The sequence below is a fragment of the Vanessa cardui genome, chromosome W (genome assembly GCF_905220365.1).
Source record: "Vanessa cardui chromosome W, ilVanCard2.1, whole genome shotgun sequence".
In the NCBI taxonomy this organism is placed as follows: domain Eukaryota; kingdom Metazoa; phylum Arthropoda; class Insecta; order Lepidoptera; family Nymphalidae; genus Vanessa; species Vanessa cardui.
This window is the reverse complement of record NC_061153.1, coordinates 7,490,129-7,562,217: the sequence shown is the minus strand read 5'-3', so window position 1 is coordinate 7,562,217 and position 72,089 is coordinate 7,490,129. Positions and strand designations below refer to the sequence as shown.

General features: G+C 37.3%; 3 protein-coding genes across 3 annotated transcripts; all 3 read right to left on the bottom strand.

Annotated features, from left to right (window-relative positions):
* Nucleotides 1-27,958: 27,958 nt before the first annotated feature.
* LOC124542536 lies at nt 27,959-28,909 on the bottom strand. The gene has a single exon (XM_047120478.1). It carries the CDS (start codon nt 28,907-28,909, stop codon nt 27,959-27,961), a length of 951 nt encoding a protein of 316 aa, XP_046976434.1.
* Nucleotides 28,910-51,196: 22,287 nt separating this feature from the next.
* LOC124542535 lies at nt 51,197-56,375 on the bottom strand. Its single transcript, XM_047120477.1, has 4 exons — nt 56,135-56,375; nt 52,903-55,884; nt 51,574-51,714; nt 51,197-51,324 (listed from the first exon to the last, which is right to left on the bottom strand). Exons 1-4 carry the CDS (start codon nt 56,373-56,375, stop codon nt 51,197-51,199), a joined length of 3,492 nt encoding a protein of 1,163 aa, XP_046976433.1.
* An 8,983-nt stretch (nt 56,376-65,358) lies between these two features.
* Nucleotides 65,359-66,204, bottom strand: LOC124542534. Its single transcript, XM_047120476.1, has one exon. It carries the CDS (start codon nt 66,202-66,204, stop codon nt 65,359-65,361), a length of 846 nt encoding a protein of 281 aa, XP_046976432.1.
* Between the last annotated feature and the right edge of the window lie 5,885 nt (nt 66,205-72,089).

Here is a 72,089-nt window from a genome sequence, read left to right as displayed (position 1 = left end):
CAGAGTACGGCCCTGTATTCGAGAACTGTCCGGAGTACGGCCCTGTATTTTCAAATTCTTCGCAATGTACGGGAAATGAAACGGATCTGTTATAGTTGTTATTATTATTATTTTTACGTAAATGAGATTGCATATTATATTTTAAAAACGAGCCGGTGGGTTCACTAGCCTCGAGTACCTTTATATAACCGTGTAAATATATTAAAAGGTCATTAAAAGTAGGTATTTGATTATTATTTTGTAACTCGAAACGTTTACGTGTATCGGAATCTAATTTACGAGACGATAAGTAAAACAAAATAAATTCACCCAGATTATCGATTTTTATTGACTTGAGAGCATTAACAGATTCTTGTAATAGACTTGTAAGTTTACGTAAATCATTAATATTACATGTTTTTAATGACGAATAGTTACATATTTTTTCCAAATAATTCACGGCTAATATTCGTTTATTTTGATATCGATCGATAAGTGTGTCAAAAACTATTTGATAATTATCTGCGGTAATAGGTATCCCCTTTGCTATGGATAAAGCGGAACCCACGAGACACGACATTAAATAATGAAATTTTTCGATATTACTAATGTTATTATTAGTATGCACCAAAGACAGAAATGTATCGTAAAAGGTTTGCCAATGTTCAATATTTCCATCGAATTTGATTAACTCGATTTTTGGTAAACGAGCTCGTGAAATAGGTTTTTGATTATTATAATCCGTCGTATTTGATGCGGCCCCCGCGAGTGGCATGGCGGCGCTTTCATCCGACAACGACGGCAATAATGCCTCGGCGACTTCCATTATCGCATAATACATTGTATCGAAAGAATCTAATGATTGCATATCAATATTTTCACTAGGATTTAACATAAGTTTTATCGAATTAATTTCATTTGTAAAATCTATGAATTCTTGACGTAAATCATTAATTCGTTTGTATCTACATTTAAAAGAACCGAGTTTACTTTTATCGTTCGTAACTATACAAGACAAATCGTATAATATTTGTATTTCTCGAAAAACATATTCTCTTTTATTAATAAGCAGTTTTAATTTTATTTCAAGTTCCATTTTTATAAGTTTTAAAAGTTATTAGATCAAAAATTAGTACCTAGGTATTCGTAGGTAAGCCGACGCTATAACCCGACTAAATTAAAAAGTTATTTCTGAACAAAGTTTTTAGAAATTATGCAATTTTGTTTTATTGATAAATAGTTTACGTGCTTATAATTTGTTTTAAATTATATATGGACTAATCTGGAGTATCTATTCAGAAGATTTGAACCCAGCACAACATAGGAATTTCGTGGAAAATTTGGCTCGATAGACCACTAATAATGGCGGGACTTGAATGGCGAAAATCTCGAACCATAAGCCGCTCGAATGTTTTTAATTGTTTGTTTTAAATTGAAATATACGTAACCCGTTTATGTTAAATTTTGTTAACTGTTCTAGTTGCAAGGAGTAAGTATAATGTAAGGATTAGAGGTAGGCTTGTAGGTACTTACCTCGGCCGGTTAATTGCAAATTTAGTTTCACAACAGATTTTGTTTAAAGTTCTTATAAAGTTCTGCTTATAGCACTGATGACACCTTTTATATGTCCTGGTAACACTTTCACTAGGCCTTTTGTGTATTTTGAGGTTTTAGTATTGTTTTAGAAGAATTTTAATTAAGTTTTTTAACGCGCGCGCGCTGTAATGGCGGCGGATTAGCTTCGTCGCTCGATGAAGTCTCAGTAGCGCCGCTCGCGTCACTCGGTGGTACTAAATGCTGCGATGGCCGAGGGAATAACAGCGGAAAAAGGATATGGGATTAATATTGGCGGGAAAATAGGAAAGCAAGCTAGAACAAAGAGCATATGATTAACTTAGAAAAAGTTTTTAGCAGGTTGCGTTAATCCAATTTAAAAATCCAGATGGATAAATCTGAATTTCTGAAGCTGGAAACCGCATATCTCGGGCATATAAACTAGAGGTAGAATTAAACCTAACCCAGACAAAATATGTGCAATCCAAAAGTACCCCATCCCTAAGACTAGTGAGGAAATTAAACAGTTTTTGGGACTGATAGGATATTATAGAAAATTTATCCCAGACTACGCGAAAATTACTAAACCGATGACTAAATGTTTGAAAAAGGCTGTAAAATTACTGTAGACAATGACTATATTAACTGTTTCGAAAAGTGTAAGACCGTATCGACTAACGACCCAATATTACAATACCCTGACTTCGACAAAGAATTCAATTTGACAACAGACGCATCCAATGTAGCAATAGGCGCTATACTATCACAAGGACCTATAGGTTCCGACAAACCTATTTGTTATGCCTCGCGAACTCTCAATGACATTGAAATTATATATGCACCAATAGAAAAGGAAATCTTAGCTATAGTTTGGGCTACAAAATACTTTAGGCCTTACCTATTTGGACGAACATTTAAAATAATAACCGATCACAAACCCTTACAATGCCAATGCTAATGAATGTTAAGGAACCCAACTCCCAACTGACTAGATGGAGACTGAAACTTGCTGAATATAACTATACTATGGTATACAAATCCGGCAAATCTAACACCAACGCCGACGCTCTATCTCGAGTAGAAATTAATAATGAAACGACTGAGTCAGTAATAGTTAACGTATCTGAAAGACCGGCCTCTCCTTCGGGTTCTACCACAATAACTGCCCACACTAGTGCTGAAAACCCTATCCTTGAAATTCCCATCACTGACGAACCACTTAATAAAATTCATAGACATATATATATATAAATATAGTAGGTGACATGAAACGTAAACCGACAACGACAAAACCTTTTGAAACTCACACTAGGACATTAGTAAAGGTATCGGAATCTAATCTGGAGCAAGATGTTGTAGACGTAATAAAATAATTTGTTAATCCAAAAATTAAGACCCCTCCATTAGGTATGTATTCTGTTTTACCTATAATTCAAAATCATTTCCGTAGTTCTTCTATGAATTTAGTCTTAGCAAAGGTAGAGCTAGAAGACGTAAAAGATTATCTTAAACAACAGGAAATAATTAAACGCTATCATGATGGAAAGACAAATCACCGAGGTATTGACGACTGCTATTTAGCCTTGTCTAGGAAATACTATTGGCTTAGGATGAAAGACGAAATTTCTAAATATATAAATGAGTGTATAGTGTGCGGACAGACTAAATACGACAGAAACCCCATTAGACCTATATTTATTATCGTACACCCAGCTACAAAACCATTTGAATTAGTACACCTAGATTTATTCACTGTACATAATGAAAAATATTTAACCTTTGTCGACTCTTTCTCTAAATATGAACCAGCCTACCATTTGAGAGATGGTACTGCAATTAGTGTCCTTCAAGCCCTTTTAACTTATAGCACACATAATGGACTTCCTTTGACTATCATAACTGACAATGGGACTGAGTTCACAAATCAACTATTAAGTGAATTTACTAGGCTACATAAAGTGAATCATCATAAAGCTCTACCTCATTCACCTAATGATAACGGACTTATAGAACATTTTAATTCTACTTTGTTAGAACACTTACGCATATTAAGATTACGTAATAAAGAGGAATCTGTCACTAATCAAATACCCTATGCGATATTAGCTTACAATAGTTCAGTTCACAGTTTTAAAAAGTGCAGACCCCATGACATAATTAGAGGACATTTTGACCCTAGAGACCCTTTAGACTTAGACCTGACTAAACATCTATTACAACAGTACATTACTAATCATCGCGATAAAATGAAGACGGCCTATAACTTAATAAACGATCATACTCATACTGAACGAACCAACATAATGAGTAATAGGAACGAAAATAGGGAACCTGAAGTTGAATACTCAACTGAAAAACAAGTCTTCATAAAGAACCCCGCTGCTAGCAGACAAAAATTAGCTACCAAGTATACCCATGACACAGTACTTGCTGACTTGCCTATTCATATCTACGTTTCCAAGAAGAAAAGTCCCATAGCCAAATCTAGACTTAAACGAGTGACTAAGACTAAGAAATTGTTACAGGGCTCGACTGGTACTGACCTTACTAACTCTTCAGCTAACGTTGACTCTGGACATAAAACTTGAACACCTAAAAAATGGACCAGGACTTCTTCCTTTTTATCTTGGAAATGCCAAACTCATAACCCACTATCATTCCTTTATTCAATACATAGAACTAAATGAGTTCGAATGTCATCTTGATTCAATTGATTCACAGTTAAGCCATTTTAGAACTACTCTGGATAAAGATATTTACGCTCCTTATGAATTACAAATTGATTATATATCTAACAGATTAACTAAAATACGGTCTCAGATTAAAAGTTTGGAACCCCATCGAAATAAACGAGACTTAATGTTGTCTTAAATTTTCGCGATTACACATTGAAATAAAACTAGTTTTATTTTAAACGAGACTTAATTAATGGTATTGGCTCTATTATCAAAAGTATAACTGATAACCTGGATCAAACAGATGCTGAAAAGTATAATAGTACGTTAGAAATCTTAGAAAGTAACAATGAAAAGTTAGTATCCGAATTTAATGACCATATTAGTTTGAATAAAGAATGGATGATGAAACATAATTCACTCTTTACGAATATCGTACAGAACCAAGTTAAGATTAATAGCACATTAGAGTTACTGTTAGAACATGACGCCTACGCAAACAATACTCTGATTAAATTTGCAAAGTTTGCCCAATTATTAATAATTATTAGTAAGAATACGGAAGACCTAATGTTAGAATTAAGTAGATTAGAAGATATATTAGCGTTTGTACGTGCATCGAGCACCCATCATAGCATGTTAAGTACTAGTAGTTTAGAAGATATTTTAGATAAACTAAGACACATTTATAACTCCAAAGAGTTAATAGAGGCAGATCTTAGAGATTATTATAGTATTATCAGACCCGGTTATTATTATGTAGGAAAGCGAATAGTAATAATTTTTAAATTCCCGATTGTTTCTCCTAGACAATTCAAATTATTTAGACTCTCAATTCCAAGTTCCTAACCAATATACCTTTATCCCACCATATCCTTTCATAGCAACTGATGGTAAAGCTTTCATGTACATGGAGGCTGAATGCCCGAAGTTTATTCAGCAATATCTCTGCGAGGAAAACATCCGACATCAGACCCGAGGAAAGTTAGAGTGCGTCCAGACCCTCATCACCAGTCAATCTATGGATAGATCCTGCCGGCCCGTTAAAATTACGCTAGTCGAAGAAAGAATGGAACAACTAGATGATCAGTACTACACTCTTATCTTCCCACGCCCAACGAAGGTTGAGTTAGAATGCAGCAGCCATGAATTTACTACCCTATTCGGAAGTTATCTAGCCACGATTCCGCAGACGTGTTCATTACACACTGATGAATTCACCATTGCTAATATTCAAAATAAACTCAAGGGACAGCCGCTGAAATTAACCGAAATTCCAGAACATTATACAACTACAAAGAACATTACAATCCCTCACCTGAAACTGAAAAATATAAATACACCGGGGCTACGCAGCATTGAAGACAGGGTCTTAAATGAGCAACCTACAAAACTAGATCACCTCCATGGAAGTATATATCATACAACTATTCCATTCTACATACTTTTGTTCAGCGCACTGGTACTTAGTAGTACCAGTATATATAGTAGTATTGTCATACTCACTAGCGGTACATTCACCATGTAACAAGGAACGAATCGGTTAAAAAAGATAACGGGACCCATAACAACCCGGCTGAAGAGCCTGTGCAAGCCAGGAACGAGACATCGGTGCCAGCGACATTTGCACTCAACGCTTTCAAGTAGTCGCTGATCTACGGGGGGAGGTGTTATGTATGCGACCACCCTATGGAGGTACATTGGGACATCGCGTTCACCGAGACCACTGACGACGGCCCGGTACCAGCAAACCTAGCGCAACATCACGCCGGCCAACAACGGACCACCCCGATCTTTCTTATAATTTCTGTGTCTCTTAGAATTAAGAAAAGTATTAACATAAATAATATTATAATATAAATAATATAATTATTAGTTCTCACAGCATTCTGTGTTACAAACTCAAAACATGAAGTAGTCTAATAAAATTAAGTTAGTATTAATAAATAAGTTTGTGAATTAAAATAAATTCACTTTTAAAGTACATTCGGTTTAAATAAAACTAGTTATATCCAATATATCAAATCCGTTATAACTAGTTTTATTTAAATGTGTAATAATCCCGAAAATTTAAGGCTACATTCGGTTTTTTTTAAGTCCTTCGGCTGCGAACGACGTAATTTACTTATAAAGATAGTAATAATAAGCATTTCAGTACATGGCGTGTGACGTGACGCCGAAGTACCGGGATAGGAGCGTTTCTATAAAATGTTGACGAACGTGTCCGAGCACGCAGATAAATATTCTAATGCCTTCCAATGATAGCCCTTAGTCACTTACCAAAATGACGAAATCCGCGCGTTATTTCGACTTCAAAGTCGACAAAGTTTCCATTCAATTGCATATTCTTAACAAATTTTTCAGTTTCGTGAGACTGTAGTAGAATATGTATGTCGTAACTGTGATGATTTAAGTATGTACTCTAGCGCTCTGGGGTGTATTGCAGCGTCTAGTGTGTTATGACCGTGGAATGTCACCAGTCGGCCTGGAAAGGAGGTGGGTACTTCCACTGATCGCAGACGTTCTACAAACTCTCGCCAGTGGCTCTAAGAAGCTGTAGTGCATACAGCGGCCACACCCCGGTAAACCGCGTCGACTCGCGGGCTAAACCTGGCCGAGGGGGCCTGCTGTTGTGGCAGGTTTACAGCGGAAACCTCCCGCTTAGTGCACAAAGTCTATCCCGGTGGAAAAGGTGACTCATCGCAAATATGCAACGAGCTTGGCGGACCCGGCGGAATAGCAAAGCCTGGTGGACGGCTTAGGGCGATGATAGAGGACAAAATTATCATTGGCCAGACACATCATCTGAACCTGTCTCCAGTCTTTTCTTGGTGGTAGGGCTTTGTGCAAGCCCGTCTGGGTAGGTACCACCCACTCATCAGTTATTTTACCGCCAAATAACAGTACTCAGTATTGTTGTGTTCCGGTTTGAAGGGTGAGTGAGCCAGTGTAACTACAGGCACAGGGGACTTAACATCTTAGTTCCCAAGGTTGGTGGCACATTGCCGAACACATTTAATTGGAAAAAACATATTTGATAAAATAATCTGATAAACAAAATTATTTAAATTTACAAAAAATAATCATCAGGGGTGAGGTCGTTGACGATATCTGGTCATGAACGCAATACATAGTTAAGCATCAATACACAATGTATGTATATCAACCGTTTAAAACTAATAATGTTAATGAGTTGGCAAACCAGAATCCAGAAATAAATGCATGAACCAAAGCAGTGCAATCAAAATAGCCGGAGCAGCAGAAGCAGCGGTAGCAGCACTGGACATGTAGCAATTCCTCCGAAGAAGCAGATGAACTATATAAGAACAGGGGTGACCGGTCCGATTGTAATTCATACCGTGGTATTTCACTGCTATCAGTTCCTGGAAAAGTCTTTGCACGAGTTTTACTGATCCGCCTAATGATGATTTCCGAAAATCTCCTTCCCGAAACCCAGTTCGGCTTCCGGCCAGAACGAGGTACGTGTGAGGCTATCTTTTCAGCGAGACAATTACAGGAGAAGAGCAGAGAGCAAGGGCGTCCTCTGTATCTCTGTTTTGTTGACCTTAAAAAGGCCTTCGATAGTGTACCTCGTGAAGCCCTCTGGCTTGTACTTCATAAAATCGGGTGTACAGAGAAGTTTGTGAGACTTCTAAGACTGTTGCACGACGACATGCAGTGCTGCGTCGCTGTTAACAAGGAACAGTCCGATTTTTTCCCCGTCACCTGTGGGGTTAAACAGGAGTGCGTTCTAGCACCTACATACCTTGCGTTATATTTTTCAGTCGTAGTCCAAGAGGACACACGACTTCTGATGGCGTCCGTATTCGTTTTCGCACGGACGGCAATATTTTTAATCTCGCCAGACTGAAAGCCCGCACCAAAGTGTCGCATGCCGTGCTCACTGAGTTGATATACGCCGATGACCTGTGCTTCGTAGCAGAATCTCCAGGGGGCCTGCAACAGCTAAAATCCGATTTCCACCAGTGTGCCAAAAATGTATCATGGTCGCGAGACCCTAAATATTACACTCGGAGGGGATGAGCTGAAGCAGGTGGACAAGTTTCGCTATCTGGGGAGCATAATATCATCTAAGTGTGATCATGATGCAGAGATCAACAGCAGAATCGGCGCTGCTGCGGCGGCCTTTGGCAAACTGCACGCTCAAGTCTTTAATTCACAGGACCTCAAGTTGTCAACCAAGATTGCTGTCTACATGGCAGTCGTGCTGCCCAACATCTTATACTCTGCCGAAACGTGGACAGTGTATCGCCGTCACATTCGTATGCTAGACCGATTCCACCTCAAGTGCTTACGGAAAATACTTCGCATCCGATGGTCTGACCGCGTACGTAATACCGAAGTGCTGCGGAGGGCTAATGTAGGTGGCATTGAGTCGTATGAGGCACAGCGTCAGCTTCGATGGTGCGGACATGTGACGCGTATGGCGGAGGAAAGAGTAGCTAAGCGCATCTACTCAGATTTTTTTTTTTTATCTTTATTTATTATAGAGGGTTTTTTCACTAAGTGAATAATGTCACCCTCGTCATTATATACAGTAAAATACATTTCTCACATCACATATTAGTACAATACAGTGTATAAGGCTTTCTAATTTCTATTTTTGAGAGCTAAATTTACAAATTTATATACAGATTTAGCTTCGTTAGACAATGGAGAAGCTAAAATGCTATTATAAACACCAATATTATAACCACGACTAGCGATAACAGCTCCCTTTAGCGCCCTAACACGAACACATTCTTCTAAAATGTGATAGACATCCTCTACCACACCGCACACAGTACAATTAGGAGAATTCACTTTTCTCATCATATATCTGAAACTATTCAGTGGAATGTGAACAGAGCGCAGTTTTAAGGCAGTTGTAATATCTTTGCGATTTAATTTGCAATTTAGGAACCAGAGAGATCCAAAAAGTCTAGGTTGTATAGTTTTATACCAGATTCCTTTGGTAAGCGATCTTTCATTAAAATATTCAGAACACATCTCACGACATATTCGTTTAATATCCCCTAAAAGATCGGTGAGACTAGGTAAACACTTAATTCAATACCATCGGATATAGCTTCTTTAGCTAGTCGGTCAACTTCCTCATTTCCCACTAACCCGACATGAGATGGTATCCATTGCAAGATTATTGTTTTATTATTAGATTTAAATTTTAATAAAAATTTTAAAATAGTGAAAGCAATAGGAAGACCTCTGTGGGGTGCTGTACATTTTAAGATATGTAAAAGAGCACTTTTCGAGTCGGTAAATATAGCAAATTTATGAAAATCAATTGATTCAATGTATGACAAGGCTTCAGCGATTGCCACAAGCTCAACAAACATAATCGAGGCTCTTGCTTTAATTTGAAATTTTGAATAAATTCCCGTATTATAATCTAAAAAAGCAGCGCCACTGCAGCTAATGTCTTTGGAACCATCTGTGTATATTTTATAAAATCCAGAATACTCTTGACTTAGTTTCTGATAACAAAGAGCTTTTAAATAATCGGAATCAAAACAATGTTTCGGTTTGCTAATACCTTCAATAACTGGCGTTACGATATTAGATAAATTAAAGTTGTTTAACCACATATCCAAAGAAAACATTTCGTTTGAATCACTACTAGACCTTTCCTTTTCTTTTCAAATTATTATGTAAAATATGTTATATATATTTATAATGGTTTCTTTTTACGTCGCCAATAAAAATTATTCATGAAGTTAGAAAGGGTCTCTAATAGATATATAATATCATTATTTTTAAATGACTTACACTTTAACCAGAACTTACCGGCCAGAAAATGTCTTCGGAAAAATAAAGGACACAAACAAAACTCGGATTCCATTACGTGTATAGGCGTCCTTTTTATAAAGCCACCTATTAAACGCAAACAAATATTTTGAATTCGATCTAATTTCTTTAAATTACTCTCGCAACTATTATTATATAAAAAACTCCCATAGTCAATGCGACTACGAATAAGCGCTAAGTATAAATGTCTTAAATGTGTTGGATATACACCCCCATCTGTACCAACTAATACTTTAAAAATTTTGATGTAATTAAGCACTTTTTCACGGACTTCATTAATATGTTTACCCCACCTTAGATTTCGATCTAACCAAAGACCCAAATATTTCACGCTATTGACTAATTCTATTTGGTGTCCCTTAACTCTAACGTCAATAGATTCTGTATGATAACCTCTTTTAAAAACACATATTTTGCTCTTCATATATGAAATATCTAAGCCAATTCTTGATAACATGCTGTGAATAGAGTCTAGAACAGTTTGAATTTTAATTTGACCCTCGTAACTCGATTGACAATGAGTATAAATAACAAAATCATCAGCATATTGAGATATAAATAGGATTTTTTCAATATTACTACATCTATTGTTGCTACGTTAAATAACAAAGGGGATAAAGGATCTCCCTGAGCGAGTCCGCGAGCCGTAAATCTACTTATTGATTTATTATCAACTTCAATATGTAAAATTCTTTCTTGTAAAAAACTGAACAAATATCTACAAATTTTTGAACCCACATTTAATCTATCTAAAATATTAATTAATGAAACATTTACCTTTTCTAAATCCCACAGTATTAACAGAGAAGACATTTTTTCTTTCTAGGTACCATTCAAGTCTTCTGTATAAAATATAGTGAAAAATTTTACACAAACATGACAATAAAGAAATAGGACGGAACGACTTGTTATTGTCATGATCTCGACCGGGTTTGGGAATAGGTACAACCTTAATTTCTCTCCATTGTTTTGGAACATAATTGTTAGCTAAAAAGCTATTATATAATGTCAAAAGGGCCAATTTTCCTGACTTATGTAAATTTTTAACCATAGAATAAGTTATACCGTCTAATCCAGGAGATGTATCCTTTGATTTAATACACGATTCTAGCTCCTGCAGCGAGATAGAACATTCTATTTTAGGGTTGAAACTCAAAAAATCAGGACATGGCGGGGACACAAAGTCAGGGGTTAACGAACGAAGGAGTAATTTAGCACATGTAGGATCAACGACGTTTTATTATCCTTTTAACCAAGTCATTTTACGCCACATTTCATTACTACTTACATTCATCCACTGAAGTCCAAGTATTTTAGAAGTTATTGTCTTTAGCACGTCGAATGGCTCTTTGAGCTAAACCAATATAATCTTTTAATTTATTAAAATTTTGTGGGATCGGATTTCGTCTAAACTCTGCCAGTGCCAATCTACGTTGAGCAACTGAAAGAGATAAATTTGGAGACCAAAAAGGACGTGGAGCAAAAGTCGATTCTGGATTCTGGCTATACTTTATTATCGGTATAGATTTATCAGCAGCGTCATTAATAATTGAAACAAATTCATCATATCCCTTCTGCAGATCTGAAGTTAACGAATAGTTAGCAAACTTTTCACCCGAAGCCATTTTATACATGTCCCAATTGGATTTTCGAAAATTTCTACGTAATAAAGGGGATAGGATTGAGTGTTATGAGTGGATAATTTAATAATTAAATGGTCACTACCTAAAGATTCATTTAAAACTTTCCAATCAAACTTTATAGATACATCTAAAGACCCTAATGTAACATCTGGGGCTGACTGCTGAAGTATACCCTCAACTAGCCTCATTCTGGTCGCCTGTCCATCATTAAGAACTACATATTGACTATCCATTAATGAATCAAATATTAGAGATCCTCTTGTATCTGTTTTCGAAGACCAAGTGGAGTGATGAGCATTAAGATAACCTAAAATCAATGTTTTTGACATAAACAACGAATAGATTCTATCCCAGTCAAATGAGGAAATAGTAATAGGTGGAGGACAATAAATTGATATAATATTTTCTACTGGTGAAAAGTTAGTTAACTTGACACATACAACTTGTAACCCTAAAAATTTTATTATTTCTATATTTTATGTTTACTAAAATTATAATATTTATTTTTATAAATATTTAACGGTTTTATAACAAAACTTCGATTTTTGAACCGTAACCGTTGTTGTCTTTATTATCTGTCAATTTGGTGGAACGGCAACACTGCGTTTTCTGCGTCGTCATTCTATCGTTGTGCAGGCGCCGGTCGCATACCGACACTTGTGTATTTTAAAACGATATATTCTTTTTTACTCATTATACACGAATTATATACATACATAAGCAGAGGGTTACCTACGTCTTCAACCCATTATTCTATATATTTGAGAGGTTTAGGCTACTAAACCTCGTCATAAAATACCGGCCACGTGCATTATTTGACAGGCGTTGCCGAATATTTATTTATTTAAACACTCCTGAGGGAGTGTTTTTTTATATGTATTTATATACATATATACTTTTAAATAAAGTATATTCTGAAGTACTACGGTGTTGCTGGGCGGACTCAGCTGAGGATTGTTGCTGAGTTCGAGCACCTGCTTTCGTCAGGGGAATTGCTGCATGTCCAATGCTGCTGCCGCTGTTTCTGCTGCTGGCGCTATTTTGGTTGCACGGCTTTTATTGATGCGTTTCATTTCTGGTTTGAGCTATCCTGCTTCTTTTTATTTATTCTTCATTTAAAGATGCCAACTCATTAATGTGATTAGATTTAACCGGTTGATATACATACATACATTATGGATTGATGCATAACAATATCGTTCATGACCAGATACCGTCAACGACCTCACCCCTGATGATTATTTTTTTTAAATTAGAATAATTTTTATCTGATTATTTTATAATTTTTTTTTTTTCAATAAAAATTGCTTAACCAACAAAGTTTTTTTTGTCCCCGCGACAATTTGGCGCCCAACGTGGGGCTTTTGACGGTATTTTAGGCATTTTTTGTGATCTTTTTGCTCCCAAAAATTTTAGTCATGAACTTAGAAATTTATTTTGAATATTTTTAAACTTTTTTGAGTTGGCTTTTATGACTTCATTGCATACAACACTTCTTTACAGTCTTTCTTGAATAATATTGCTTATGTTATAATATAAGATATTTACATATTTTTGTATCTATGTTAATTTAAGTTTATTTTAAGATAAGCTTATAAGTCTAACTGATCATTGTTCATAAGTGTTGCGGTTTCTGGTCATAATAATTTAATTTAAACATTTACTATATTACATTTAATCTTGCTTTTGGCTTATTGCATTATACGTTGCATTTATATAATACTGCTTTACCATGGAAGATCGCCCCATTAATTTTAATTTATTACATAAGGACGAATTAGTTTATGAGATTGAAATACGTGGTGGTACTCCAGCTGATACGGTAGATGAATTGCGTTCACAAATTCGCAAGCTTTCTAAGGAAGTTCTAACTGACGAAATTATTGATTATGACGGTGATGTCTCTTCGGAGTTACAAATCATTTCTTTAAAATTAAAAGAATTGTTTAGTCTTACCACTTCAAAGTCGCCTTTACAACTTAAGACCTTGAATAGAATTAACGCTTTGTAGATGTAGGTCTAACGTAGATTAACTCCAGTTGACGAGAAGGATGAGTTGGCAAAAATTGAATGTAGTTCTATGTTAAAAAATATAACACGTAAATTTGACAAATTATACACCATTTTCAAAAGTAGCCAAGAAGTAGAAAATAAGTATTTTCCATCTGAAGAAGATCATGCAAAATATTTTGATTCTGAAAATGTAGCTGGTCATACCGAAAATACGATTACACCTCAAGTAAATCTTTCTTGTAGTCGTTCCGTAAATGTTAATTCACTCAATTTAAAATTTAATGGTAAGTCGTGTGTTGTTGCTTTTATACAACGCGTGGAGGAGTTATGTAAGGCTCGTGGTATATCTTTTGATCAACTTTTTAATTCAGCTGTTGATTTGTTTGAAGATAGTGGTTTGTCTTGGTTTAGAGGAATTTGTGGCACTGTTACTTCGTGGTCAGAGTTGAAAGACTTGCTACTGGAGGATTTTTTACCACCTGATTTTGATAGAAAAGTGTTGGATGAGATTCGTTCTAGGACTCAGGGAATTGATGAGGGGATTGTTGTATACCTTAGTATAATGCAAAATTATTTTTCATGATTAAGAAAGCCAAAATCTAAATCATGTGCTGCTACTTCAGTGGTTAAAAAGTTTTGCGTTAGATGTCGTACGGAGGGACATGCTTTGTCTAATTGTAAATCTCCACCTAAGGTTGTTTGTTTTCGTTGCGGAGAAAAAGGGAAGACGATTAAAACCTGTCCCAAATGTAATTCTAACAATTCAAAAAACTTGTAAAGAAGGGCTGTCATCCTAATTTCGATAAAGAGGATTGGAAAGCTTGGTGTAGTGTAGTAAAATTATTTTTCAATTCTTATCGAACTAAAGTGTCGGCAGTCCTTAATTCATTACACAATGATTCTAGCGCTAGACCTTATCTTAAAGTGAAAATTTATGACTTATCTATATGTTTCTGGTTTGTTGGATTCAGGTTCAAATTTCTATAATAGGAGGCAGTGCGGTTAATCATTTTTCTGGTTTAGGTACTTTACATCCTTCAGATGATTTGCAGAGTATTGTTACGGCAAATGGTTCCAATTCAGATGTTGCCGGTTATATGTTTTTGCCCGTTACCGTTAACAATGTGACACATATTGATAAATTTTATGTGATACCCGAAGTATCATCTTCTTTAATATTTGGAATTAATTTTTGGAAAGTATTTAATATAGAACCGGATGTATTAGCTTTGTTGGAGAAGGAGTGTCTTGTTTCTTTTTGTGCTGCAAATGATATTGCTGTATCTGCAGTTAATTGTTTACACCCGTTTGAGTCCTTGTGTGAAGAACAGAAGAATGAGGCCAATATGGTTTATAAAATGTTTGAAGATATTTCGTCGGAGAAGAAGGGTTTAGGTAGAACACATCTTACAACTCATAAGATTGATACAGGAGACGCTGCGCCCATCAAGCAACGATATTATATTATGTCACAAGAGAAGCTTGCCGAGTTGAATCGTCAATTAAATGAGATGCTAGCTATGGATGTGGTAGAAAGGAGTAACAGTCCGTGGAATAATCCAATTACAATGGCTTCTAAATCTGATGGAACATTACGCTTTTGTTTAGACAGTAGAAAGTTGAACGCAGTTTCTAAGCATGATGCATATCCTCTTCCTTATATAACATATATTTTAGAATTTACGCGATTCTCGTTGTCTTTCGTCTATTGATTTAAAATCGAGTTTCTGGCAGATTCCTCTAGATTTAGCCTCAAAAGAAAAAACGGCTTTTACTGTCCCAAATCGTGGATTGTTTCAATTTAAAGTTATGTGTTTTGGTTTAACTTCTGCTCCTGCTACTCAGCAAAGATTGATGGATCGTTTGTTTGGTTCAGAATTTCATGGTAAACTTTTCATTTATTTAGATGATATTATTGTTATTAGTCGGACGTTTGAGGAACACATCAGTCTTTTAAAAAAAGTTTTTGATCGTTTACAACAACAACAGCCTGTAAATTCCCACTGCTGGGCTAAAGGCCTCCTCTCCCTTTGAGGAGAAGGTTTTGTAACATATTCCACCACGCTGTTCCAATGCGGGTTGGTGGAATACACATGTGGCAGAATTTTTATGAAATTTGTCACATGCAGGTTTCCTCACGATGTTTTCCTTCACCGCCGAGCACGAGATGAATTATAAAGACAAATTAAGCACATGATTCAGCGGTGCTTGCCTGGGTTTGAACCCGCAATCATCGGTTAAGATGCACGCGTTCTAACCACTGGGCCATCTCGACTCTTGATCGTTTAAAATATGGTAATTTAACCACAAATTTAAAGAAGTGTTGTTTCTTTCGTAAGAAATTGAAGTATTTAGGTTATGTTGTTGACGAACAAGGTTTAAGAACTGATCCCGAGAAGATTAAGTCGATTGTAGATTTTCCAACGCCTATTTGTCGTAAAGATGTTAAGAGATTTCTTGGAACAGCTTCGTACTCTAGACGGTTTATAAGAAATTTTAGCAATATTGCAGGTCCACTTAATGCTTTAACATCGACTCTTAAGGATGCATTACCTTTTTCTTGGTCACCTAAAGCTAAAGAGTCGTTTAATGCGTTAAAAAATGCTTTAACAACTGCACCTGTGTTAGCTTGTCCTGATTTTTCTCAACCTTTTATCGTTCATACGGATGCTTCTGAATTTGGTATAGGTGGCATGTTAACTCAAAATATTGATGGCGAAGAACATCTAATTGCATATTGTAGTCGGTCTTTGAATAGTCAAGAGCGAAATTATTCAGCTACTGAACGTGAAGCTTTGGCAGTCGTTCATGTTGTGGAACATTTTAGACCTTATTTGGAAGGCAGTAAACCTTTTAAAATTATTACGGATCATGCTAGTTAAAAATGGTTTTTAAATTTGAAGAATCCTACTGGTCGTTTGGAGCGTTGGGGATGTCGTTTATCTCCATATAATTTTTCAATTGAGCACCGTCGTGGTTCTGAAAATATTGTGCCAGATGCTTTATCACGTTCTGTTCCTGTTTCTAGTGTTATTTCTGTTTCCACGAATGATTCTGGGTATAATAATAATTTTATTCGTTGTAAGGAGCGTCCTCAGACTTGTCCAAATTTTCAAATTAATAATAATAAACTTTATCGTTACACTAAAGGTAAAACTTCTCTTAGTAGTGATTTTAATTGGAAGGAGGTAGTACCAAAAGAATTAAGAGAAGATGTCATTCGTTCTATCCATGATTCGACTTTAGCTGCTCATCCTGGCATAGAAAAAACTTATAAAAAAGTTAAACTTCGTTTTTATTGGCCTGGTATGTATCAGGACGTATCTGATTATGTGTCACGTTGTAGTATTTGTAAAGCTTATAAATATTCCAATCAAGCTACTCCGGGTTTGCTTGGTAGCCCTAAGGTTTGTTGTCGTCCTTTTCCGTGTATCAGCATGGATTTAGTTGGTCCATTGCCTATGTCTCGACAACAAAATACTTTTCTGTTTGTTGTGGTCTGTTGTTTTACTAAATATTGTTTACTTTTCCCCTTGAGGCGAGCTGCGGGCAAAGTTATAGCACAAAGGCTTGAAGATCATGTTTTCCTGGTTCATGGTATTCCCCAAACAGTTATTGCTGATAATGGTTCGCAGTTTGTAGGTAATGAATTACAATCGTTACTTAATAAATATAATATTCCGCAAATTCATTTAGGTCCTGTGTATTGTCCACAGTACAATACTGTTGAGCGTTATAACCGTACAGTTATGACTGCTGTTTCTTCTTTGGTTGGTTCTGATCATCGTACATGGGATGTCAATATACCGAAAATTCAATTTTCGATTAATACTTCAGTGAACGATGTTACTTCGTTTACTCCATTTATGTTAGTTCACGGTCGTGAAGCTATTGTTGATAGTCAAGTTTATTCAGATTTTTCTGAACTAGAAAGTTTGACGTTTGGTTCGCGTAACGATTATGTTGATAAGTTGTGTAGTTTGAAAGATGTTTTTGCTAATGTTAAAAATGAGTTGAAGATAGCTCATGATAAAAACGTTAAATATTATAATAAGCGTCGTAGGGATATTAGTTTTAAGGTTGGTGATTTTGTTTGGAAGCGAACATACAAACAAAGTTCAGCTCCGAAATATTTTTCCGCTAAGCTAGCTCCTAAGTATGAACGATGTAAAGTTATTCGTAAATTATCTCCTTTAGTGTATGGGCTAGAAGATGATAAGGGAAAGTACCTTGGGAAGTGGCATATAAAAGATTTTAAGTGTGCTGATGTAGTTGAATAGTTGTTTCGTTTTTTTTTTATTATTTTAAGTAGTTGATTTATAAAAATAGTCCGGGCCGCAGAGTTTTATTCAGAGTGTAACATCTGCCCTGACGTTTGGTTTATTTGGAATGGTTTGAATTGTCTTTAGGTTTCGTTACTATAAAATAAATCCGGGCTGTAAAGATTATTTTGGTGTGTAAGATTTGCCCCGATGAATGGTTTCCTTGGAATGGTTTGAATTGTGTTTAGGTTTTGTTACTTTGAATATAGTGCAGTAAGTTTTTCTTTGTTTAATTAGGTTATTCTGAATTAAGTGATTATGGTTCACTAGCAGTGAGTTATGGAACCATCAGTAGAACTGTTAGATTTATAAGTAAATTGCTGTAGTGTAGAAGACTAGCATATTTTAATTGTTTTTTTTTTAATTTAGGTTTTATTTGCTGTAGTGTAAGTTTTGCTTTTGCACTGTTTATATGTATAGACTTGTTCACAGTTTTAAAGTAACATCAATGGTGTTTTACTTAAGACTGCAAACATGATTATTGTTTTCAGTTCTTATTCTTATTCTTGTGCTTAGGCTAAGTTGAATTCACTTTGTTACGCAGTCCGTTAGCGAAGTTCGAATTTATACTTGTTTCAGTTGGTTGATGTTGTGGAATTATTAACTCCATGTTGATGTTCGTAGATGTTGTGGTTTTTTCTCTTTTTTTCAGTTTACTCTGTGGTGATGATGCGGATGAGGGCATCCGACGAATTCCCTGCGTGAATTCTTTAACAGGGGAAGGGGGTACTGTTACCCTAAAAATTTTATTATTTCTATATTTTATGTTTACTAAAATTATAATATTTATTTTTATAAATATTTAACGGTTTTATAACAAAACTTCGATTTTTGAACCGTAACCGTTGTTGTCTTTATTATCTGTCAATTTGGTGGAACGGCAACACTGCGTTTTCTGCGTCGTCATTCTATCGTTGTGCAGGCGCCGGTCGCATACCGACACTTGTGTATTTTAAAACGATATATTCGTTTTTACTCATTATACACGAATTATATACATACATAAGCGGAGGGTTACCTACGTCTTCAACCCATTATTCTATATATTTGAGAGGTTTACGCTACTAATTACTATTACTAATTACTACTAATACTATTGCTTTCGTCAGGGGAATTGCTGCATGTCCAATGCTGCTGCCGCTGTTTCTGCTGCTGCCGCTATTTTGGTTGCACGGCTTTTATTGATGCGTTTCATTTCTGGTTTGAGCTATCCTGCTTCTTTTTATTTATTCTTCATTTAAAGATGCCAACTCATTAATGTGATTAGATTTAACCGGTTGATATACATACATACATTATGGATTGATGCATAACAATATCGTTCATGACCAGATACCGTCAACGACCTCACCCCTGATGATTATTTTTTTTAAATTAGAATAATTTTTATCTGATTATTTTATAATTTTTTTTTTCAATAAAAATTGCTTAACCAACAAAGTTTTTTTTTGTCCCCGCGACAAACTTCAATATTAGTATTTTCTATGTGTATACGTTGAGCAAAGGATTTAACAGTTTTGTGAACCAATACTGCTACTCCCCCATAAGAGTCACGTCTGTCCTGTCTATAAATATCATAATTGTTAATTTTTAAATCACTACCAGGTTCAAGCCAAGTCTCGCTGATAGCGGCAACGTGAATTTTTTCTTGGTTTAAAAGTTCTGTAAATGATAATCATTTCGGTCTAATGCTCTGGGCATTCCACTGAATAATGTTTAATTTATTAATTACTTTAGAATTCATTCTTTATGAAAAACTAGTAAGTCTACAATATTTTTTAGGTAAGGCCAATCAGATATATACTCTACAACGAACAAAATCGTCCATTCAACACACAACTTAATAGCACGATGCACCTTATCTCCAAAAGTTATTCCTTTTAAAAATATGACTTCCCTTAATCGCACAAGCAATTCATGAAAAGATTACCTATTTTTCTCTTCCAACACCTCTTGAATATTATCTTCTTTACTTTCTTGTTCTTGTTAGTACCATATGTTCTTCTTTTCTTTACGCGCTGAGCACCTTTATTATTACTTGTATTCTTATTATTATTTTTTTACTTTTTTATTGGTTCATAAAACTGGTTACAATCCTTAGATGTTAAACTTAATATAAACATGGCCTTAATATAAACATGAACATAGATTGAAACTTTCTTGATATGAACACAGCATGCGTATACAGGGTTATTTGTAAAACATTAACAACCTCGCAGGGCTAGATTGAGAACATCATAAACAACAACTTTTGTTTTATGACTTTTCATAACTCATTAATTTTTACTTTCATACAAAATTAAAAATATTAATTATTGATTTCTCTTATGTTAAAAACTCTATACGGCAATGAAAAAAAAACAGTTAAAAATAGTCTGATTTTAGCTCCACCCACAAAATGGGCGGAGTTAACACGCTTGACTTAACTTAATTAACGCTTTGATGCGCCGTCGCAGTCTTACGCTTTGATGTGCCCGCGCAACGTGTTTTTATTGCTAATTTCAGTTTTCAGTCCGTTGATTTCAGTTAATGAGTTCACTATGCCATATTCCAATATCGAATATAGTGAAATGGTTCGCATTTTAGCGAAATGCGATGACAACGTTTCAGAAGCATGTCGTCAATATGCGATTAAATTTCCAAATGTGCCTACTCCAAGCCTCGTGACAATGCTAGCTGCTACACAGCGATTACGCGATTACGGCCAATTCCGTTCTCCTTTAAGAGATAGTGGTCGTCCGCCAAGGCGCACAGTTCGAGAGGAAGAAGACATCCTGGAGTTCTTCGAAGCCAATCCAGCAGCGAGCACCAACGATGCAGCCCGGCGGTTTAATGTATCGCAATACTTCGCATGGAGTGTTGTACACAATGAAGGGAAATATCCTTTTCACCTTCTTCGCGTCCAAGAATTAAACGAACCCGATAAACCCGCGCGAGTTGCTTTTTGTAACTGGGTGCTAAACGAAAGGTCAACTATTTTATGGACTGACGAAGCAACATTTGGCAGAGTCGGTTTGTTCAATTCGCGCAATGAGCATTTGTGGTGCCATGAAAATCCACACGAAACTATGCGATGCGATGGAGAATCCCTCTCTGGGCATCCATGCTCAGGACGTACACCGCCTGAGCAGGGATGCCCAGGCTGCCCTCCGAATTCTGGGGGGGGCAATTTTGCGCTCGCCACTGTTCGGGGCAAGCGGAGCAGGCATCATAAGGCAACCCCTACCACACTCGCTGTGGACTTCTGCAACATAAGGGGACTCAACTCCAACTTGAATGCCGTTCACTTTCACCTTGAGACGGCGAAGCCGGCCTTGCTCTTTCTTACCGAGACCCAGATATCTTCTCCTGCCGATACGTCTTTTCTCTCTTACCCCGGGTACAAATTGGAGCATACTTTTGTGCCACGAGCTGGGGTGTGCGTTTACGTCAGAGATGATATCTGCTCTCGACGCCTCGGCAGCCTTGAAGGGCAGGACCTATCAATTATCTGGCTGCGCGTAGACTGCGACGACCATCCGCGAATCTACGCGTGCCTTTATAGGTCCCATAGCGGTAATGCCGAAACCGACCGACTGGTTGAGCACGTCCAATTGGCTACAGATTCCGTGCTGCAGCAGACTCCATCCGCAGAGATCATTATTCTGGGCGATTTCAATGCTCATCATACAGAGTGGCTTGGATCACGCACCACTGATCATGCGGGTAGATCTGTTCTCGACTTCGCTTTGGCTTATGATTTGACACAACTGGTCACCTCGCCAACGCGAATACCGGACGTGGAGGATCATACACCTTCCCTGTTGGACCTTCTGCTGACTTCGCATCCGGACGGCTATAAGATTGTCGTCGATCCCCCTCTGGGCTCGTCGGACCACTGTCTCGTCCGGAGTACAGTGCCAGTTGCACGGTACTCACGACCTCGTTTCGCGGGCTGTCGTCGCGTGTGGCACTACAAGTCAGCAGATTGGGATGGGATGCGGTCCTTCTTTGCATCTTACCCATGGGGGCGAGTTTGTTTCTCGATGGATGATCCGAGCGTTGTTGCTGACTCTGTCGCCGATGTGGTGCTTCAGGGTATGGAACTTTTCATTCCATATTCTGCGGTGCCCATTGGTGGCAAGTCCCAGCCCTGGTTTGGTCGCCTCTGTAAGACGGCTTCACGCCGAAAATGGGAACGCTACCAAGACTGGGCTAACGCATCGGCGTCTCGTGATACAAACACCAGCACATTCAGAAAGGAATATAACTCTGCCTCCAGGTCCTTCAAAAACGTGATAGCTGAGGCGAAGTCGAAGTACATTGGCAGAATTGGCGAGAGACTGGTGCGCTTCCCATCAGGAACACGTGCGTTCTGGTCTCTCGCTAAGGCTGTCCTAGGGAATTTCTGTCAGCCTTCTTTTCCGTCTTTGCACAGGGACGGTGAGTCATTGGCCCATACCGCGAAGGAGAAGGCCGATCTTTTAGGGTCTCTCTTCGCGTCGAACTCGACTCTGGATGACCAAGGAAAGTCACCTCCATCAATCCCGCGATGTGATACGACGATGCCGGAGGTTAAATTTCGGCAAAGTGCAGTTCGGAAAGCACTTCTTTCCTTGGACATTCACAAGTCGAGTGGACCCGATGGCATCCCTCCAATCGTGCTACGGACATGTGCTCCCGAGTTGGCACCGGTCTTAACGCGTCTTTTCCGGCAATCCTACGCATTAGGCGTCGTCCCGAACTCCTGGAAGACTGCTTTGGTGCATCCGATCCCTAAAAAAGGCAACCGCTCAGATCCGTCCAATTATAGGCCTATAGCCATAACCTCCTTGCTCTCCAAGATAATGGAGTCCCTTATTAACTGCCAGCTCCTGCGGTACCTAGAGGAGAATCAGCTGATTAGTGACCGCCAGTACGGTTTCCGTCGGGGTCGCTCAGCCGGTGATCTTCTAGTTTACCTTACTCACAGGTGGGCTGAAGCAGTTGAGAGCAAGGGGGAGGCATTAGCAGCCAGCTTGGACATAGCGAAGGCCTTCGATCGCGTATGGCACAAAGCGCTTCTTTCGAAGCTTCCTTCTTATGGGCTTCCCGGGAAATTATGCAATTGGATTACCAGCTTTTTGGCAGATCGGAGCATCAAGGTCGTTGTCGACGGTGCATGCTCTGACTTAAAATTCGTCAATGCTGGTGTTCCACAAGGCTGCGTCCTATCACCCACTCTGTTTCTTCTGCATATCAATGATTTGTTGCAAATCGGGAACATTCATTGCTATGCAGACGACAGTACCGTTGACACCTTATACACCGGCCGCGCTAATATTTCTCGGGAAAACGTCGAAGAAAACCGGAACAAACTTGTGTCTGAAATCGAGTCTTCGTTAAACGAAGTCTCGAACTGGGGCCGGCTAAATTTAGTCCATTTCAACCCCAAAAAGACGCAAGTTTGCGCGTTAACCGCTAAAAAAACACCATTTGTCGTATCTCCACGATTTGAGAACATCCCGATAGCCGCTACAGGTAGTATCGGAATACTTGGCGTTGATATTTCGAGCCTCGTTCAGTTCCGCGGTCAATTGGAAGGCAAAGCCAAATTGGCTTCAAAGAAGCTCGGTGTGCTCAGCAAGGCGAGACAGTACTTCACGTCGGCCCATCGCCTAAAACTTTACAAGGCGCAAATTCGGCCTCACATGGAGTACTGCTCTCACCTCTGGGCGGGTGCTCCCCAGTACCAGCTCCTTCCATTTGACCGCATCCAACGTAGAGCGGCTCGAATTATCGACGATCAAGCCCTTTCCGATCTCCTTGATCCTTTGGCTTTGCGTAGAGATGTTGGATCACTCTGCATCTTCTACCGAATTTTTCACGGGGAATGTTCCGAGGAATTGTTCGGATTAATCCCGGCTGCTGAATTTCACCTTCGGACATCTCGTCAAAATTCTAAGTTTCACCCGCACCATCTTGATGTCCGAAAATCCACAACAGCGCGATTTCTTAGACATTTTCTGCCTCGCACAACCACTCTGTGGAACCAGCTGTCGCCGGCGGTTTTTCCGAACCGATACGACATGGGAACCTTCAAGAAAAGAGCCTACTCCTTTCTCAAAGGCCGGCAACGCACCTGCAAGCCCCCTGGTGTTGCAGATGTCCATGGGCGGTGGTAGTCACTTTCCATCAGGTGAGCCTCCTGCTCGTTTGCCACCTATTCCATAAAAAAAAAAAAAAAAAAAAAAACTAGACCTCATCATTTTCAACACCGATTTAGAGTCAATGTGTGGGCAGGAATTGTAAATTCCACTTTCCTAGGCCCTGTGTTTTTGGAGCGACTCAATGGAGAAACATACCTGCGTTTTCTCACTGAAACACTACCAGATTTAGAGGAAGATATACCCCTCGCTGATTTACGTGTTATGTATTATCAACCAGCGCATAATGCTCGCGAAGTCCGGAATTTTTTAAATAACAATTTTCCTGGTCGATGGATTGGCCGCGGCCCGCTAGGTCGCCGGATATCATGCCATTAGATTTTTATTTATGGGGACACGTCAAAACATTGATGTATAGTGAACGTGAAATCACAAGCCGTGAAATGTTATTGGAGAAAATCACTTGGGCTTTCGACCAGATTAAGTCAAACTCACAAGTGCTATCGAGAGTGAATGAACAATTAATTTTTAGGTGTGGATTATGTGTAGGTTGTGAAGGTGATTACATAGAACAATATGTGCGGGATACATACAGACATCCCCGGGATTTAACCCTTAGAGGTACCATAGAATAAAATTTAAATCAAAATAAACATCATTGTATGGGTTCACCCATACATTAACATAATTTCATTGTATGTTTCACATTCCTAAGCAAATATAAAATCAAGCAAGTCAGTATCAATTAAGCGTTCAAACAGACAAGTCGTTCTCATTGCCTAAACGCGATACTCACAAACTAGCTGGTCTCCATAAAACTATCAATTCTAAATGGTGTGTGGTTCCAAACCCATACAATCATTTTATTATATTTTTGTTTTATTTTTAATTTGTTAAAACAAAATCAATAAGCTAAGACTTAAGTTTGTCTTTTAACTTGAGAAGAATCTTTATACCCAGATCCTAATTCCATCATGAAATCAGTTTAACAGAGTTAAGATCATTTAAATAAAACTAGTTATACCGGATTTGAATCGCGTATATTAATTATTTTTGGCATCCCGACGTTTCGAGCACTTTACAGCGTTCGTGGTCACGGGTAGACTAAAATTTCTTTCTTAAGAAATTGGCATTTCGTTGGATTTAATTTTAAATTTACTTTTCCAAGTCTCTCAAATACATCAATTAAATTTCTGTTATGGATATCCAAATTTCTACCAAAAACAATTAAATCATCTAAATATATAAAGCATTTTTCAAACGTAAGTCCAGACATAGCTACTGACATAACTCTACTAAATGCACTTGGTGAAATTTTGAGACCCATAGGAAGTCGCTTCATTTGGTATTGACCTAAATTAGTACACAATGCTGTGTATTTACGATCTTCTTGCTTAAGGGGAACTTGATAATATCCAGAATTTAAATCTAAATGGGAAAAATATATAGAACCTGAAAGTGAATCTAAAATTTCAGTAATATTTGGAAGTGGGAACCTACCTTTGATTATCACTCTTTTAACCTGCTAGATTGTACAGTTATATATTTTAATATTTAATAATCAACTGTAAAATTAATTCATTGAGTGCAGTGTTCTAAGTGTATAATATTTTGGTGTTGTGCTCGTCAGCTGACAGTTCGCAGGTAACGAACTCAACTTTAAATAGTTTGGAGTCATTCTCATCCCTTTGTTTGTTTATTATAAACGGCTTGGCTGTTCCCACATACACAAAAGTTAATTAAATATCACACTTCCAACGTTAAGCGTTTATATTGTTATTTTACCAATATGATGACCCGTAGTATCAAGGCGCGTCAGGCGGAGGAACAACTCCAGCTGACCCTCCAGGAACTAAAGGTGTCTAGAATACAGTGTGATCAGTTACTAAAAGAAAGGGATGACAGTGAACAAGAGTTTTTGCAGATTATTAATAAAAACAAAGACTTGAAACTTGAATTGTCCAACTTGCATTCACAATATATGGACTTACAAGAACAAAATGATAATCTGCAACAAATAGTCAATGGGTTTGACAACTGCAGAGATGAGTATGAGAAAGCCCTCATACTCACTCAACAATTTAAAAACAAATTACACAAGGCCGAACAATATATATTACAGTTAGAAAGAGATAATTTGAACCAAAAGGCCACCGAAACCCAGTGTCTATTTGATGAACAGGTGGGTAAAGCACCTACTTTAGTGTCTCAAGTCACCAACAATAATGACATTTCAACAATAGATCTGACTGGTGATGACACGGTGACTTACCAATCAGTTATGTGTTAAAAAAAATGAAAAAAAAATGTTAAAGAAATATTAAAGAATAAACAGGTATATAAAAAAACACAAAGGTTATTAAAATTGAAAAACCAGCACATAAATTAAAAAAAATGTATAATGAAAGAAATGCACTTAGAACAAGGTTAAATGTTTACTCTAAAGAAGTAACACAAATAAGGCAGAATTATGAGGCTGACATTAAAACTCTGCAGGATGAGATCTGCTTCTTACACGGGTCTTTAAATACTGTAACAATAAAATATGAAACAGCTCAAAAGGAGATCTCAGGCCATATTGCTGCCATGAACGATCTCCTGGAGATGAGCAGATACAACTCAGAACGCTTTGACTCACTGTCAAAGTACTGTGTTTGTGATTGTCAATTGCCTCCACGGGATTGTTCAGGACTAAATACTGATGTTATGTCCCCGGCTGTGCTTGCTGTAACTGATGTCAGTCCCATTCCCCACAAAACACCTTATATTTCTTCCAGGAGCTATACTAAAATATACTGTGATGAAATAGGAAGAAATATGGGTGTTTTACTAAATAATTTATGTAAAGGACAATTAGTTACTAATTATTGCATGCCAGGTGCATCCTTTTCTCGAATTGTTGATAGAATTTTAAATAGTACTCATTGTCCTAACACCACTTTAATAATATTAATTGGGAGAAGGGGAAATGTAAATAAAAAGAATCTAGAAAGATATTTTACTGAATTACTTAATTTAAATGTTACAAAAGTGATACTTTTTACATTTCCTTATATAAATCAATTGCCACAGGAAAATACTATTAGACATAAATTAAATATTTCATTGTATACAATGTGTCATAATAATTATGTAAATATTGATAACAATAATTCAAAAATTAATTTAATTGACATAAATAATATATTGAAATTTAAATTATGTATTTTGACTAATGATAGGTATAACCTATCAAATTACTATAAGAGACAAATAGCAAATCTGCTATATTATTATATTTTTACAAAACCAACCAATTTCTTGGTTGACCAGACCACTGCTTCTATTGAGCAGTGCAATAAAACATTAAAAAGTAATAGTTTGGAATGTGTTCCAAATAATTTAAATTGAATCTTAAGACAATAGAGGTAGTCTCTGGCTCAAGTTGTATTAATTTACCTAATAGTAATTCATCGGATAAATTCCTAAATTTTAATATTACAAATAAACAAAATAATAATAATAGTAAACTTGTAAACCTGGTGCACCAAAACATTCAAGGAATGCTAGGAAAAGATTTAGAGATTGAGTTATTCATAAACAGCAATGCCATTGATATTTTATGTTTAACAGAACACTGGCTTGTAAATTATCAGTTTATGTTTGTCCACTATTGGGACATAAAATTGATTTATGTTCGAGGATTGCAAAGGTTCACGCGCTTAATAAAACAACTTGTTCGTAAGAGACCAGAAGAGAGAATATAAAATAATAGTAATAATACTGCCAATAGGTGGCGGTAGGCGGCGCCGACATATTCCCCCCGCTTGAATCGCTCGCGTTCAAGGGTTTTCTTCAACTTCAAGCAGGGGACAGATGCGCGTGAAGGCCCTCCTCACAAGTCCCCGCGCTGTCAGGCATTCAGCGACGCGTGCCACGCCGTCAGGTCCCGGGAATAATCTCAACACCCGACCCATGTGCCAGTGCAGTGGAGCTGCGTTGTCGTCGGCGAGAATGACTAGATCCCCGACGCGTAGGTTGCCGCGACTGGTTCGCCATTTGGAGCGTTGCTGGAGCTCTCCGATGTAGTCACGCTGCCAACGACGCCAGAAGTGTTGCCGTATTTTTTCGATCCTGGCGTAGCGATCCAGGGAGGTGAAATTCTTCTCCTCCAGGGATGGTGCAGGCAGTGCAGTTAGTGGCCGGCCAATCAAAAAGTGTCCTGGGGATAGAGGAAGAAGGTCGTGAGGGGATGAAGAAAGAGGGTATAGAGGACGACTATTTAAGATCGCCTCAACCTGCGTAAACAAAGTACACAACTCCTCAAATGTCAAATTTGCATGCCCCATGACGCGTTTCACGTGGAACTTGGCGGATTTAATGCCCGCTTCGGCAAGTCCAGCGAAGTGAGGAGCGTAGGCAGGAATAAATGTAAATTTTATATTTTCGTCGACGGCAAAGTCAGATAGAACTGGGTTAGTTTTAAAGAATTCTGTAACCTCCTTGGCGGCAGCTACAAAATTGCGCCCGTTATCGGAATATATTTCCGCTGGCTTGCCTCTACGAGATACAAATCGTCTTAGCGCTGACAAAAAGGCATCCTTGGATAGTTCGCTGACCGCTTCCAAGTGTACACATTTGTAACGAAAACAGACAAATAAGCACATGTAGCACTTAGAAGCGGTTGCGCCGCGACCCTTTCTATTCAGTATCGAAAATGGACCCGCGAAATCTACTGCGACGGTGTGAAATGGGAAGGCTGGCATCACACGTTGAGAAGGTAGGTTCCCCATGATGGGAACAAGCGTGCGCGCCTGATGGCGCCGACACACGACACAGCTACGCACGGTACGTCTGGCTAAGTTCCTTCCCCCCACTGGCCAAAGAACTTCACGTATGGCAAATAGTAACGCCTGCGGCCCAGTGTGTAATTGACGCGTGTGCTCGTAACGAAAGTACAATAGTGTTAAACGATGCTTTCCGTCGAGTATTATGGGATGTTTTTTATCGTACTCGTATTTTGACGAATCGAGTCTACTCTCATCACCTGATTGTTATCTAAAAATGGGCTTAAAGACACAATATTGCTTTTAGGGCTGATAGGCTGTCCCTTTAATAGGCAAGCGTATTCCTTTGTAAACGATTGCTGCTGACTAATTATAGCTAACTTCGTAAAAGAATTATTTAATTCTGATAGTGATAAATCGCCTGTGAGTTTAGAGTTAGCAATTTTACTGTTATGAACAAATCTCAAAATGTATGCAAAACAACGTTTTAATCGTAAAAAATTAGAAAAATTATCAAATTGAATGAAATCTGTTTCAATAATTGCTGAGTGTGATTTTAATTCTGGTAAATCGTGTTCAATATTTTGATTTTTAAGTGTAGGCCACTGAGATTCGTCCAGACTTAGGAACTCTGGTCCTGACCACCATAGTTCAGAATTTTTTAAATGAGAAGCGTCAACCCCCCTGGAAATTAAATCTGCAGGATTTAATTTAGTAGGTACATGCCGCCAAGACGAACTAAGCGTATTTTCGCATATGTCGACAACCCTATTAGCGACAAACATTTTTAATTTATTGGGAATGCTATTGAGCCAACCTAATACGACACTCGAGTCGGTCCAATGTATACACCGCGCAATAGGTAAGCGAAGTGACTCGAGACACGCCTTGCAAAGTTTGGCGGCTAATTGCGCTGCGCACAGCTCGAGCCGCGGTATAGTGGTAGGCTTGACTGGCGCGACCTTTGACTTCGCACACAGAAGCCGTACGTTGATGTTGCCGCATGCGTCGATCGTGCGTAGGTATATACATGCGCCGTATACGCTGATTGAGCTATCGCAAAAAGAATGCATTTCGGTAGTCATAGGATCATCACACGAAACGTACCTGGGTATTTTAATTGAAAATAAAATGTCGAGAGCTGATTGTATGCGCTTCCACTCGTTATAATATTTATTAGGAATAGGTTCGTCCCATTCTAGCTTATGAATCCACAATTTTTGAATAAGTATTTTTGATTGTATAGTAGACGGAGAAAGTAAACCTAGTGGATCAAATATTTTAAAAGTTTTGGAGATTATTTCGTGTTTAGTAATTGTTTGACCTACATTTTGTGGAATTTCGCATGAAAAATGTAAACAATCGGATTTAGGATCCCACCCTAAGGTGCTCGTAGAATTGCTAAGACTTAAATGGTCGTGTAAATTAATACTAGTGTTTTGAAATATAGTAGGTAAATTCGAACGAAATTTACGTAAATTGAAGCAGCCAGCGCTTAAAGCTGCTTGAACAGATTTTAAAATATACAGAAGTTGATTTTCTGTATCTGCGCCTGTGATAAGGTCATCGTAATAAAAATCACGCTGAATTATTGTTTTTTTAGCTGCGTCCGTACACTCTTCACCTAACTGATGTAAACACCTCGTACTTAAGAAGCTAGCGCTCGCAAAGCCGTAGGTAACGGTATTTAATTGGTAGATTTTTAGCGGCTGTGACTCATCGTCCCTCCATAAAATTAATTGTAGGTTTCGATCGCTTTCGTTAAGCGATATTTATCGATACATTTTCTCAATGTCTCCCGTGAGAACATACTTACGTAAACGAAACCTAATTAAGATGGAAAATATTGAATCTTGTATAGTAGGCCCTATTATCTGCAAGTCATTGACCGATACGCCTGATGTTGTGGGAGCCGACGCGTCGAATACTACGCGCAGCTTAGTGGACTCGCTGTTTTCTCGAAATACCGCGTGATGGCAAAGATAATAACTTGGATGTAGTCTAGGGGAGTGTAGTTCGGAACAATGACCTAAATTAATATATTCCTTTATAAAAGAACTGTATTCGTATTTTAACTCAGGTTGTTTTCTAAATCGTCTTTCTAAATTATAAAATCGTTTCTTAGCTAAGGTTAAGGAATCTCCTAAGCAATCTGGTGACTCCTTAAGAGGAAGTCGAACACTAAAACGACCTGACGTTAGCCGCTCAGTGTGAGCGACAAAAAGTTGCTTGCATAGTCTTTCGTTGTCACTTAACAGTGACCGCTGTGGTAAATCTTCTAAATCCCAAAATTTAGAAATTTGTTTGTCTAACAACTCACCTTCATTAGATGAAAAATTGCAATTGGTTTGCTTAGGATCACAATTCAATGAAATAGGACCGGAAATAATCCAGCCGAACTGTGAACTACATAAAAATGGTTTGTTTATGCCTAGGGAGCTGTGCTCTTTGCCTATAACTGCCCAGAATATATCGGCACCGAGTAGTGCATCTACCGGTGCGGGGTTATAGAAATTAGGGTCGGCAAGTTTGATATGAGAAGGTAAATCGAAGTGTTTTGGATTAATGTACGACTTTGGTATGCTACCCGTTAGTCCGGGCATAATAAAACACGTTAGTGTAATATTAAAGTCGCTCTGTAACGATTTTAATGAGACACTGCATCGTTCGTTGATGTTGTTTGTTGTCATGTTCCCTATACCCACGACCTTGATATCAGTCGGTGTAGAAGTTAAACCTAACTTTTGTTTTAAAGACGACGTTAAAAAACTCGACTGACTGCCACTATCCAAAAGTGCGCGAATAGTCATGGCCTTTGAGTTGACAGGGTTGATTACGTCAATCATGACAGTAGATAGCATGACTTGTGTGTATGGCTGCCTAGAAAGGTGAACGTTTAGTTCGTCTTGAGCAGTCTGAACTATGGAATGTTGACTTGCTGACGATTCTACAACCTTAGGTATATGCAGAAGCGTGTTGTGTCGCTCGCGACATGGCCCTAAAGTGCAGTTAAATGAGTTATGACCTTTTCTGAGACAATTCACGCATAGCTTAAGGTTTTGAGCTGCAGCTAACCTTAATTCGGGAGATTTAGCTAAGAATGAAGGACAAGTGTAAATAAAATGATTGCCCTTGCATAACAAACATCTATTTTGTTTAATAGTATTGTTGGGAGGCAGCGTTGTACACGAAAACGACTTATGGTACTTCGTGATATTTTTATTATAGTTTGATGTACTACTTGTTTGGTTTGGAAGTGCTAACTGACGCTTGTTTGTTTTTATCGTAATTGTACGATTCTAAAACATCAGCGCGGTCTTTTAGGAACCCTGTGAATTGTTCTAATGTAGGGAATTCTACTAACGTTTTGCGATGTTCCTCCCACTTCATCCGTGTATGATTGTCTAATTTTAATCTAACTAAATAAATTATACATGCATCCCAATGATCTGTGGGCTGACCAAGACTCGATAACGCACGTAAGTTTTTACCTACATGGTCAACAAGCGAACGCAAAGAGTGTTCCGATTCGCGAGTCAATTGTTCGATACCAAATAGCGCATTCATGTGAATATCCAATAATTGACCCTTATTATCGTAACGCTCGCATAATAAACTCCACGCTTTGTCGTAGTTAGCTTCACAAACTTCGAGATTGGTGATGACACGCGCCGCGTCACCTTCTAGGTACGAATTTAAATAATGAAATTTGAAAATGGGGTTTATTTGAGCGTTATTGTGGATAAGAGACTTAAATGTATCCCGAAATCCGTCAAATTTAGCAATTTGAATTAACGGCAACTTAACGCCCACGCAATGAGGTTGAGAACTACCACTTTGCGCATCTTCAAATGACCCTGATTGGGAATATTTGGAGATTATAACTTGAGCAGTAGCCATGGAAATTTCGAAATCGTTCTCAATCTCCTCGCGTATGTCCAACTCGACCTCTAACGAATCTGCACTTAAATATTCTATCTGATTTTGCACGTCGTTAAATTCACTAGCCAAAGATTCTAATTTGCTTAATTTTAATTTTAAGGCGCCTATTTCAATATTGTTCAAACTAGATTGTTTCGTAAGAACTTGTATGTAATTTTTGAACTTAGTTAAACGCCCTTTAACACTGCTACGCTTAATAATTAAATCTTTTAAAGAGGACATGATTTAAAACTTCAAACTGTAATGAAATAATAATAAAATATCTACATACGCTCTGTCTTCGCTGTACTTTACCGTCCGCGCGCTTGCTGCCAAACCTATTCACACAGTAGCTCCTAGCCGTGCTAATGAGCGCACGCGCAGTCGCTCGCTCCGGAACGCTGAAATATTCGGCGTATTTGCTAAATATTTGCGTATGTTAAAATCTGCAACGGTTTGTATATAGGTTGCGGATGATTTTAAATTAATGATTCGAAGTGAAATATGAAATCAAGATGAAATGATGTGAAAATAAAGTGAATGGTGAAATTGTTTAAAATAAATTGTAGAAATAACGGATTAAAATACTGTGATTGAATGAATTGTGCTTGAAAAATATATAAAGTTATTATGTTAATGCAAATACGTTTGTTAAATGAATGAGGTGACAATGAAAATTGAACCGTCAAAATTGAATTTGACGGTTATGAATTGAAAACGTCAAGTTGATTGCCAAATTAATAGTTGAAATATGGATGAGATGGATGGAAAATGATTCGTTTTAATGAAAAAAATCGTTGTGTGGATGGAAATATGATTGATTAAATGGATGATTATGTGGATGGATGTTTGAATAAATGATTGTGTTTATGGGATTGGACACTTACCTGATGATGTGGCCTGCACGGATTAGGTTCCTGCGTGGCCAATCTTCTGTAGCTAGGATAGGTGCTCCCGATAGCGTCGTGCCTGGATGCTGCGAGCGGTGTTGGCCCCGGCGATGGCTACGGCGGATCCTCTCTGGTACTGAAACTTCTTGAGCGCGTCCTGTCACGGTCGCCACTTTTTATGTCCACTATTGGGACATAAAATTGATTTATGTTCGAGGATTGCAAAGGTTCACGCGATTAATAAAACAACTTGTTCGTAAGAGACCAGAAGAGAGAATATTTTATTTTAACTAAAAATGAAGGAGGATTATGAGTGAGTGAGTGATTGAAATGACTGGTTGAATGACTGGTTGAATGATTGGTTGAATGGCTGGTTGAATGACTGGTTGAATGGCTGGTTGAATGGGCGTTGAGTGGGAGTGCTGCGGGCTCCTGCCAATAGGTGGCGGTAGGCGGCGCCGACAATGTTTAACTTCAGTGGTCACCAGATGGCTAGTCTGTTCAGTAGAAAAAAAGCTATACGCGGTGGCTCATTAATACTTATTAATAAAAATTTAAAATTTAAAGACCGTAAGGATGTTGTCCGCGGTTAGGAAACTAAAACTAAAATGTTGTGATATAGGCTTCAATGGTAACAATAACTCAATATTTTTTAAAGACCACCTCACTAGTCTAAATAAAGCCTTATTGCAATCTGTGAAGAAAGCGGCAAAAGAAAAAATTATGAGTTCGTGTGGGTCAAAAACTGCAGTATTATGGCCCGGCGTTCTAACACAAGTCCGGTTTTGCATTTCGTGAAGTCTAGTGATTTAGAAAAAATTGTATAAGTAGCTTTGTTTGTCTATCTCAAATATTTTATATTGTTTTATATATGTTAATAATTCTGTTTTTGGAATCAAGTATTTTGAGCTCAACTATGGGACGTCAAATTATTTTATGTTACTATTTTGGACACGATTTTGGACATAAAAATTATTGATTTTAATAATTAACACATACCTAAATACGCTCTCTCCTGCGAATATATTTATAAAAATTAGTAACATGATATTTATTCTTTGTGTTTACAGTGATTAAAAATTATTCAATTTTATATCAAAATGTACGCGGCTTACGTACTAAAACTAATTCCTTTTTCAGGAAAATAATAAATGTTGATTATGATATTGTTTGTTTAAGCGAAACATGGCTTTGTGAGGGTATTTTTAGTGAAGAACTTTTTGATTCTAGATATTCAGTGTATCGACATGACCGTAACTATGATAAGCTCGGTAATAGTATAGATGGTGGCGTTTTAATTGCAGTGAAGTCTGACATATCGGTTCGTTCATCATTATCAATTGTGGTTAAAATCATGCAGCCGAGATAATTAAGGTCTCTATCGCACTTGACTTAGAACCCATATCAAAACGATTTCATGTTTATTGTTGTTATTTCCCTCATGGCAGTTACCATAGTGAATGTCTTTGTGATTCTTTTGAACTTATTTCGAATGAAGTATTATTGTATCCTGATGATATTTATTTAGTAGTTGGTGATTTTAACATATCTAATGCTGTTTGGGATAGAGTTGGAAAATTTATAAATCTACGTAATTTTAATGATAACGACCCAGGTATTGATTCCATATTTAATTTTTTAAACTTTACTGATTTAAAGCAGTTTAACTGTGTTCCTAATGTTAACGGACGATACTTAGATCTAGTAATTTGTAACACACATTGTACAGTATGCCCAAGTGACTTTTATCTCGTTAATGAAGACGCTCACCACCCGACACTTAATATTAAATTAAATCTTTCCAATACTACCCAAAACTTTTCAGTTCCTCGTAAAATTCGCTTATTTCAAAAAGCCACGAACGAAATCAATAACATTATAGCCAGAACCGATTGGTATGACTTATTGAGCGCTTGTAATGTTTCCGATGCCGTTGATATGTTTTATGAAACTATTAATTCTATAATATCTCAACATGTTTCAACAAAAGTTATGAAAGGCGATAAACATTTCCCCTTTTGGTATTCTCGCGGATTAATCAAAATTATTCGTAACAAATTGCACTTTCATAGGCGATGGAAGATCTATGGCCGATCATCAGACTACGACACGTTCAGTCTTTTACGGGATCGTCAAAAACAAGTGCAAATTGATTGTTATGATACATACATATATCAATCGGAGATAAAAATTAATAAAAACAGTAAGTTTTTCTGGACTTTTGTTAAGTCGAAAAAGGCTGCTGCTGGTATACCTGATCATATGTTCTTTCGGAATGAGGTGGGTAATGATGGTGACAAAATATGTCAGTTATTTAATGACTATTTTAAGTCGGTTTATGCAGAGCCTGTTACCAGCTTTGGCTCCCCCGGAATAACATCGAGTAATCATGCCTCTTGCTGCAGTAATTTGTCGATTGGTTTTGTTACACTGAGTACTAACATCATTAAGATATATTTGAAAACGTTACAAATAGACAAGGGAGCTGAGATGGCCCAGTGGTTAGAACGCGTGCATCTTAACCGATGATTGCGGGTTCAAACCCAGGCAAGCACCACTATATATATGTGCTTAATTGTGTTTATAATTCATCTCGTGCTCGGCGGTGAAGGAAAACATCGTGAGGAAACCTGCATGTGTCTAATTTCATCGAAATTCTGCCACATGTGCATTCCACCAACCCGCATTGGAACGGCGTGGTGGAATACGTTCCAAACCCTCTCCTTAATGGAAGAGGAGGCCTTATCTCAGCAGTGGGAAATTTACGGGCTGTTACTTTACTTTACTTTACTTTTAGACAAGGGTTCGGGGCCGGATGGGTTGCCGCCTATTTTTTTGAAATCATGTTATGAATCTTTGGCTTATCCACTTCTAATATTATTTTCTAAATCGTTAAGTTCTGGAATTATGCCCGACGCTTGGAAGCGCTCTTATGTTGTACCAATATATAAGTCTGGTGACAAGCATAATCTAACTAATTACATAATAGCACTAAATCCCTCTCCCACCGTTGCTGAATCATTATTAAAAAATAATGTGAAAGAATGTAATATAAGTTTTAAATTTAATACAGTAGGTGTAAATGACATCATAAGTTCTTTCAGATCGCTAGATGTTAAAAAAACTGCCGATCTGTGGGGGATCTCTGTTAAGGTAGTCAATTCAATAATTGATGTAATCGCACCCTACCTTGTCAATATATTCAATAATTGTGTTCTTAGTGGCGTGTTTCCTGACCTTATGAAACATAGTAAAGTAATACCAATATTTAAGTCAGGTAGTACATCAGACCCCAATAACTATAGACCCATCTCTGTACTACCAACTCTTAGCAAGATCTTTGAAAAGTTATTACTAAATCAAATGCTAGTAAATTTTAACAAGCACAACTTGCTACACAAGAAACAATTTGGATTTACAAGGGGTCGCTCGACAACTGACGCTGGTGTTGAGCTCATAAAAAATATCTACAGGGCCTGGGAGGAGTCACAGGATGCCTTGGGGATTTTTTGTGATTTATCTAAGGCCTTTGATTGTGTGCAACACGAAACCTTGGTCAGGAAGCTACGACATTATGGAGTCAGGGACACTGCACTCAATCTTCTGATTTCGTATCTGAGCAATCGAATTCAGAGGGTTGATGTAAATGGAAAGAGATCTCCCGGGGCTCAGGTCACTGTGGGGGTCCCTCAAGGATCAATTCTTGGTCCATTTCTCTTCCTTGTTTATATAAATGACCTACCACATCTCTTAGGTGATAAACTCGAGATAGTATTGTTTGCTGACGATACTTCTTTAATTTTTAAAATAAAAAGACGTCTTTTAATGTATGACGATGTGAACAATGCTCTCTCGGAAATAGTACATTGGTTTAGTGTCAATAATTTAATGTTAAATAGTAAAAAGACAAAATGTATTAAATTCACTACTCCCAATGTAAGATGTGTCAAAGCGAATGTACTTTTAAACGGGGAAGCATTAGATGTATTAGAGTCAACAGAGTTCCTTGGTATGTCAATTGACTCTAAGCTCCAATGGGGGCCCCATATAAGTAAATTGGCAAATAGACTCAGCTCTGCAGCCTATCCGGTAAAAAAGATTAGATTTTTGACTGATGTGGATACAGCTCGCCTTGTGTATTTTAGCTATTTCCACAGTATTATGTCGTATGGCATCCTACTCTGGGGTAATGCAGCTGACATTAATGCTATTTTTGTACTGCAGAAGAGGGCTATTCGTGCAATTTATAACCTGGGCCCAAAAGATTCGTTAAGATGTAAATTTAAAGAAATTAAAATAATGACTGTCGCTTCTCAATTTCTTTTTGATAATGTTATGTATGTACGCAAAAATATAAATGATTTTCCCAAAAATTGTGACGTACATTCCATTAATACTAGGAACAAGAATAAACTTGTTACGCCTTGTACCCGATTGCACAGGGTTAGTAACTCTTTTTTGGGGCAATGTATACGTTTTTACAACAGGATCCCAGAAAACGTTCAACAATATTTAATTATATATTCAAAAGAATCGTTAAAGAGCGTTTGTGTGCTAAAGGATATTACAGCACTAATGACTTTCTAGTTGACTGCACACCTTGGGAATGAGATGATCGCCTCCAGGCTGTTTCAAATAACAAGAATATGTTTATTGTTGTAAATTATAAATTGATATTATAAAAAAAAAAAAATCCCGCTGAGTTTCTTTCGCCGGTTCTTCTCAGGTCTGAGGTATTTATTATATTCCGAACCGGTGGTAGATTATCGACAATCAATAAGAAAGTGTAAACACTTCTATTTTGAATAAAGGTTTTTGACTTTGACTTTGACTATCATCTTGAATATTATCATTTAATTTTCTGTAGTCTACAACCAAACGCCACTTTTTTTCTCCTGCTTTATCATTTTTTTAGGGACTAGTAATATTGGACTAGACCAATCACTTTTAGATTCTTCTATTATATAGTCTTTAAGCATATTTTCAATTTGTTTTTGAACTTCAGCTTTCAAAAATTGAGGTATTCTATAGGGTTTATATATATATATTTTTTATTTATTTAAAATGCTTTATTGCACAACACATGGAAAAAAAAGGGGAAATATAAAACATAAAATAAGTACATGGTGCGCAAAGGCGGTCTTATCGCTAATAGCGATCTCTCACAGACAACCTTTGGTGATAGGAGCTTAGAACGAAAACAGGTAAGTGAAGAAAATATATGAAAAAATGAGGAATACTTTTCCTCATTTTTTCATATATTTTATATAATAATATTATATAATAATTTAATATAATAATATTTATACTAAGGCATAGTAATAAACTATACATAACTACATACCAATAATACATACATAGAAATATAATATATATCAAAATATACATACATATATACATAAATATAAACTACATATTATTACATACTTGCATACATTATTTAGATATGGATAGGTAATAGTTTCTCAAACGATGCTTAAATATTGCCAAGGATTTAGACTGCCGTATATCAGTGGGTAGTGCATTCTAGAGTTTGACGGTTTTCACGGTGAAAGAGTTGCTGTAGGTTTGTGTCCGACTGCAGGGTGTGACAAGTTTGTTGTCCTCACTAGAACGCAGGTTGTGTGTGCTATCAAACCCAAGAAATTTGAAGCGTTCTTTAAGGTAAGGTGGTGTATGCTCAACATATAAAATAGCATAGAGAAGAGATAAGGCGTGCAAGTTTCTTCGAAGCCTGATTGGCAGCCACTTTAACTGAGACCGATACTGCGAAACGTGATCATACTTACGCAGGCCAAATATGAATCTAATGGCCAAATTTTGCAGCCGTTCTAATTTATTCAGAAGGTCTTCAGTTAAATCAATGTAGCAGGCGTCGGCATAATCTAATATTGGAAAAAGAAGTGCATTGGCTAAGCTGATCTTAGCCTTAATGGGTAGTAGATTTTTCCATCGCCTTAAAAAACCAATGATGGCATACATCTTACGACTCATTTCTGCAACCTGAGGTACCCAGGATAAGGAAGCATCCAGAAGTAGTCCAAGATTTCTAACAGTTTCTTGCAGCGGTAGCGTGTGGCCATCAAGCATGATTGGAGATAGGATTTTGTCTTTGACCCTCGACAGAAGCTTAGGACTGCCAAAAACAGCTACTTGCGACTTCCTTGGATTCAGTTGGAGACCGTAAGATCTACACCATTCACTGATCTTTACCAAATCATTATTCAAAGTTGCAACAGCCTCGTCGATACCGTCCAAGGGAGCGGTAACATATATTTGAAGATCATCAGCATATAGATGATAGGATGAAGAGATAAGTATAGAGAGAGTATTAATGAAAATAGAAAAGAGAAGAGGAGAGAGTACACCACCTTGCGGGACACCGGAAGGGATATCTAAAAAAGGTGAAGACCTACTGTTTGCCGTTATGCATTGCTGTCGATTGAATAGGTAACCAATCAACAGCAATAGAACCTATGTTTAGAGATTCAAGGATTGCCAAGCATATGTCATAGTCGATAGTATTAAAAGCATTCGAAAAGTCAAGAAGAGCTAGCTATAGTTACGCATTTGTTGTCAATTCCGTTACGTATATCGTCACATACTTTGGTGAGAGCTGTAACTGTACTATGGCCTTTTCTAAACCCAGATTGGAAAGGGCAGAGGATTTTATTTATAGAGAGGAATTGGCTTAGTTGAGAATGGACTACACATTCTAGCACCTTCGAGAGAAAAGGAAGCACAGATATAGGTCTAAAATGAGAAGGTAAGAAGGGATTAGAAACTTTAGGAATAGGAATCACTAGAGCTTTGCGCCAAATAGAAGGGAAAGTACCAGTTGACAGGGAGTAATTAAATATATGACATAAAATAGGTAATTTTTTTTTTGCGGGTAGGCGTGAAATAAGTAAATGCGTTAACTGTTGCTCCGATTTTAATATTCTTAAAAATTACAATTTTTGTGTATATTTATATATAAATGTACCTGTGAACTATATTTACCTACCAGCTATTTAAACTATATTTGTGTAGAACTGTAAAATCATCATCACCTTTTTGGCACTATGGAGTCAATAAAACATACACTGGACGAGCTCACTCAAATTTTTAATGCCAGAATGAATGACTTCCAGCGTGAATTGAAAGGGAGTATCCCTGCTGCGAGCCCCACTTCAAACATAAACTCACAATTCCACTCCTTTCGTACATTTGTGCTCACTGCCCTAGAAAATCTACACCTACAAGTGGAATTCCTCTCTAAGCAGCAAGATGATTTGGAGATGCGCACCTGGAAAAAGATTCTTCTACTGCATGGAGTCCCGGAGGAACATAAAGAAGACTCGGCTGCTTGTGTTGCTCAATTGTTAAATAAACACCTCGCTCTTACACAACTTACATCTAGTGACTTTTCTCTCTGCCATAGTCTGGGTAATCCGGAAAAGGGCAAGTCGCGAGCAATTCTCATTAAGTTTAAGGAGTTCTCCCTCAGAAACCAGGTGTGGACATCAAAATCTAATTTGAAGGGCACTGGCGTAACTATATCCGAGTTTCTAACGAAGAGACGAAATAAGATCTTCGTAACAGCTCGCCAACGCTTCGGAGTCGCAAAATGCTGGACTCGTGATGGTGTCATTTTTGTCCTGGGCGCGGATGGAACAAGACACCGTTTGTCAAGCATGCCTGATCTAGATGCAGTCCCCAGCTCCAATGCCAGCACTTCCGATGCTTACGTCATGTCTCCGAATGAAGATGTCTCTAAACCTTCGAAGCCAACCATAACGAAAACCAAAAGGACTATGAAGAAATAGCCGACTCCTTTATTTTCCGCCAGGTCGCTTTAATTATTGTATATATTCTTATCACTTTTCTGCGCGTTATTTTGCTGTAGGTATTGTTCTTTTCTATCGAGTTCTCCATTCATTTTAACGTAATTAACTTTAGTTTCTTTATTATTTTGGATATGGTTTTACCTACTTTTTATTTATACCTTATTATATTTACATTTCTAAGGTAATACTTTCGACTGAATACTGATTATTGACAGTGACGGTTTGACATTATAGTTGCGTTCAGAATTACTTTTTTGTGGAGTGAGAGCCTACAGCAAAAAAAGGGGTCCGAAATTTTAACTGAATAGATATTGTTTTACTTTATTAATTTGTTAGAGTTAATGTTAATAGATAACATATTTTAGTTGTATTATTTTTTAACTAAGCTATCGTTGTTTTTTTTTCTGGTCTATGCAAAATGTATCGTATGTTTAATTTTTGTACAGTACAGCTGGAAGGTAGTCTATGATATTTCTATTTTTGATAACTTAATTTAGTTATTATTTTTATTAAGATTTTTGTTTTGTATTAATTTTTTATTTTTTAATTTATTTATTTTTATATTTACTTTTATATTTGTAATTATATTTAAATATTTATTATGTCGTCTCACAGCAGTATACAAAGTGACCTTTATATGTCTCTGTCGTCGTCTGACGAAATGTCCGGTGAAGAAAGTTTCCACAGTACATCTCCTCCTTCATCCATTGATATGGATAACATTAGAAAAATTTTAATGTTATCCATATCAATGCTCAAAGTGTTCCGGCTCATTATCCTGATATGCTTGCTTCTTTTGACTGCCGTAATATTCATGCTATTCTTATTTCCGAATCGTGGTTGAAACCATGTCTTCCTTCGACATCCTATTCATTACCTGGCTTTCAATTAATTCGAAATGACCGTGTCGGCAGGAGGGGTGGTGGAGTTGCGATCTACTTACGCTCATATATTCCTTATAATGTAATCAGTTCGTCTGCTCAACCTCCTCTACCCGATGCGGGTGAACATTTGCTTATTGAAGTCAGTCTTGCTTATTCTAAAATTCTTCTTGGTGTATTCTACAACCCCTCCTCTCTTATTAATTATTACCCTAGTTTTGAAAATTTGCTAGATAATTTTGTTAGAGAAGTTTGTTAATTACAGCCACTCAATTTTAATGGGAGATTTTAATACATGTTTACTTAAAGGTGACGCTAATAGTAAAAAGCTATTAACAATTACCGAATCCTGCAATCTACATGTTTTACCCCTCACAGCTACCCACTTTTCTCCCGGCTGTACCCCCTCGCTCCTTGATCTCATTATGGTCTCATCTCCTGATTTAGTTTCTAAGCATGGTCAGTGTTCTACCGATGCATTTTCCTACCATGACTTAATTTTTCTCTCTTATAAAATATGTCCTCCCAAAGCAAAATCAAGAACGCTTCTGCTACGTAATTTTGGAGGAATGGATGTAAATCGTCTACGCGAGGATGCTTGTCAATTGGATTGGTCTGCGGTTATAGCTGCTGATTCTATTGACAAGAAGGTACCTTCAATAGTTTGCTTGTAGGGTTATACGATGTACATGCACCTATAAGACCTGTTAGAATGAAACATCTCCCTGCACCGTGGTTGACGGAAGATCTAAAGAAGCTCATTGAAAAGAAAAATCGAGCTAAACTGAAATATAAAATTAATAATTCTGACCTCAATCGCGATAAATACAAGAAGGCACGAAATCACTGTAATACATCATGTAGAGATGCTCAACGACGCTATACTCACAGATCTGTCGAAAACGGCGACACCGCAAAAACTTGGAAATTTCTTGAAAAACTTGGAGTTGGTAAATCTCGTAATACCCCGATAAATATAGATACCGAACTCTTGATTAAACATTTCTCTTCCTCTTCTACAACAGCAAATTTTGATAAAGATTCTACGCTGAATTTTCTTTCATCATTACCAACTTCTAACTGCCCTCCGTTTACCTTCTCCTCTTTCACTGAATGTGATGTTAAAAGGAACATACTGTCTGTGTCCTCGAATGCCGTTGGTACTGACTGCATAAGCCGTAACATGATCATACCCATCCTAGATATTATTATCCATATCTTAGTCCATATTCTTAATTACTCCATCACTTGTAATAAATTCCCGGATACATGGAAAAATGCCCTTATTATCCCAATCCCGAAGAAGTCCAATGCAACCAACTATTGTGATTTCCGACCGATTTCCATCCTACCATTCCTATCTAAAGTCCTTGAAAAGCTAGTATTCCACCAATTGAACCTCTTCCTTAATCAACACTCACTTCTTAATCCTTTACAATCCGGCTTCCGTGCAGGTCATAGTACGGTCTCTGCTCTCATTAAAGTTACTGACGATATTCGGTTAGCCATGGACAACAAACAAATCACTATTTTAACACTTTTAGATTTTAGCAACGCATTCAACTGCGTTGATCACGATGTTTTACTGAGTTTGTTAAGCTAAGGAGCTTAACAAACAAAGGTAACATATCTCCATCAGTGATTGAGTGGTTTCTGAGTTACCTCAAAGGCCGTCGACAACGTATACGCCTTAATGAGACGTTTTCCTCATGGTGTAATGTCCAGGCAGGGGTACCTCAAGGTGGCGTCTTATCTCCCTTGCTCTTTGCTATTTTCATTAATTCCATTTCCCAATATATTTCTTCCTCCTACCATATGTATGCAGATGATATTCAAATTAATCGCCACACTACGCTTGAAAATCTTCACATTGCGATTGAGGGCATAAATTACGACTTACAGAAAATTCACCAATGGAGTAAACTGTACGGACTTGCTATAAACCCCGGGAAATCACATGTCATCATTATTGGTAGTCCGGGCATGGTCTCTAAGGTTAATTACGCTGATATACCGTCTGTTGAGTACAATGGTACCTGTTTACCTTACTGTTCCGTTGTGAAAAATCTAGGGGTGTATTTAGACCAAACATTATCTTGGTCAGATCACTTGAAAGAACTGAGCAGAAGAACCTACGCTTCACTGAACTCGCTACGACGGCTTCGATCCCTTCTACCAATTCCTACCAAAATTATGTTAGCAAATTCTCTCCTTTTACCTATTCTTGATTATGCTGATGCAAGCTATACTAATCTGACCGAGGACCAACTCAATAAGCTTGAGCGACTTCAAAATCTCGCCATCCGGTTCATATTCTGCCTTCGCAAATATGACCACATTTCTGTATTTCGTTCGAAGCTCAAGTGGCTCCCTATTCGTTTTCGCCGGAACTTGCATATTTTGTCTTTTCTGTACTGTGGGTTATTTAATTTAAGGGCTCCTTCTTATTTAAAGGAGAAGTTTCAATTTCTAGGCGATCCTTCTCTTTTGAGATCTTCCCGGAGTCTTACACTCAAAATACCGGTACATAAAACAAAATTCTACAGTGACTCTTTTACCGTTCAGGCAATTAAGTTGTGGAATAATTTACCATTAAATATAAAAAAATCCAAAACACTATTAATTTTCAAAAATTCCCTAAAGAAGTTTTATCTTGAATCTGCATAGAGACGATTTATATAAGTGCTTATTTATTAGTTTAGTTATAATTATTTATTAGTTTATAATATTGATATGTATATGTTTATATATGTATATGTGTGTGTGTGTATGTGTATGTATATATATTATATGTACATTGTATGAGTATTTACATGTAGATATTTGTATGCAATATATTATGTATATTACCGACTTAGCACCACCTACCCAACTTTCATACAACCTCTCTCCTTATTGGGTTGTCTGGAAGAAATGGCTACTTAGCCATAAGACCGCCCGTTATACTCTACAATATTATATATAATATTGTAACATATTATAATGTGTAACATGTGGTGTACAATGAAGTATAAATAAATAAATAAATAAAATAAAATATTGTTGAGGGTAAGGAGAATAAGTTTTCGACTTATTTCATCACAGCCAGTTGAGTCTGATTTAATACTAAGGATGTGCTTCCTTAACTCGCTAATGGTAACAGAGCTGAATTCGAAAGGAGGGTTATCAGGGATAGGCAGTGTATTAAGAAAGTTGATTGTATTAAGTTTGTCACACATATTTATAGAAGAAGAAGAAAGAAAGTGTCTGTTAAGATCATCAAGTTCGATATTAAAAGAAATGGTTTCCCGCTGACGACCGATTCCCAGCGATTTCAAAAACCGCCAAACCTTGGATGTACCGCTATTATCAATAGCAAATAGGGTTTTATATAGACTGGGCACAAGTATTGGGCTTTAGTGTAATTTTCTGTTCATAAATGTCTGTCGTTGATAGTCGGTCACCTGGCAAATGAAAAATATCTGCATATTTCCTACAAATACTACTAATAGATTTATTTTCTTCGGGATTTAAATTTAAGATAGAAGACAAAGTATCTGATCTTTTGACATTTGCTACATTTTTATTGAAACTATAAATATTATAATTATCCAAGGCATGAATCTCAGGCATAAATCTAGGTAAACGTATATTATCCTCACTAGCATTTAAAAATTTAATTGGTACCTTACTATCCTTTACTTCAACAATTGTTCTTCCTAAAAGCAATGCTTTACCTAACTCTTTCGCGCAAACCACTATATCACCTTTCAAACCTGATTCTACAGCTACATAGTGAATCGACTCACTTCGCGCAGGGATTAATAAATAATCCGAAGTTTAATCTGGTGTTTCATAAATTGGCATTAGACATTGTTTTCCATTTAAGTTACGACTCAAAGTATTACAATTCAACAATATATCGCAACCAAAATTGGCTAAAAAATCTAATCCAATAATGCCATCTACTTTTAAAGATAAATTGCTAAAAATATAAAATTTATGATGAAATGTTTAGTTTTCAGTGTTAAATATACGTGACTATGAGATTTCACGCAACCTCCTATTCCATTGACTTCAATATTACTTCTATAAATTGTAGTATTTTTCGGTAATATTTCGCTTTTTATAATTGACGAAGAAGCACCAGTATCTAATTAAAAATAATATTTATGTTTATTTAATTCAAAAATTACTATTTTATGCTTATTATTCAATGTAAAAATATAATCTTTAAATCCAAAAAAACTGATTTGTTTCCTGTTCTATTTTGTCTTTATTTATATTTTCACTATCTTCTTCCCCTTTGGATGACTTACTGAGTGCACGTATCTGTGATTGTGACTTGTGTTAAATTTGATATATTTATATACTAAAAACATAATAAATCCGAAAAATAAATAGGCGCGCATGACCAAACAGGAGGTACATATTCATTACTGCGCCTAGTACTTCTATGCACTACGCTTCGGAATAACAACTTATGAGTCCACGCCTACCACGCTACGAAGTATCTACAAGCGCAACGAGATTCTATCGTTTGCTTATACCGCTTCCGCAATCCTGTTGCCCTGGTACTTGGCCCTCCTCTTAAACGAAAAATACGAGGTATTATTTATATTTATTTATTTATTAACTTGAAAAATGACAATCGAACATTTTCCACCAGAGACACCTACTGCTATGCTACAGCATTCTCAATCCTCTCCAGATATAACTGTTGACCAGAATGTAACAACGAGATCACAGAGATTAAAGCGTAAGCAGGGACTGCAGATGACTTGGAATATTTTATAAAAAAAATTGAAAATATGTTCTCCACTTGGACAGCCACACAAGATGCTAAGTATGAATCACTACTGAGTACTATTAACACGATCAAAGATCAAAACTCACAAATTTCAACATCAATTGAATTTATGAGCCAAAAATATGATGAGTTAAAAAGTAAATATGACTCACTACTACAAGAAAAATTAGAAGTCAAAGCACAAATAAGAAATTTGGAGGAAAAGGTTGAATTACTGGAAAGAAGAAGTCGGGCCACCTGCTCAGAAATCCGAAATATTCCAAATTCAAAAACAGAAAAATCGCAGGAATTACATGATATTGTGAAATCACTTGGAGATGTACTCAAGGTCGACATCGATACTCAGAAAATTCGAAACATTCACAGGGGATATTCAAGGAATGAAACATCTAAACCCCTAATAGTGGAATTTTCAACGGTAAGCATGAAGGATAAAATATTGCCATCTGTAAAATAACTCACGAAGGACAATAACGGTGTCAGACTGAACACCAAGCATCTGGGCCTCGCTGGACCTCAAACAACAGTTTATGTATCAGACTTCCTTACACCAAGCATGAAAAGACTGCATTTCATGGCTAGAGATTTCGCTGCGCAAAATAATTACAAGTTCTGCTGGGCCACTCCAGGTAGTATATTTTTACGCAAAAAATAAATGAACCCTCAATTCGTTTAAAAAACGAACTAGATCTCAAACGCTTGCAAACTACCTAAGCGACGTGGTCATTAATGTTGTATCTTTTTATTTTAATTATTACTAACCTTATGTATATGTACACATTTCACACTCACACAGACATGTCACAAACACAATACTCATTCTACCTACTTAACACATTCACACAATACGGTCAATCGATATTAAAAATTAATACTATAGTAAGTAGATATACAGCTTTTATGTCTATGCTCATAATTAGTTTATTCAGTTATACTCGTACTCAACGCATAAGAGCTTACTGTGAGAATAACTTAAGATACACCATAAATCCACTAAATTGTATCTTAAATATTTTTTTTTCTGTTTTTTAAAGCACAATGCAGATTTACATAATATAAATAATATTGATATTTTTTAATTAACACACTTAGTATCTTGTGAACCAGAATATTGTAATACCTTAATTTCGACCCCTAATGCTTATCTTAAAATATTGCAACAAAACATCAGAAGCGTATATAAAAACTTTAATAGCCTAAATGTGTTACTATCGAGATTAAATCTCAACGGTGACATTATTATATTACCTGAATGCTGGCTTTCTAACGTCACAAATCTTCCAAATTTCCCGGGTTACACGAGCTTTAGTACTTCAGTTAACTACAATCAAAATGATGGTGTCATTGTAATTTTAAACAATAATATTGCTTTTAAAGTTGAGGAGCCCATTATGTTAGAGACAAATTGCCTAACGATAAGAATAAATGAAGATACGGTGATAATTGCTATATATAGACCTCCTAGTTTCCACCAGCTAGATAACTTAATCCAATCCCTACACAACTTGCTCAAGCAGCTCTCGTCTTATAAAAAATATATTATTATCGGGAGACAATAATATTAATATTGCTGAATTAACCCAGGACACTTCAAACTATCTTGAAGTCTTATCATTCTTTGGTTTAATTCCGGCATATTACAAACCTACTAAAATGAGAAGTTGCTTAAATCACACAATCGTTAAATCAAATCTACCCTCTTTTACATTTATTTTAAAAACAGCAATTACTGATCATGAGCCAATTTTGTTTTGTTTGAAGAAAAATACAAATAATATTAATAATAAAATAAAACACTCTTATAAATTAAATATTGAAACATTAAAAAATGATTGCAAGAACTTAGATTTAAGTGGTATATACGATATTAATAAAAATCCAGATCAGTGCATGCACATATTTATACATCTGCTACAAACTATTATTTTGAAAAATACTCTCATAAAAAAACTTCCACGAAGTAAAATCATAAAAAAAAACCCTAGATAACCTTAGGTTTGCTGAAATGTATAAGAACGAGGGATAGAATGCACTTCAAATTAAAGAAAGAAGTAAATAATGAGACTTTAAGAATAACATACAAACGTTACAGAAATTTCTGTAATCAAATTAAAAAAAAATGTAAACGGGACTACGAAAGAAACGAAATTAAAGCCGCTGGAAATAATAATAAAAAAATATGGAATGTAATACAAAATATTAATCACTTAAATAAAACGACAAACCCCCCATTTGAACTACTAAATATAAATAAAATACCCCTTGAAACGGTAAACTCAATAAATTCATTCTTTGCGAATATAGGTGTAGATCTGGCAACAAAAATAACCCTAAACCTTCCACCCGCATTACCCAGCGTCCATAATACAACAACCAAAAAAAGTTCATTTGTTCACCTAGATACTACTGAAGATGAAATACGGAGATATATCATCAACCTAAAAACAGACAGTGGTCCTGGCTGGGATGGTATCTCTTCTAAAGTACTCAAATGCTTAAATGAAGTTATTGTGACCCCACTGACCCACATATTTAATAGATGTTTATCCGAAGGTGTTCCCCATTTCGGAGACAGAAACATAGTATCAAACTATCGCCCTATTTCGATATTACCTTCCCTCTCTAAAATACTTGAAAAAATTATAAATAATAGGCTTCTGAAATATTTGGAAGATAAAAAATTACTATCTGATTCACAATATGGCTTTAGGAAAGGAAAATCAACATCAGATTTAGTTCATTCCCTCACGAATTACATTGTAGATAAATTAGACAATAAAGAAAAATGCCTAGCAATTTTTATTGATCTTCAAAAGGCCTTCGATATGGTGTCTTTTAATAAAATGGTTCAGAAGTTAGACGCTTTAGGTATAAGAGGTAAACAGCTACAACTTTTTGAAAACTACTTGCAAGATCACTCCCAGCAGGTTAAAATAGGTGATGTTATTAGCAATGAGAGTCCTATCACTTATGGAATTCCCCAAGGCAGCATTTTAGGCCCAACTCTATTTCTGTGCTACATAAATGAGCTTTGAAACCTTGATCTAAGCAACTGTAAAATAATATCATACGCCGATGATACTACTCTTACATTTCATGGTAAAACATGGAATGAGATATTTTTATTAGCACAAGAGGGTTTTAATACGGTCAATCACTGAATGGCTTTAAACACTCTCACGCTAAATCCAAATAAAACTCAATACATAACCTTTTCCATACGCAACACATACCATAATACAATTCTACATGAATTAATAGCTCATTCCTGTAATCAAAAAAATCTCATTACATGTAACTGTCCCATGATTAACAGAACCGATCAAACTAAATACTTAGGTATTACAATTGATAAGAACCTCACTTTTAAAGGTCATTTAATGCAAATAAGCCAAAAAATTAGAAAACTCACATATATCTTTGAAAATTTAAGAAATATCGCTGACTGGAAGCTCATCAAGACTGTTTATATATTATTATGCCAATCTTTAATAGCATAATTGAGGTGGAAAGAACTCAAAGAATGTTGCTTAAAGTAGCTCTCTCTAAGCCTCGCTTATTCCCAACTGTAAATTTATATAAGGAGGCAAATATTCTATCTGTCAGAAAACTTTACGTACAAAATATGATATAGTTGACTCAAGAAGATCTTATGAGGTCTGTGAAACTCAAAGGGTTCAAATTTTTTTTTGCCCAAAAATTTTATAACTTTAAAGTAGGAAGGCTGTATAATAAGGTAAATAGATTACTTACTATCTCAAATTTAATTAAATTCTCATGTAAAAAAAAAATAACAAATTGGCTATTAACACTTGACTATGAGGAGACAGAAAAAATAATAATGTAATGGCTAATATCATAACCATGAACCGTTCAAACACACACACACACACACACAAACACACACAAACACACACACACACACGCACGCACGCACGCACGTCGCAGATACGCGCATTACAAATTTCATATTACATGTAAATTTATATAACAAATAGTTGATATCCTAGAGGTGGAGCCAGGAGACCCTTAGCACAGGGCAACCTAGTTTGGGCTCCTTTCTCCCACACATAATTGTACTTATTATTAAGATGCGTTTTAACTGTAATGTCTGTAATGTGGGAGAGAATAAATATATTATTATTATTATTATCATTATTCATATATATCGAGAACGCATAACGAGTGTTACCGCGATTAAGACCCCTACAAAATTTACCTCGATTTGATCCAAAACGCTGTACATTTCTAGTATACTTACCGCGTGGAAAATATTTATGATTATAATTGTCGCGTTGATGGCTGGGTCCTCTCTGGTTGTAATATCTATTATTAGAAAAATTATTATTTTTGTACCTACCTCGAAATCCTCTTTTACCTCGAACTGAGGCATTCCTTAGGTGCATCATGACATCAGCATTTGTTGAGGTAGAGGGCAATGAAATCTCTTCGTCCTTCGCCGCTTGGATCGCATCTTTAAGAGAGTTGTAGTTCCTAGCTGCTATTATGGTACTAAGTTATTATTTTTTAGACCATCCGAAAACTGTTTAATTCGTTTAATTCGTTTAATTCGTTCAATGGTTTTAAAATACTATAATGTGAAGAGTCTCCGTCTGCTTGAGATATTGTCAAATCTGTGAAAAGCTTTTCTATTTCAGTTCCATATTCATCTACCGATCTCCAACCCTGAGTAGTCTGTTGAAGACGTGCTTGAATAGCCGTAAATTATTTTTTCGTTAAAAGATGAACTTTCATATCACTGACAATATCTTTAACAGAAGTTTAATCTATCGACATTTTCGGATAATCTACTCTTTAAAATAAATTTAATTAATAACGGGATATCCGAATCTTTCAGCATATTCGCATACATTTCGATACCATCAATTAATCTTTTTGTGGTCTCTTCCACACCGTCCATGACTGGCAACAAACTACAAGCCGTTTTTAAATCAAAATCCATTTTTGTGGAATTATTTTCTGGCTTAATACACAATTTTTTAATTTCTAAATATAGTATATTAATATTTTCATATATCTCAATAGCTTTATTCACTATATCCAACTTTTCACTACACTTAATGTTTTCCAGAATTAAATTACTACTTAACACAAGTTTTTCGCACTCGATTAATTTATTTTCTATAATATTCCCAGTAAACATTTTTCTTACCTGTCTTTATTAAGTACTAGCTGACCCGGCGAACTTTGTTCCGCCTTAATGGCAATAAATAAGCAAGTTTTTATTTTTATTTTATTCGAAAAAATACAAAAAAAAAATTAAATAACTACATTAATCATTCATTATTATTTCTGTATTTTAGTACATAGGTTGCTCTTCACTTAAGCACCTTGTGATACACGACATTTTTTGTTTTATTATCAGGCGCAAAAACAAACAACGCAGATGGTCTTCCGACCCGTGAACATGCCACGTATAATTGACCATGGGAAAAACATGAATGTTCTAGATTTAAACCACAAACTTTTAAGGATTGGCCTTGTGATTTGTTGATTGTCATGGCAAATGCAAGACGTATCGGAAATTGAAGTCTTTTAAATTCAAACGGCATATCGGTTGGGATCATCGGGATCCTCGGAATGAGAACTTCCTCACCTTTGAATTTTCCTATCATTATCGTAGCGTAAATTACATTGTTCATCAATTTACTAACCACCAAACGCGTACCGTTGCACAGTTTTGGTTGGTTTATGTTTCGAAGCATGATTACTACGGAGCCAACCTTTAGGCGTAAATTGTGCGGTGGTAAGCCAGGCACGTCCAAAGAGTTTAAAAATTCAATTGGATAGTTGGTGGCTTTATCTTCATTTGTGACGCAGTCAATAGATTTGAATAAATGCATTGTTCCAATGATCTTATTTTGAATTATGTCGTTCAGGTCATCTACATCTTTATTCTTAGCCGCTAAAATTGCTCGCTCACTCAACCATTCATTATTATTGTAGTTAGAATTAATATTTGGAAATACATTGTTGATAAGTTCGTCTTTTGATGAGACAAAATTACAGAAATTATTTGGAAATGATATTAATCCGCTCGATTCATCGACAGGTACTTGACCATTACCGATAGTCAGCAATTGCTCCGAGAAATCTTCAGCAGATGTATCATTAAGCAATGTAACTCTCATGTTTGTTGTCAGCTGCAGTTTCTTCACATAGCGCCATAGATTTGACGATTTGAGGCAAGCGTTTATTTCGTCGGCAGCCGTAGATCTTGGAATTACTGGCAGTATTTGGCGGAAATCGCCAGACAGTAAAATCATTGCTCCTCCAAAACATCTCGAGTCATTGCGTAAATCTTTTAATGTTCGGTTAAGTGCTTCTAATGCACGTTTATGCGCCATTGTGCATTCGTCCCAGATGATGATTTTCGATGTCGCTAAAACTTTGGCCATTGCTGAGTGTTTTGCAATATTACACGTTGGTTCTTCAATAGTTTGAAGATTTAACGGTAATTTGAATGCTGAATGAGCCGTACGGCATCCTTCTAACAATGTGGCTGCTATTCCAGAAGAAGCAACTGCAACCGCTATGTTGGATCTCGCCCGAACAGTTGCTAAAACTAATGACATAAGAAATGTCTTGCCAGTTCCACCAGGGGCATCTAGGAAATATAAACCACCATTTTCATCAGCGATTGCCTTCATTAAAGTATCATAAACTTCCTTTTGTTGGTAATTCAACAGGGGTACATTCCTTTGAACTACTAAATCTAATTCCTGGTGATCATATTCACGTTCCCGTTCCAATTCTCGATTAAATGCGTCATTAATTTCACGATTTGGCGCTGGCATTCCTAACCTGATTAATAAATTACCGCACATGAGGTAACACATATCTTCGATCAAGAGTAAAGCACGATTATGTATCTCCTCATTCATCTCAATATCGTGATTTCTGGAACTGACACGACTTTGATGTAAAATATCTTCTGACATACTATCCTTGTATTTGTGCCACAGGTTACATGGGTTTGATGGAAAACATGTCGAAATTATAATAGCGAATAATGTGCGTATCTGACTTGGAGATGCAGAGATAATGGCTTCAGCGATTGTCGTATCCCAATGGGTATCGTTTTCTAATAATTTCAATTCTTCACATGCAGCACGATATGTTGGGAATATTACACCATTAACAGTTCGTAGTGTCTCAAATGAAGTTGGCCCACGCACATTCACCAGCAACAACCGCAAATAGAAACATTCATCATTCTTTGGATGAACTGTATACATACGACCAAGAGCATCAGTAGAACGCACATCTGGATACCCAGGAACCGCATCACCTTGCTTCCGTCTTTGAAAATTCTTGGATGAAGCATTCCAAGTATAATAACGTGGCATCTCCGAGTAAAGCAAAGTTCGTGCAAACTGATCGCTTTGGCAGATTGCAAAAAAACTGGTCAATGTAGTTGCTGGAGGTGTTTCAGCACGTTGCGTAGCATTCGAAGCCGTGAAATATACTCGTTGACCATTCTCCAGATGCACCGCCAAATGTATAACAGTAGGATGACGTTCGTGAATGGGAAATGCGAATATACGCCAAATCGCTTCATTACAGTTCACATAACGACCAACTTGATAGCGTGAAATTTCATCGTTGGTATTCGAGGATTGCAATCCAAAAACCGCCATATCACTGCCTTTCGTGACATATTTGCAAATATATTTTATGGACTTAACTGAATTGCAGTATTCAACGTTGCAATGTGTCTTGAATGTTTTAGAAATAAGTGGCGAATATGGAACAATCCAACTGTTGTCGACAACGAAATCCATTCTTTTCACTTTCGTTGTGACAGTTCGACCGTTGTCATCTGGTGATCGACGCCGATACAGCGGATACCCATCGTTGCCAGTGACAGTCTCCGCCGTTAATTTCCGTGGATATCGTTTAGAGCACTTTCCATCGACCATGCAAGGTGATTGGGGGTTGATGGAACCACACGGTCCATGAATCATATTAGTAGTAACAACATCATGTAGGTCTGGATCGACTTCATGATCAGGAATCTCGGCACATATGATATCATCTATTTGGTCAGGCTGAATTCTTTCCACTAACCAAATAAGAATGTGTGCGTGCGGCAGGCCTCGCTTTTGCCATTCGATTGAATACATCCAGCATCGAGTATCTCCAAAGACGCGTTGTTTAACAATAAAGTTCATCAGGGACCGATTTTTTTGCCTGAATATACGTGCTGTGATGTCGTGTCTATCATTTGATGTTTGTCCGGGAAGCAGCAATTGAGTAATTTCTATCCATTTTGGATTACAGGTAAAAGTAATAAAGAGATCTGGCCGGCCGTAATGACGAACATATGTCATTGCATCTTGTGCATATTCATGCATATGACGTGGGCTACCAATGTAGGTCGCCGGCAGAATAGTTAATCGACCAATATTAGCTGCATTTCCTTCAGTACTAACTGCATCACGTAAATGGATGTACTCCTCAGAACGCAGTTTGGCTTGGTTCAACCTAATAAATGTTAAACGTTCCGTTTCTATTTTTACATACATGTCAACGCAATACTGCTGAAACAATCGACGAAACCGCAGCAAATAGTTGTCAGCATTTTGACGAATCATCAAACGATATGCATAATAATTCATTGAGCTAACTTTCTTTGTAGTTTCTTCACCTGAAATTAAAAATTTGATAATTAACCATTTCAAAGGCAAATAATACAGACATTAACCATTATTAAGATACTGATACTGTACCATTCAATGGATTTATCATTTTAATATTAAAATAATATCCATCTTCTCCTTGCCAAAACATCAGTGGGTATTGCAATGCGTCATATGATCGATGAGTTTCCGATATTTGTTGCAGTTGCCCAGTATCGCGACGTGTAAGCACAATATCGCGTTTTTCCAATTGTTCACCAACAATCAGGATGGCAACTTCGTCTATTGTTGGAGCATTAAATGTGCGTTCGTGTGTTCCAGATGGTCGTTTATCTGCTTTGATGACAACTTTATACTCATCATTTGGCATGCGCTCTAAAGCACTCTTAAACAACCTGACCAATGCATGATGTTCATGAAGCAGACACTGCAAGTCTTGAAGAATTGCTCGCTTCATTCCTGCATTGATCCCTAGGCGTCGATCAAGTTGTTCTTCCATGTTGCCCATGAAATATATTTGTAAAAATTTATTCTGTGTATCTTCGAAAGGTAGTAATGATCCAATTCGATGGTGAATCTGTCCTTGTATCTACAAAATAAAAACCAGACAGTATTAACTGGGTTATAAACACTTTTTCCGTGGGAGAGTAGTATAATACATACCAATAGATAAAGTAAGTTATTCTTTAACTACATTCCAGTGTTGGGCAAATTTTAATTGCAAGAACAATTAAAGATTAACAATTAATTAATTGTTAATTGTTACTAATACAGTTAACAATTAATCAATTGTAATTGTGGAAAATCACAACTAACAATTAATTAATTGTTAACTGTATTAGTAACAATTAACAATTAATTAATTTTTAATTGTTTTGTTAATTTTAATTAAAAAATAACAATTAAAAATACTGCTATAATATAAAGCTGGTACATATAAATATACAATATACCCGTGTGGTTCCGGGTAGTAGAATAGTGCCCCCCATCTTTTCTTGTAGTTAAATAAATATGTTAGCAACAAATAAAAGACTTGAACGAAGACGACGACTTGAAATGTTTTTGTTTTACACCTACGCTGCGGAAATATTGATCAATGCAACTTTATATTATATAACATAAAAATAAACACTTTTTTTTCTGTGGAAAGAGAGATTTAGAAAAAATAAGCTATACTTAAAAGCCTTTGACCACATTTTTTTTCGTCTGAAATCTAATACTTATAGCTTAATTTTCCTTAATCTTTACTAATTTCATTTTGATATATAAAGTTAATTGTTAGTTTTAATTGTTTTATAAAACAATTGAAAAAGTTAATTGCAATTATTTTAATTGTAAGTTGCAATTGACATACGTTAATCAAATTAATTTAATTGCAAGGTGCAATTAAAAGTGTAATTGCGATTAATTTAATTGTAACTAATTTAATTGCAATTACTTTTTTAGTCAATTAATAAAATAATTGACAATTGCTTGATTAATGCCCAACACTGCTACATTTTTTTTTTTTTTTTTTTTTTTTTTATGGAATAGGTGGCAAACGAGCAGGAGGCTCACCTGATGGAAAGTGACTACCACCGCCCATGGACATCTGCAACACCAGGGGGCTTGCAGGTGCGTTGCCGGCCTTTGAGAAAGGAGTAGGCTCTTTTCTTGAAGGTTCCCATGTCGTATCGGTTCGGAAAAACCGCCGGCGACAGCTGGTTCCACAGAGTGGTTGTGCGAGGCAGAAAATGTCTAAGAAATCGCGCTGTTGTGGATTTTCGGACATCAAGATGGTGCGGGTGAAACTTAGAATTTTGACGAGATGTCCGAAGGTGAAATTCAGCAGCCGGGATTAATCCGAACAATTCCTCGGAACATTCCCCGTGAAAAATTCGGTAGAAGATGCAGAGTGATCCAACATCTCTACGCAAAGCCAAAGGATCAAGGAGATCGGAAAGGGCTTGATCGTCGATAATTCGAGCCGCTCTACGTTGGATGCGGTCAAATGGAAGGAGCTGGTACTGGGGAGCACCCGCCCAGAGGTGAGAGCAGTACTCCATGTGAGGCCGAATTTGCGCCTTGTAAAGTTTTAGGCGATGGGCCGACGTGAAGTACTGTCTCGCCTTGCTGAGCACACCGAGCTTCTTTGAAGCCAATTTGGCTTTGCCTTCCAATTGACCGCGGAACTGAACGAGGCTCGAAATATCAACGCCAAGTATTCCGATACTACCTGTAGCGGCTATCGGGATGTTCTCAAATCGTGGAGATACGACAAATGGTGTTTTTTTAGCGGTTAACGCGCAAACTTGCGTCTTTTTGGGGTTGAAATGGACTAAATTTAGCCGGCCCCAGTTCGAGACTTCGTTTAACGAAGACTCGATTTCAGACACAAGTTTGTTCCGGTTTTCTTCGACGTTTTCCCGAGAAATATTAGCGCGGCCGGTGTATAAGGTGTCAACGGTACTGTCGTCTGCATAGCAATGAATGTTCCCGATTTGCAACAAATCATTGATATGCAGAAGAAACAGAGTGGGTGATAGGACGCAGCCTTGTGGAACACCAGCATTGACGAATTTTAAGTCAGAGCATGCACCGTCGACAACGACCTTGATGCTCCGATCTGCCAAAAAGCTGGTAATCCAATTGCATAATTTCCCGGGAAGCCCATAAGAAGGAAGCTTCGAAAGAAGCGCTTTGTGCCATACGCGATCGAAGGCCTTCGCTATGTCCAAGCTGGCTGCTAATGCCTCCCCCTTGCTCTCAACTGCTTCAGCCCACCTGTGAGTAAGGTAAACTAGAAGATCACCGGCTGAGCGACCCCGACGGAAACCGTACTGGCGGTCACTAATCAGCTGATTCTCCTCTAGGTACCGCAGGAGCTGGCAGTTAATAAGGGACTCCATTATCTTGGAGAGCAAGGAGGTGATGGCTATAGGCCTATAATTGGACGGATCTGAGCGGTTGCCTTTTTTAGGGATCGGATGCACCAAAGCAGTCTTCCAGGAGTTCGGGACGACGCCTAATGCGTAGGATTGCCGGAAAAGACGCGTTAAGACCGGTGCCAACTCGGGAGCACATGTCCGTAGCACGATTGGAGGGATGCCATCGGGTCCACTCGACTTGTGAATGTCCAAGGAAAGAAGTGCTTTCCGAACTGCACTTTGCCGAAATTTAACCTCCGGCATCGTCGTATCACATCGCGGGATTGATGGAGGTGACTTTCCTCGGTCATCCAGAGTCGAGTTCGACGCGAAGAGAGACCCTAAAAGATCGGCCTTCTCCTTCGCGGTATGGGCCAATGACTCACCGTCCCTGTGCAAAGACGGAAAAGAAGGCTGACAGAAATTCCCTAGGACAGCCTTAGCGAGAGACCAGAACGCACGTGTTCCTGATGGGAAGCGCACCAGTCTCTCGCCAATTCTGCCAATGTACTTCGACTTCGCCTCAGCTATCACGTTTTTGAAGGACCTGGAGGCAGAGTTATATTCCTTTCTGAATGTGCTGGTGTTTGTATCACGAGACGCCGATGCGTTAGCCCAGTCTTGGTAGCGTTCCCATTTTCGGCGTGAAGCCGTCTTACAGAGGCGACCAAACCAGGGCTGGGACTTGCCACCAATGGGCACCGCAGAATATGGAATGAAAAGTTCCATACCCTGAAGCACCACATCGGCGACAGAGTCAGCAACAACGCTCGGATCATCCATCGAGAAACAAACTCGCCCCCATGGGTAAGATGCAAAGAAGGACCGCATCCCATCCCAATCTGCTGACTTGTAGTGCCACACGCGACGACAGCCCGCGAAACGAGGTCGTGAGTACCGTGCAACTGGCACTGTACTCCGGACGAGACAGTGGTCCGACGAGCCCAGAGGGGGATCGACGACAATCTTATAGCCGTCCGGATGCGAAGTCAGCAGAAGGTCCAACAGGGAAGGTGTATGATCCTCCACGTCCGGTATTCGCGTTGGCGAGGTGACCAGTTGTGTCAAATCATAAGCCAAAGCGAAGTCGAGAACAGATCTACCCGCATGATCAGTGGTGCGTGATCCAAGCCACTCTGTATGATGAGCATTGAAATCGCCCAGAATAATGATCTCTGCGGATGGAGTCTGCTGCAGCACGGAATCTGTAGCCAATTGGACGTGCTCAACCAGTCGGTCGGTTTCGGCATTACCGCTATGGGACCTATAAAGGCACGCGTAGATTCGCGGATGGTCGTCGCAGTCTACGCGCAGCCAGATAATTGATAGGTCCTGCCCTTCAAGGCTGCCGAGGCGTCGAGAGCAGATATCATCTCTGACGTAAACGCACACCCCAGCTCGTGGCACAAAAGTATGCTCCAATTTGTACCCGGGGTAAGAGAGAAAAGACGTATCGGCAGGAGAAGATATCTGGGTCTCGGTAAGAAAGAGCAAGGCCGGCTTCGCCGTCTCAAGGTGAAAGTGAACGGCATTCAAGTTGGAGTTGAGTCCCCTTATGTTGCAGAAGTCCACAGCGAGTGTGGTAGGGGTTGCCTTATGATGCCTGCTCCGCTTGCCCCGAACAGTGGCGAGCGCAAAATTGCCCCCCCCAGAATTCGGAGGGCAGCCTGGGCATCCCTGCTCAGGCGGTGTACGTCCTGAGCATGGATGCCCAGAGAGGGATTCTCCATCGCAGTCGCTGATGGTACCCTCCTGGGGTAATGTCACCAAATTCTGCACAACCATGTTTTGGGGGGAGAGGGATCGGGCCTCCGGAACTCTCACTTACCGGACGAAACGCGGTAGCATAGCTACCACTTCACGCCGATTTTAAGTGAGAGAGTGGTACTTCCCCGGGCGTGCCGGCCCATTCGACTGCAACCGAGAGGTATGCAGTGTGGCACTACCACTTGCTATGTAAGTACAAAAATAAATACCTTAAATGTCGGATTAAAACCTCCTTCTTCGATAATGTCTGCCCCAAATGACGTCATTTGGAAACAACTATTGTATTTTCGAGTATTTGCAAGAAAGTGGCGTGATTCTTGTGTTTCGCCGCAAAGCAATGAATACAATGGCTCATGTGGCGGAGTCAACACTGGCAATTTCACTTTACCATTAACGCAGCATAATCCAGGCGTTTCTCCGGAAAACTTTAATGCACCACAATACTCGCAAACAACGTCCATTTGCCCAATGCAAACGCTAGGATGCAAGCTGTAATCATTGCTGCAATCGTATCGAAACGCAGCTCGATTCAAATCAGCTAAATATCTTGTTCTGCGTCGCAAATTATCTATTTGTTGACTTCTGTTGTTCGCTCGACGATTCTGCATTGCCAACCGAGCTGTTTCACGGGCTGCTTCACTTTGCTCTCGTGATTGAGAAGCACGAAGTCGAGCCATACTATTGCGGCGCTGTTCACGTGCAATTTCTTGTTCTTCTTCAGTCCTTTCATTTGCAGTATTTTGTATTCTTCTTGCATTACGGCTTTGTCGGGAAAGATTCGATCGTCTTGGTCGCGGCATTATTAATTAAACTTCACTTCACTTCAATCCACTTGTTAATTATTTATTTAATAGAAATAGTTTTAATAGTGATTTCTTACAAATATCAAATTGTCATCCATACGTCATTACATAGCTGTCATTTTACGTCAATTACATAGCTGTCATTTGCGTTTTGTTATTCCAAGTCTGATTCTTTTTTGTTATACCACGTTTTATAGTGACTGACGTTTCATGTCAAGTCACACAGGAACGCTGTCGAACGGGATAAAAAGTATCCTATGTCCGTCTCCTGGCTCTAAGCTACCTCCCTACCAATTTTCAGCCAAATCTGTTCTGCCGTTCTTGAGTTATAAGTGGTGTAACTAACACGACTTTCTTTTATATATATAGATTTTTTTTAAATTCAATTAAGGAATTATATATTGTACATAACTGATCCGTCATACTAAATTCTAATAATTATAAAAGATTTTTTATAACATTTATTACAAAATATCACAACCAATTACTTTATAGTAATTATATACCTAAGAATGTCGCCACGTAACATGATCTGTGCGGAATGTTACATCTTTCCTTTTTGGGCAGCGAGTATCATATTCGTGAGTGTCTGAGCACTGATTTAATAACATTAACTGATATTATAACTAGGGATTATATTATTATACTACATTAACATATTAAAATAATAATTAAGATTTGTTTTGTTTTTTGTCTTTAATTATGCAATGAAACTTACGCTCTTTGTAGTAAACGAATTTACTTCTTCTCGGATCCATCTTTTATGGCATCGCGTATAAATTTTGTAAACTCCAATGATGGTGGCCAACAATATAACGAAGACTACTATTCCCATGAGAATATTTGTTATTCTGATGCTCGTTTTGAGTTGTTCAATAGAAGCCTGGTTTCCACTGGAGCCCGCAGCATTTTGTGCAATAATTATATCTTCTTTCGATTGCGATGTTTGGCACATACTTGAATTATTGTAATTCCAAAATAATGTTATTTTATAATGAAAACTGTGCAGAAAACAGTGCAATCAAAACAGCAGCAGCAGCAAAAGCAGCAGCAGCCGCAGCACTGGACATGCAGATATTCCTCCGACGAAGCAGCATACTCGAACTCAGCAACAATCCTCTGCTGAGTCCACCAGGAAATATCGTAGTGCTTCAGAATATACTTTTTATTGAAAAGTATATATGTATATAAATACATAAAAAAACACTCCCTGTGAACAAAACAACTTATTACCTATCTTGCATAAGCACTAAGAAGGTCCTAAGAATGCCCTAGACACAGGTACAAGCAAGAATAAGCTATCAAAATTTAATAATAACTCAAAAGATTGAAGTTATTGAATTGAATATTTAAAGTGTCAAAAATGAGGAAAATATTGCTTAATTTGCAATAATACAATATGGGAAAGGAAGAACTATATTAATATTAAAGAAATAGTGCCTCTAAATGATTTAAATCACCATAGGATTCGACTTAGGTCATTCAATACATGGACAAGGTCTATGTTCAGTTTTTGAGTGAAATATGAAGGAATTAATAGAAATTATTACTGAGCCATGTAGAATATTGATTAACAAAGGGAATTAACGTATGAACTCACCTCAAGAGTGTTTAAATAAATAAATATTCGGCAACGCCTGTCAAATAATGCACGTGGCCGGTATTTTACGACGACTGGAATTGAATAGAATTCGTATATAATCTGAAACGAATGCAAAACCAATATACGAAATGTAGAAACAATATATCGAATTCCAATATTCCAGAATATTCGCTGAATATACTCGTGAGTAAAAATGATTATATCGTTTTAAAATAAACAAGTGTCGGTATGCGACCGGCGCCTGCACAACGATAGAATGACGACGCAGAAAACGCAGTGTTGCCGTTCCACGAAATTGATAGATGATAAAGACGACGACGGTTACGGTTCAAAAATCGAAGTTTTGTTTAAAAACCGATAAACATGTATAAAAATAAATACTATAATTTTAGTAAAAATAAATTATAGAAATTTTTAGGGTTACAAGCTTCAAGTCATATTTAATACCAATAGAAGATTTTAACATAACACAAAGAAAGCTTAGGCCAATGGGTGGTCCACCATATTTGGATCGACACACGAGATGTTTGTATAAAGGCGACTTAACACTAGACTAATTTTATAATATAACATACACACTAACACAATATTTTTATTACACTTCACAACTATTTCTGAAAATTTTTTGCTAACATTCCTTTTTTGACTACTAGCTCATTAAATTTCTCTCCCACCGTTGCTGAATCATTATTAAAAAACAATGTGAAAGAATGTAATATAAGTTTTAAATTTAATACAGTAGGTGTAAATGACATAATAAGTTCTTTCAGATCGCTATATGTTAAAAAAACTGCCGATCTGTGGGGGAACTCTGTTAAGGTAGCCAATTCAATAATTTTTGTAATCACACCCTACCTTGTCAATATATTCAATAATTGTGTTCTTAGTGGCGTGTTTCCTGACCTCATGAAATATAGTAAAGTAATACCAATATTTAAGTCAGGTAGTACATCAGACCCCAATAACTATAGACCCATCTCTGTACTACCAACTCTTAGCAAGATCTTTGAAAAATTATTACTAAATCAAATGGTAGTACATTTTAACAAGAACAAGTTGCTACACAAGAAACAATTTGGATTTACAAGAGGTCGCTCGACTACTGACGCTGGTGTTGAGCTCATAAAAATATCTACAGGGCCTGGGAGGAGTCACAGGATGCCTTGGGGATTTTTTGTGATTTATCTAAGGCCTTTGATTGTGTGCAACACGAAACCTTGGTCAGGAAGCTACGACATTATGGAGTCAGGGACACTGCACTCAGTCTTCTGATTTCGTATCTGAGCAATCGGGTTCAGAAGGTTGATGTAAATGGAAAGAGATCTCCCGGGGTTCAGGTTACTGTGGGGGTCCCTCAAGGATCAATTCTTGGTCCATTTCTCTTCCTTGTTTATATAAATGATCTACCACATCTCTTAGGTGATAAACTCGAGATAGTATTGTGTGCTGACGATACTTCTTTAATATTTAAAATAAAAAGACGTCTTATAATGTATGACGATGTGAACAATGCTCTCTCGGAAATAGTACATTATTACATTAGTACATGTATTAAATTAATTACTCCCAATGTAAGATGTGTCAAAACGAATGTACTTTTAAACGGGGAAGCATTAGAGTCGAGATGGCCCAGTGGTTCGAACGCGTGCATCTTAACCGATGATTGCGGGTTCAAACCCAGGCAAGCACCGCTGTTTCATGTGCTTAATTTGTCTTTATAATTCATCTCGTGCTCTGCGGTGAAGGAAAACATCGTGAGGAACCTGCATGTGTCAAATTTCATAGAAATTCTGCCACATGTGTATTCCACCAACCCGCATTGGAACAGCGTGGTGGAATATGTTCCAAACCTTCTCCTCAAAGGGAGAGGAGGCCTTTAGCCCAGTAGTGGGAATTTACAGGCTGTTGATGATTGATGATGAAGCATTAGATGTATTAGAGTCAACAGACTCTAAGCTCCAATGGGGCCCCCATATAAGTAATTTAGCTGTTACTCGCGACTTCGTCCGGATGGAATATTATTTATATAATAAGAATTTTTATTTATATAATAAGAATCATTAGTAGGTATATTTAAAAAAAATATATTTGTTTACAGTAGGTATAAGGTACCTGTATGTATTATTCCATTGAATGGCAGAAAGTACCTAGGAAAATTTATTGGTCCCTTATGTCCAAGAGACACTTACAGGGGCCAGCGTCACGTCGTGTACAAAAATATTTTAAAATGACCTAATTTAAAACATCTTTGTGCACAACGTTTGCTGTTTTGTTATTATTTGTTAAAATGTGGAGATTGTTTGGACTCGACACTCGCGAGCAGGCTACGTACAGGTGGTATGCGAAAACCAGTTTTACTCTAAATTGACACCTGCTACTTTAAGCGTTTGCCCTTGCGCTTTGTTAATGGTCATTGCGAAGTCTGGTTTGTGGGGAAACTGGATTCTTTAAAAATTGAAAAGGTAAATCTGTAGGGATCATGGGTATGCGGGGAATCAAAACTTTTTCATCTTTAGTTATTCCTGTCATTATAACTGCTCTAATAATATTGCGTCCTAGCTGCGTAATTTGCAACCGAGTCCCGTTGCATAGTCTCGGCGCTTCGAGATTTCTCATTAACAAAACTGGAACCCCAACTTTCAATCTCAGCTTGTGAGACGGCACTCCTGACAGCTCTAAAGAGTTTAGAAACTCTGTAGGATAAGATGTCACCTGTTCACTGTCCATGACAATATCAACAAAATATTCGACAACATCGTCTTGTACATGTGACATCATTCGTTCATTGATCTGTCCCACGATTTCATTGGTCGGTGCTAATATTGCCCTTTCACACAGCCACTCTCTATTCTTCATGTTATATTCCAAACCGGGATAGACGTTGTTTCTAAGATCTTCCAAGTTGTGGACAGCATTACAAAATTCTTGATTTAATGTAATCATGCCGTTAGCGTCTGTAGTCATTCGACCTTCACCAATTTTCAATAGAGCAGCTGCATATTGCCCCGATTGCATATCATTATGTACTCGCATGTTTTTAGCCAGACAAAATTTTTTTACATGCACCCATAATGTAGACGCTTTCAAACATGCATTTATCTCATCTGCTGGAGTGCCTTTGGTAATGACAGGTAATGTCTGTCGAAAATTACCAACAAGCAGCATTACCATCCCACCCATTAAACTCTGGTTGCTTCTGATATCTTTTAGAGTCCGATTGAGCGCCTCGATCGCTTTTTTATGCGACATTGTGCACTCATCCCACACCAACAGTTTGCATTGTTGTAGCATTCGGCCACGATCGCTGTTTTTTGTAACGTTACAAACTGGAATTTCCTCATGAGGTAAATTTAATGGGAGTTTAAGTACTGCGATCGAGAAGCGTCGCCGCAATTCCAGAGGAAGCTACGGCAACAGCTATTCCTTTGTCTTTGCGGATTTGTGCTAAAAGTAAATTTAGTAGAAAGGTTTTTCCAGTTCCTCCTGGCGCATCTAAGAAAAAACAATCCACCCTCACCATTATCGATTATTTGCACAACAATATTAAATTTAATTTTTGTTCCGTGTTCAATCGAGGAACAGACTCAGAACTCAGAACAGACATTGTAGTTCAGTTCTCTTATTAAATAACTACTTACTTCTCCGATTCTTTGTGGCCAGTTCATTCCAAAATCTGATAATGTCTTCCCAGATATAGCCATCACTTGGTCTTCAATCTTAGTTAGCGCCTCGTTATAAACTAAATGATTATATGTGACATTGGGATTATTTTGTTATAGTCTGTGCAAAATATCGTCAGACATATCATTTTGGTACTTTTCCCATAATATCTGAGGATTTGAAAGACCACACGTCGCTATGAGGATGGCAAAAAGATCTCTCACCTTAGCTGCTGATCTACATCGTGCAGCCTCTTCTAATGTCGAGTCCCAATGATTATCATTCTCTAACAATCCTCTAGTTTCACAGGCTTCTCGGAAGGTAACAAAAGTTTGACCATTGTATTTCTTGAGATCATTGAACGAAGTTGGCCCACGCACATGGTGTAGCAGTAGTCTCAAACAAAAGCATTCAATGTTGCTAACGTGGACAGTATAGACCCGTCCTAATGCATCTCCAGATTTAACGCCAGGCCAATCAAGAAGAACAGTTCCTTGAATTCGGCGTTTCCAACATTTTCTACTGGCATCCCACGTGTAATACTGAGGTACCTGAACGTACAAAGGTGTTTTTGCAAATTTATCTGATTTGCAAAGGTCAAAAAAGGCGTTCAAAGTTGGTTTGGTGGTGTTGTCACTCGCTGGTGAAAATTATTTTATAATATATATATATTATAATATTAAAAGCAGCATCAGCAAATGCTGCCATATATTCATCGTTAACCTACGTCTCCTTTCTGCTTGCCGCCCGGAATTAATACCGCCCGGGTCTACTGAGAGGTCTCTGCAGCTCTTTGAGCCGCGTGACGCTCGGCATCCAAGACTTGGCGAGCATGGGTCTGCTGAGAGGTCTCTGCAGCCCTTTGTGCAGCATGACGAGCAGCCTCTAAATAATGACGGCTCTGTGTTTGCTCAAAAGTTTCAGCAGCACTTTAAGCTGCGTGACGCTCTGCATCTAAAGTCCGACGGATCTGTGAATCCTCTTCCGATTCCAGTGATCTAGCCAGTTAAGCAGCCCGAGCTCTGCTAGAGCTTTTAGCTAAATTGGACTTTCGTTTGCGAGGCATCGTAGAAAAACAAAAATAAAATGAATCGAACAAAGCAGATGTACAATGTGTTTAAGTCACGTTTAAATGAAAAAACAGAAACTAAGCAATTAAATTATCAATACTTATTTACAACCAATGCACAAAAAGAGTAGGAGGTAAGTAGGTTAGGTTACAACTATTACGATTTATTAGATTAATTCAAAAAAGGAAATAAAAGTAAATCGGTATTTTTTAAAGTAACGGAAACTATCTTACCTATTATTAACTATGAGCTAAAAGATCCCGAAATATTAAATATGTACAAAACTAATTTACAGGACCTACCTACTAAAAAATACTTACTACTAAAAATATTCGAAACAACAAAATAATTTTACTTTATCGAAAAATGTAATTCTTTGTAGCGCAAATTTCTCTAATCGCATGCGTCGGACAACGACATCTGCGACATCTCACGTGTCTGCCACTTCGGGTAGGCATAGTTAGACTCGAGGGCTCCCCCACCTTACGACTGCGCCATAGCCTGCCATCACACTTCGGCGAATGTGCGCGACGACGACCGACAACTGACAGCAGCGGCGCCGATGCAGAGTGTTCGTTAAAAGGAACTTTATCTTCAAAAGCTATATTTTTTTTAATTTGATACACCTAAAAATTCTTAATATCATGTTCCTAGGTTTAGTGGTTAAGATTTTGTATACAAAAAGTTTGGCTTCGTTGTTCCCGTGCCGAATCCGTATCGATCCGTTCTGTTATACGGTACGGACTTGGAGCCTTTTTAAAAAAAAAATTTCACAAAACTAAACTAAGAAATAGTAGGGGTTGAGGGTTGAGTCCTTGAAATAGAAAAACAACAATATTAATTATTGAACGCGACCGTCGGAATCGGTGGTTGGAGTAGGACTGACTCTGAGGAGCGAGCTACTGTCGGTTCTGGAGGAAAGGTGATGAGTTGGCTGCTTCGGTCAGCAAAAGGGGTAACAATGTAGGGTTATAACACCTCCCCGGGGTAGACTAAACTTCGGGGTTGAAATTCGAAGTTTAGGAAAGAGAAACTAAATGTGCCTTCTGGTGCTGGCTGGCGGAATATCTTCTGGAGATTGGTTAGCTTTATTAGCCTGGATAGGAACCACAGGATCTAGACTAGGAGCTGCAGGTTCTGGATTCGGTGGATTTGCAGGAACTGGTTGCATGACAAAAGGGATTTGGTAAGTAAGACGGCCACGCGATTTAATAAACAAAAATAATCTAAACACACCATATATTATATAATACCAATAACTATAATTAAGAGTATAGAATAATGATCTCCGTATTTTATTATAGATTTTTGATTTAAAATCTTTTGTGTTTCCTCTGTTAACGATTTTCATTTATACTTAAAATACTACTTACGGAGAAAATGAATCAAGGTCTATATTTTGCAATTTAATAAGGGGTCCATTACTTATTTCATTTTTAAACTTATCTAAAGTACAGCATGAATCTAAAATTATATTAAAATCGGGACGAATAGTAGTAATATTTATCTTAATACTAACAGCTTTGGGTATTAACTTTGTACTTTTACAATATGCATAACAATTTATTGGAACTGTAATAATTCCTATACCAAGTATGTTCAACTCTGAATCTTCTTTGTCATTACACTCAATTGACAATTTGTTACTCTGTGACTGTATATAAATCCATCTATTATTACTAATTTGTTTCCATAAATCTAATTGTCCGTAAATAAAATCCGTTTTACATTGTTCCGGTAGAGCACTTATTACGTTGGATAAGAGTTCACTTTCGCAACTAGGGTTTGCACTTGTCGAATACACTGTAATTACGTCACATATGAATTCATGAGAATTTATAGTCTTGCAGTCCGTGATTGATTCTAAGGTGCAATATTCTAATTTATCTTTGGTCAATGCAATATCAAATATATTTAGGTACTACAAAAATAAACGAGTTAGGTTTCAAACTATCATGCGGCGTAGGTAATACTATGGTACAGGTTATATTCCTTAGAATATACAAAAGGAATTCTTAAAATAAAAATAATCTTATTCCTTAAGCTAAAACACATTACATTAGAAACATTCATTAATATATGAATATGACTTAATTCTAAAGTAATTGGTAATTTGCGATTGACAGGTAGATACCTATAGTTATCAATAAGTTCCTGGAATAATTGCGTGGGAGTTAATATAGCTGGGTGTAGAATGTTTTGGCTACTTAGTAAGATAGCATTTATGATGTCTTCCAATTGGAATGATAATGCAAGTACGTAATGATATTAATTTTGATCGTATGTAATGATTCATTAAATTTGGAAAATGTGGATGTTGTAACCAAAATATTTTCTTTACTTAGAGAAGCTAATTTTTTCTGTTTATTATGTAAATTTTGTATAGCGTTATCATGTTTGACGGCATCGTCCTCGTTTAGAGTGCCAAATATTATTTTGGACAGTATGCCTACACCACTTATCCAAGCACTACGTTTGAATTTATTGGTGCTTGTCAGGTGAGTGATAGAAGAATAAGCAGAAACTATATCTTTATATCTAATAGTTAATGGTTCTAAACCATTATGGCATTCAAGTTGGAATGTAATATTATTCTGAAATTGATTGCAAAGGAATCGAGTTGTACCTAATACCTCATTAATATTTTGAATATGAGGTGCGATATATCATATGGAGTGACAACGTCTAAGTGACCAACATTCACTTTGAGTTCTCCAATCGGGTCAAAGTATATTCCAGGACTCGAGATGAGAGGTTGTAGATAGCTTTGCTGTGACTGACCTTGGGACGAGGCCCTGTAAATGACAAATAAGCCAGATGATGCCTTAAGAAGAGATATAAAGAAGGTAAGTACTCTAAAATTAAATTACTTACATAGACTTTGGATTTTATTAACTAATAGTATAATGCTAATGATTTTTCTTTTTCAGAAGGCGAAGTCTACTCTCAGGTAAGTATTCATTTTATATTTATAGTTAGCTATGTCTAAAATTTATATATATTCACAGATTACTGTCTACATCGGCTGCTGGCTTGACCTGGTCAAAATGGTGAGTAACGTGACGTCTGTTTATTAATAAGATAAGCGTATTATTACCATTTATTTTGACTACCGTGTAAGGACCTTTCCAGAGAGGCGAAAGAGCTTTCCGCCTTCTTAAGTGATTCTTTAAATAAACGTAGTCTCCCACCCTATATTTGGCGGGACGAGTGCGGGTACGATTTCTTGTAATTTCTTATGAATTCCAAAGCTTTTACTCTTGAATGTTTTAAACGATTTTGTAACAGACAAACATATTCAGGATACGTATTCCAGGAGGTTCGTCGTAAATGAAATTCGGAATAAATGGTTTATTACCAAACATTAGTTCGTGAGGCGTAAAGTAAGTCGTTGTATGAACTGATGTATTATAAGCTAGCATTGCAGTATAGACATAGCGAGGCCAATTTGTCTGTTCTTCATTGATATAGGATTTGAGATATTCCTTAAGCGTGGAATGGCTCCTCTCCAGAGCGCCTTGAGTTTGTGGGTGGTATGGAGAGGACCAGAGATTTTTGATTTTTAAGAACTTGCAGGTCTTCCTAAATAGATCAGATGTAAAATTATTCCCCTGGTCGGTAAGTATCATTTTGGGTATGCCAAAAATATATATGTAATGTAAAAGACACTCACTGGTCTCCTCAGCTGTTGTGCTTCGGATAGGATATGCACTAGAGAATTTAGTGAGGTCGTCTTGGATAGTGAGAATGAATCTTAATTTTGCGGTACCCGATTCTGGTAAAGGACCGACAATATCCAGAGATATTCGCTGGTTCAGTTCAGGGGAAGTGCTAGTAATTTGCATAGGGGCACGGTTAACTTTACGCAGTGCTTTGTTTTGTTGACATGCTTTACAGTGTTTTACACAGGATTCAATGTCGCTTCGCATGCCCTTCCAGTAGTACATCTCCTTAACTCTATTATACATACGAGATTGTCGAATGGGTTCCTCATATCAGAAATTCCAATATTATTTATATTCCCTGTGGAAATTAGATCATTCCTGGCGGTTTTTAAAGTCTGAATCTGAAAAATCTCTGAAAAATCTCTGGGTAAGATGACTCATCGAAATGATGGACCTTTGTGAACATAAGGTAGAAAGCTTTATTATCTTTCGTGATTCTTTGAAATGAGTAAAGTTGTCTTTCAGTATTGAGCATTAAGTTGCTTAACTCCGGAATGTCTAAGACTTCCTGAATAAAAGGATTTGATTAATCTAGGTCTATTGACGTAGGAACAAATATAACTTTAGCAGGGCATTTCATGAAACTCTCATTATGTTCCACTATTTCTGTTCTAAAATTTTTATTTTTATCAGAAATAGCTTTAAGGAAGCTCTGGTAAGTGTCAGAAGCAGTGGAAGG

Excerpts from the sequence above, each read along its gene's own strand:
- LOC124542536 (XM_047120478.1), bottom strand. The coding sequence starts at position 28,909 with ATGGGGAACCTACCTTCTCAACGTGTGATGCCAGCCTTCCCATTTCAC.
- LOC124542535 (XM_047120477.1), bottom strand. The coding sequence starts at position 56,375 with ATGGAAGAACAACTTGATCGACGCCTAGGGATCAATGCAGGAATGAAG. Across the intron at positions 55,885-56,134 it reads AGTTGCCATCCTGATTGTTG|GTGAAGAAACTACAAAGAAA; the intron begins GTGAACAATTGG and ends TTTTAATTTCAG. Across the intron at positions 51,325-51,573 it reads AGGTAAAAGAGGATTTCGAG|ACATTACAGTTAAAACGCAT; the intron begins GTAGGTACAAAA and ends CCCACATTACAG.
- LOC124542534 (XM_047120476.1), bottom strand. The coding sequence starts at position 66,204 with ATGTCGCATAAAAAAGCGATCGAGGCGCTCAATCGGACTCTAAAAGAT.